General features: G+C 44.7%; 2 protein-coding genes across 2 annotated transcripts; both read right to left on the bottom strand.

Annotated features, from left to right (window-relative positions):
- Positions 1–22,749: 22,749 nt before the first annotated feature.
- LOC144701830 (uncharacterized) lies at positions 22,750–25,419 on the bottom strand. The gene has a single exon (XM_078573602.1). The coding sequence runs from the start codon at positions 25,417–25,419 to the stop codon at positions 23,002–23,004; it is 2,418 nt and encodes an 805-aa protein (XP_078429728.1). The 3' UTR covers positions 22,750–23,001.
- Positions 25,420–25,652: 233 nt separating this feature from the next.
- On the bottom strand, positions 25,653–35,852 carry LOC144701831 (magnesium transporter MRS2-4-like). The gene is made up of 4 exons (XM_078573605.1): positions 35,315–35,852; positions 34,534–34,973; positions 33,444–33,728; positions 25,653–26,097 (listed from the first exon to the last, which is right to left on the bottom strand). The coding sequence occupies exons 1-4, from the start codon at positions 35,652–35,654 to the stop codon at positions 25,822–25,824; spliced, it is 1,341 nt and encodes a 446-aa protein (XP_078429731.1). The 5' UTR covers positions 35,655–35,852; the 3' UTR covers positions 25,653–25,821.
- Between the last annotated feature and the right edge of the window lie 19,315 nt (positions 35,853–55,167).

The following is a 55,167-nucleotide window of genomic DNA, read 5'->3' as shown; positions in this document are numbered from 1 at the left end:
AAATATTCACGCGCACAAACTGACACTGCCCAAAAAATATTTATGCATATGCTCCTCAGCTTTCTCTCTCCTTCATATTTCCTAAAAAACCATACAAAAATCCCAATTAATTTGATAAAAACCCTACATATATTTTAATGTATATTTACGACTGCAATGGGCGACCGAGAGTTGTTTTAAGGGCATAATTGCAAAAAACTTTTAAGAAAAGCCCATCGACTTTAGAAATTGCTTTCAAACTCCTATTTTCCTTATAAATAATTCCTTTTCTATTTAAATATTCATTTCTTCCTCGAATAAATTCCCAAAAAATCCAAAAAAATTCTAAAAAATCTAAAAAATTCAATACTTCCTACCGACGTTAATTAACATTAAAATTAATTTTTAAACCTGCCATTTTCATTTAAATAGAATTATTTGATGCTTAAATAAATTCCATAAAATTCATAAATTAGCATAAGATTAGGAAACAAAATCATAAATTACTCAGAATATTAGTTAACATGTAAACATATGATAACAACCCTATTTTAAACTCTTTAAATGCATAAAATTGTAGAAATTACTTGAATTAAGCACAGAATTTAGGGTGTGATCAGCACTCTTGTATTTTGTTTTTAATTAAGATTATGAGAGTGATTTACTCATTCAAAATCTCATTTGTGCATGTTATTACATTCTAGGAAAAACTTACAGAACAATTGGTATTCAAATCGACACAGGTAAAGAATTAATACGACTAAGCCTGTTGGATATGTGACTAAATGATGTAACACGATGTGTCAGAATTGAGCGGCTCATGCCACACCACAAGGAGAGGGTGATAATGCATGATGCGAACGTCAATAAATGATGTGTCATTTGAAAATCAACGAGAAGTACGACAGAAACCTACTGACCCGAGATGGCAGTCAAGGTAGTCGGCACGAGGGGTCTGGGCAACGATCTAGCTCCCAATGACCCGGATGAGTGGCTCGAAGGCCGACAGGATAGAAGACAATCATTGCCTGTAAGCATGCTGACCATTGATGAGAACTATGTCGATCCGACACCAGAAGAATTAAATCCCTAACACAATTGTCGGTAGCTAGTCGTATGACTAATAAAATATCAACAGCGGAGCAGACGAGGACGGCACTATGGGACGTAATAATACTGAAATACGGGAAGAGTTCGAATGACCTGTAAGCTAGGGCATGATTGTTTGAGGCGGGCAAGACTGTCGTTGATGTGGAGAACTCGCGGACCATGGCAAAGGCAATCGGGCAGTCACATACGACCCACGCGTGGATTTCAACAGTGAGCAGGAAATTTGACGAGGAATAACTGAGCCCTAGTCGTGGCAGAAGGTCGGTGGCCGTAACCAAAAAGGAAGGCAAAAATTTCTGACCGTGCGTAATCGTCGACAGGGACTTGAGAACTCAATGGACCGACGGAGAGTAACTGGCTAGAGTCCCTACTAGATCTGCCAACCAAGTTGAAAGTCAATCGGGTGGCGGGCGGGTGCAAAAGTATAAGGGGATCCGTGGACTAGGACTTGAGGTCAAGTGACGGAGGCCAGCGCTGTGACGCAAACAGGTGCAGCTTCTTGTCAATGGCGATGTCTAGGAGAAGACCGAACAGCCTGTGGTGGTCGTTGTAATGATGAAAGGTTTGCGAGTCAGCTGCGGTAAGCACTGCCAAGAAGAAGGATGCCAGAACCATACCGTCGTCATTATCTATACCTGCCGCCAATACAGACAATGCCGCCACCTGTCATGATGTTTCATCATGATTTCAGTACAAGCGGCAGACTCCATTTGAATTTTTCTAATTATATTATATAGATAAGGAACATCCGTGCCTATATTAGGCAGTGTATATCAGACAGTTTGAATCATTCTTTTCTATCCTAAATTGATCTTCTCTCTACTCAATTCTCTTCATTGTTCTACTTACAATTCTCAACATGATATCAGAGCATCCTTTGTCCGGGTCTGAAGGTTCCTCCGATGAAGGAATCGTTCAAAGACAAAGGCGACGTATGAGATCACCCAAGAGGTGTACGCATGTTCCTGTAGTCGGAATCAAGCTAAATTGAGGCAACTATCCCCTGTGGAAGAACTGCGTTAAAGCTACCGTCGGAGCACAAGGATTAGGTAAACATCTCACGCATGAGAGACCTACCTCTACAGCTCCATTCCCAGACCCTGAAAATCCCTTGTGGAAGAGGGATATGGCCGTAATGGCCATAATGATGTCGTCTATGAGCGACGAAGTGCTTCCCATCATCCAAAGTTGTTCAACTGCTCTAGAAGCCTAGAGAGTCCTCAATATTGAGCTCTCCTCAAGAACCGAGTCCAGACTTATGGAGCTAACCAATCAACTACATAGCATCCAACGAGGCACACGCTCCATCGATGAATTCATTCAAGAGATACGCAACGTTAGCCACGCACTCGCTGGAGCCGATGAAGTGGTTAATGAACACACTCTGAAATTCATTATACTCTGGGGTCTTGGATTAAGGTACCAAGCTTTTCGCACTAGTGTGAACACTCACACTGGTATGTTATCTTTCAACTCTATTGTTTCTATGCTTCACTCGGAGGAAAATATGTCGGTTCTGAAGCACAATGTGAGGAAACTCCGCCCCCGGAAGAAAATCAGATTAACTCTGAGCAACAAGCCACGAGAGGTCAAGGCTCCAGAGGACGGGGAAATAGGGGATGAGGCTCCTCTCAAGCAAATCGTAAAGGTCCAAAATGTCAAAGCTGGGGGAACATTGGGCATCGAGCAGATGTGTGCTACGATCATTTTGGTCCAAGGACTCCGCGCAGTGTTGCACACACACAACATGCCCGACCTCATCCCAATCAAGTTAAAGCATACTATCTCACTCCAGGACCAGCAACCTCACCCTCTGCACCAAATCAAACACATTGGTACCCCGATAGTGGAGCAACGCTTCATGTTATTCCCGATCCTCAAGTTATAAATCATGCTACTCCTTATCAAGGCTCGGACAACCTCTACATCGGCGATGGTACAGGTTTGTCTATCCGATCATCAGGAAACTCATCTTTTAAAATAAAATATTGCAATATTCATTTTAGAAACATCTTACATGTTCCCAAAATTACTAAGAATCTTTTGTCAGTTCGTCAACTTACCAGTGACAATAATGTATTTGTTTAATTTCACCCTCACTGCTGCTTTGTTAAGGATCAATAGACACGAGTCAGATTGCTCAAGGGTAATGTCCAGAATTGGTTATACCACCTCCCACTCAAAGCTTCTCCACCGGTTTTAATCGGGCAAGCGTCTGTTGAACTGTGGCATCGACGACTTGGACACCCTGCATTTAATATTTTGAAAAACACTCTATAACGGTTTAATTTTTCTTTTGATTTACCGTTATATCCGTATGTTTGTGAACCTTGTGCCATGTCCAAGGTGAAAAAACTACCTTATGATTCTTTTGGACAAAGATACTCTAATCCTCTTTAACTAGTCTACTCTGATCTTTGGGGTCCTGCCCCTATTTTGTCTCACTCAGGGTTCTCTTATTACGTCACGTTTATTGATGCTTTTAGCCGATATACATGGCTCTTTCCTCTCCAAAGGAAGATTGATCTTCTAGATGTTTTTCTTCACTTTCAACCTCTGGTGGAATGTAAATTTGATTGTAAAATCAAGCCCTTCCAATCAGATTAGGGGGGGGGGGGGGGGGGGGGGGGATCGCTCTCTCCCTATTCTTCTGAAAAAGCAGGGCATCCAGCACAGAGTTTCCTACCCACACGCACACCAGAAAAATTGAGCTGCTGAACGCAAGCATCGACACATCATTGAGATGGCTCTTGCACTGATGCATAATTTAGGCACCCCACAACACTTTTGGGATGAAGTTGTCGCTACAGCCGCATTCCTGATCAATCGTCTTCCTACAGCGCAGCTGGAACATAAATCTCCCTACGATGTACTTAACAAAAACACTCCAAATCACAATTTCCTTAAAAACTTTGGATGCCTATGTTATCCAGATCTTAGACACTATGTTGTATCCAAGTTAAGCACTCAGTCGGAATGAAGTGTATTTCTTGGCTACTGTTCATGTCACCTTGGTTATCATTGCTTAATTCTTCGCACGAACAAAATAATAATTTCCATAGATGTCATCTTTGATGAAGACAAATATCTGTTTCTCATCAAAGATGACATCACACCGCCCTTAGAAAATTGGTTAACTACTTATCTATCTAAGTTCAGTGTACAACTTCCCCCAATTGCAATTAAACCAACACAACCAAAACCACTCAGTAGTTTGGAACTCGCACAATCCCCATCAAATAGTAATCAAATAGTACAGTCCTCTCCAATCACCCCAAGGCAAATTCAGAGTGTCAGTCAATCCGAACCTCAAACAATCGAACTCAGTTACACACCACCTAAATGTTTCAAAAACATCTCCGAACTCTATCATACCTCCACCAAACACCCTTTCCCAATTTGTCTCTCTTCACACACCATTCCGATGGAGCCAACCATAGTGGATGGCGCCCTCAAAGAACCAATATGGCGTAAGGCCATGACTGAAGAATACTCAGCACTTATGGGAAATCACACTTGGGAATTAGTACCACCTCCAGTCAACGCAAAATTAGTTGGCTCCAAGTGGGTTTTCGGAACTAAACTCAAATCTGATGGTTCATTTGATAGATGTAAAGCCAAACTAGTAGATCAAGGCTTCAGTCAAACGATAGGTATCGATTACCATGAAACATTTAGCCCTGTTCTTAAAATGACTACTCTGCGAACTCATCTTGCCTTAGCTGCAAGCCATAGGTGGCATATTCATCAGCTCGACATCTCTAAAGCCTTCCTCCACAGAGACCTGAATAAAACTATCTACATGCGTCAACCTCCAGATTTTACAGCTTCTAATCCTCATTATGTGTGTAAACTAAGAAAATCATGTTATGGTTTAAAACAAGCTCCGCGAGCATGGTTTCAAAAACTTGATCAATTCTTCATTCAAAATAGTTTCAATGGGTCACAGACAGACCCCTCCTTATTTTTTAAAATCAACACTCATTTTCCGCAATACGTACTTGTTTATGTCGATGATATACTTATTTTGAGTCCATGCTCAGCTGACATTTCAAACACTGTGTCAGCACTAAGTAAGCACTTTGCAGTTTGAGATCTGGGACCAGCTACGAGCTTCCTGGGCATTCAGCTTCAAACTAATCAAGTAGGCCTCACTCTCTCTCAGGAAGCCTATGCTACAAAAATCCTTCATCTAGCCAAAATGACAGAGTGTAAGCCTATTGCTACTCCATGGCCATTCCAAAATTCTGATGAACAAAAGTCGGCATCCAAATCATGCCCTGACAGCTTTCTATATCGTAAAATTATCTTCATCTTGCAATATCGAACTCTCAATCGACCTGATATTACCTTTGCCGTCAACAAAGCATGTCAATCTATGCATGAGCCAAATGCAAATCACTGGAAACAACTTAAGCATTCACTATGTTATCTAAAGGGCACTTTTCATTTTTCTTTGCAATTTTATCATAATTCTCCCCACAGTCTTCATAATTTTATCAATGCTGATTGGGCTGGCAATCCGCTCGATCAGAAATCCACCAACGGGTATCTAATCTATTTTGGTCGAAACTTAATCAGCTGGGCATCCAAGAAACAAACTATAGTGGCTCATTCCAGCACTAAAGCCGAATACAAAGCTCTTGCAAATGCAACCGTGGAATTTCTCTTGTAAAATTCTTTACTCAAAGAATTAAGTATTTCTCTTCTATCTCCCTCAGTGCTCTGATGTGATAACATCGGCGCCAAACACATTGAAATTGATTACCACTTAGTTCGTGATGCAGTCACTAACAGACTACTGCAGGTTGCTCACATCTCTACCCGTGATCAAACCGCTGATCTGCTTACAAAATCTCTTCCACGTCTCTGACTCTTCTCTTTACGTTCCAAACTCCACCTTGTTCCCCGGCTGAGTTTGCGGGGGGCTGTCAAGAAGAAGGATGTCGGAACCATACCATCGTCATTATCTATACCTGCTGCCAACACAAACAACGCCACCGTCACCAAGCAGCATTGGGACCCGACGAGCCATGATGTTTCATCATGATTTCAATACAAGCGGCGGACTCCATTTGAATTTCTCTAATTATATTATATAGATAAGGAACATGCGTGCCTATATAAGGCAGTGTATATCAGACAGTTTGAATCATTCTTTTCTATCTATCCTAAATTGATCTTCACTCTACTCTATTCTCTTCATCGTTCTACTTACAATTCTCAACACTATGCCGGTCGTCATAACGATAAGAGGTTGTCAATCAGTTGCGGTAAGCACTGCGGGAAAAGGACGCCGATAGTATGGGACGCGGGAACTGACGTCAAGAGCAGCAAACGTCAAGAAAGAGTTGTGAGAAGCGTCGGTGGCATTGTCCTGGAGTGGACCGAGCGGCATGGGCGCCCGTCGTGGTGCCGAGAGGGCTCTAGTCGTCGGTGTCAAACACTATGGATTCAGAAACTGGCTGCGAGGAAGAAAGGAGAATGGGTTTCCCTTATGGGCCACCTTAGGTGAGAGATCCAAACAAGGATTCTCCCCAAAGGACTGAACAAGACAACACAAAATACTGAAAACAAATGGACATGGGAGGCCCCTACATGGGGGAGGGGGCCTCCATAAAGTCAAATGGAATGACATGTGCGAGAAATAAATGATGCTGGGATGATGTCGTCAAACCTGATATCGGAGGTTCAGGCTCTTAATGTCGGCTCGGGCTCCGTGACATGGCTGTTGACGAGCTTGGGCTTGAACTTCCGGATGGTCCTCCATCACTAAGAGATTAGTGGTATATTTGTTTCTTTGAGATTCATGTCCTTAACCTTTTTTCTAGGTTATCATCGTTAATGCCTAGGCTTTCCCCATCCTCCACACATCCATCAATTGTTGTTGTTCATCGATGCATACCAGCCTCATCTCCATTGCCACAAGCGCCAGTAAATCTGCTTCATTTTACCCCACTCCACTGATTGTCAGCCTGGATCCACCACCATCTACATATCATCCAGAAACTGTATTTGGTTCATCCACCTCACTCCACTCATGCCACCATTATCAGCCATCATCTAGCGACGCCAATGCTCCAACTAAGGTATTTAAATCAAATTAGCTTGTATTTTGACTATAAATTTCTATTAAAATCCCAAAAATTTTCTGTAAATTTGGATTAATTATCTTCATTAGGATAAAACCCTAGTCATATTAAACATAAATGTTTGGACAAGTCATCTAAGATTGTATCATATTCCTTGAGTTATCTCCTCTTATACCAGGGAAAAAAAATCCTATCTTGACCATGAGAACTTCTTTCATCACTCGAGCTAAGACAATAGTTCATGGTTAAAGTATAGATGTTCATCCCAAGATACTTTTGGTGTCTCAATTCTAAGGATTACTTTCACTAACCTGTAATGAACCACCTTTTTTGATAGACTGGTATATTACCATTTAGGGATTCCTTTCGATCAATTCAGTGAACTCTTTCCTTCTATAGTGCCCATTGTCTTTGTTAGTGTCTCCGCACTAATGGCTACTATATGGGTTATACTCATAATATGATTGAAAAATATACTATTAATTTATCTACATATTTTGAGTCCTTCTCAAGTATCCTTCAAATTAGAATATTTAGGACATGTGCTTAAAGACTATGAATATATGTATTATGATCTAATTTTAATTCACTAACTTGGATCATTTATTCGTAGACTTTATCATAAGCATCACACGTGCTTTATGATGTATATATTTTATACTAATGAACACTTTTTTTCAAAGAGATATGGAATGTGTGACTGGCTTGTAGGCAACAAATATGTCCATCACCAAACAGGAGAGTGACGACTCAACTCCAACTTTCTGAGACTTGTAAAGGGGGGAAGGGCGGAAAGGGTTGAAGAGATGTGATTTAATCAGATCCACCAAGTTCTATGACTAGGAACCAGGTTGTTAAACCGAAGATTATGTTAGTGATGAAACCAACATAAGGCATGAAACCCTAAAAAGTTTAAAGTTATTTTTTCCATCACTTTATTTATCTTACCTTCATGTTGGTATGAACTCTCATTTCATGCATAATTTTCCCATTTGATGAAAATAATTGCTTTTAATATATAAATCATGCATAATTTACTATCCCATAAGGTCCCATAAGGTCCCATTCAAACTGAATTTTAAAAACATCATTTTTTATGGACTCAATTTCTCTTTGGAGTTGTTTGATTTATTTAGGGCTGGATTGAACCAAAAATAGAAATTAAAAAAATAATTTTGGGTAAATATGTTTTTTAAGGATCTGATTCATGAAAAAAATATTTATGATTTTTTTCCTACAGAGAAAAGGGTAAAGGTTTAATCAACAAGGAGCAGATCATGAATTTAAACTTACATATATTTTAAGTAACTTTTTTTGGTGATTTTATATTTTCTGGATTTTTTAACTATTTTATAAAGAGGAAAATTAATGAAATAAAGGAAAACTATTCAAAAACATTTTAAATAAATGAAATAATATTTATTTTGTTTTAGATAATTTCTAATAGCTTAATGTGATTTTTAGGTTTTTTTGGGACTTTTAAGGGGAAGAAATAAAATGTAAGGTTAAAGAGAACCATTGGCCACTCTTCTCGCAACACAATTTGTGAGCAGCAGAATTGGGCACCAATGGATAGTGGAGGAAAAATACTATAATTTTTTTTGCAATAGGAGTTTTTTAGTGTCATTTGATGCAAAAAAAGGCTTGAAGTTTATTCTATCCTCTAGAACATTTATCTTGAGAAGACGTTGAGAAAAGTCAAATCAAACATTCAGGAGATCACACAAACCTTGTCGTCACTTCCCCCAAGGGTCAATGGTGCTTTTTCTCCAAGAATCTTGATCACGCTTGAACTCTCTCTCCCACAATCTTATATAGCAAGAATGGATCAAATAAATCTGATGCGCTAGGCCTCAAACAAAAAATTGGATGAAGAAATCCAAGATGACATACAAAGAGAGGGAAGAAGAGATTATTTAGAAGTGCCCTAACTCCACTAGGCCACTGGATTTAATTCCAAGTGTTTGGAGGGCAATGATTACTTCATTTGCAGACTATATCCATGTTTCCTACTTCCATATTTGAAAATAGACCTTTCAAATTCAAATTATGGGTTAGTTACACAATTTTTGCCTTTAGTTGACATGATTCTGAAAGAGGTTTGAATGGGCTTCTACACTGGGCCTCTTAAGTATCAGGCCTCTTCTTATTATATTGGATATGACTTGGGTTTCTCCTTTCCTTCCATTTGTATCTCAAATTTGTTATTTTATTTATCTGTCTTGAATTTTAAATAAAACTCCAAGAAGATGTGAGAAATCAATAAAATATATTAAAATAATGATAAGTAAAGTAAAATCATAAGTTTCTCGTTTTATCCTTAAGTAGCGAATAATGGAAGTGAAAATCTAAAAAAATGGTAAAAAAATTGATATAATTTAATGTTATCAAAGGATTTGGTTGGTTGATTTGAAGGAGGTCAAGCATCCTCATTATGTGAAACACTTGGAGCGTATTGGTTTGTAGCTTTGTACTGGTTTGTAGGTAAGCCATCCATAACTTTGAAACTTGAATTAACTTTAAATTTATAGATTTTAAAGAATTTTTCATAATTTAATGTTTTTAATTCATAATAAAATGATTTAATTATGTCTGGATGTATATTTCAAAAAAAAATTTATATTCATTTCCATAATTCTCGTTTCTTAAATCTATGTATTGGTTTGTATGTGAGCCGTTCATGAATTACATCATGGGAGAGGATCTATGCATTGTTGTGGGGTGAAAAAACAAAGACAGTGGTTGATAAAGCAGATACTAGGGTTATAATATTATTTTAATGTTCTGGTTTATGTAACAGATTACTAATAATATCATTTTAAAGCATACACAGGTGAGGATCTAATTCACACAGATAATGTATTAAAAAATTAAATTTTCAGTTATAATTTTTTATTACAGTTTTGAGATTTTATTTATTTATTTATATGATTTCTGGTAATTGATTTCAATGAAGGTGGATGCGGCATGGGAGAGCCGTAAGTCACTAGTTAGGTATTGTGATGTGCTGTTTATTCTTATTCCATATCAATGTATTTGTATTGCTACTTTCTCAATATGACATTGTTCATAATGACTGAGACTAAGAAAACTGATGCACTCGGGCCACCAACAATGCATTTCGACAGCATTCAAGGATAGAACAGAAAAACGGAGAAGAGAAATTCAAATAAAGGAGCCCCAATGTTCTAAACTCCTGGGTATAATTTCAGTTAATTAGGGGTCTCTATATCTTGGAATCCAGCCACGAGCCACATTTTCATTTATCTCCAATAGGAAAGCAACTTCATTTGTTTTTATTATCCTTTTGACATGGTCTCTAAAGAGGGTTAATTTGGGCCTTTTCTCATCCTCCAATATTGGGCCGTCTACTCTAATCCAGGTCATGGCTTTGGCCTCTTCTTCTTTTTGTGAATTTAATGATATTTTTAAGGATTTTCCCAACATTATATTCTAAATGAAATTGGTTTTCTGATGCTGAATATATTTTTTATGAACTTGTGACATTATATACAAGGAGATATGAATTTAGTAAGTCAAAATACATAATTCTTTATTTTTATGACTTAGTTTTTATTTTATGATGATTTATTAATGTATTTTTTGCATTAAAAATGTAACCCCCCCATGTGTTGACATTCAATTCGATTGAATGGAGACCAATAAAAAGCATTCCCACAGCTGTGCTATAATTGTAAAAAGGTACAATATGGCATCACAAATTATTCAATCCTTTTTTTGTCATAATCTTAAAATAAGATACAGACCCTATTGTGGCACACGAAAACTCATGCCACATCAAGCAATCATTTAGGAATATTTCCCATTTTCTGATGTGAATGACATGCATCAACATGTCATTCACTAGAAATGGGGGGAAAGAAGAATATTGTGATGTGGTGTGCTGCAACTCACCGCCCCTTCACATGAATTGAATAATGATGATATTTAAATAGTTTTTGTCTTTTTCTTTTGCAGGTAAACATGACACCATTAGAGTTGACATTCACAGAAGACGAGGAGCTCCTGCCAATGGAAAACAAGGAATATTTTGGGACTTTAACAGACAATGGGTAACGATGAAGCATCACCAACAATGATAAGGACAGAGCAAAAAATAATGTCAAGGATTGAGCTAACTTTAAAGCACTATATCTAACGATCCAAAAGGCCGATTTGAGCTGAAATTTTGAGGGATGATTCATTTTCATCTCCCCTCTTTCCATCTATTCCCTCTGATCTATATATAGAGGTGTGGATCATTGTCTAATTGATCCTTAAACTTGGTTCCTAATTATTTGGGCTGATTGAAACCTAGTTAGTTTCTAAGACCCATCAAACTTGTTCCCTGTGCCCTAGGTGTGAGGGGAGTTGGGGGGAATCTTAATAAACTAGATAGCCTCCATCATGAGCGAATGAGTAGTCATTATTTAGAGAGGGTGAGGATTCAGATCCACTTTTTGAGTGAGTGAGTGAGTATCGTCTCATTCTTATAGCACCATAGCCACAGATAGACCCAACCTCAACTACAATTGAAGCCAGGCTTCGGAATTAGCCATTGAGAAAGTCCCAACAAACTCTAAGAACGTTGACCTAGAGATGGAGTTAGATTCTCATGGCAATCGTGAAAATACAACCAGTAAGTTGATATTTCATGATTTGACTTTTTGGATCAAAAGTTGACATTATTCTCCAGAGAATCCCGTGACAATTCTAAAGATAATCCCTTGCACATAGCTAAGGGACTATCAATAATTTAAGTTGGGGGGTATGATAACATGCAAATAAACATGATAATTCATGTTTATTTCATGCATTTTTTATCATAATTAAGCAAATTGTATGCATGTTATCATGAATTTTATGTAATTTTCACCAAAAATACAAATATCCACTAAATAATTATTCTTTCATTAAAGTTAGTATAATTTGATTTTGTAATAACTTAAATGGATATTATATTTAAAAATAATTAATTTGGTTAAAAATTCATCCAAAAAGGAGTTGTAGATAAAGAGATATTTAATTTTCAATTTTAGAGAATTTTCTGGATTATATTTGATATTTGTTAAGTATTTATTTTGGGTTAAAAATGGCAAAATCAAGGCCCAGTAAGGAGGGATGATGTGGAACAACTGGTGGCTCTCTTTTCTTGTGGAACAAGTCACTTTTGTGCCGTACAAAGATGGATGATGTGCCATGCTCTGGTGGCTCCCTATTCTAGTGGAACAAGTCAAATTTGTGCCCTACAGAGATGGATGATGTGGCATGCTCTAGTGGCTCCCTATTCTGGTCGAACTATTCAAACAAATGAATGGCTAGAAATGCTCAAAATTCAAATGGCCATAACTGCTGATCCCATGTGTAGTATTGGCTGAAATTTCATTGGGAGATCCACCTCTTATTTCTCTTTCCATAGCCTATGTTTGAGTCTATAAAGAGATCCCAAATTAGGCTCTTCTTTTACTTCATTTTGCCTTTCTCCATGTGGGAGACCTTGTGAAACAAAGGCGTATGAGTGCCAATTTTGGGTTTTTCCTCTTTCCAAAAGTGAGTTTCTTCCCTCTCTTGATCTATCTTTGTGCCTATCGCAACACACCAAGGCACTGGGCGCAATATACGGGTTGAACAGAGATTAGTGCTTGGGAGCATCACCAAAGGAATAGATAATTACTAAACATTTAATTAGGATTTTTATTCCATTTCCTCCATCTTTCTATCCATTCCACATTATCATATCACTTCACTCTCTGCTATAAGTTATTAAACTCTATGAGTAGCGATTAATGGCTTATACCACTCATTCCTAATTAGGGTTTTCATAGGAAACCCCTAATTAGGATTTCTTCATCGCATCCATTCATTCCTCTCATCCTATCCTCACTCCACGATTTTAATACTATCCTAATCTTTGTTATAAGTTGATAATTCTTATGAGTAAGAATTTAAAACTTAAACATATAAATTAATTTAATTGAAATCACAATACATCTATTATCTCTTATTTCCATGCTCTCTCATCTTAACCACTTTCTTAATCATTACTTTGTTCTAAATATCAATCTTAATCACAAAGCCCTCTCTGTGTTTTGACCCCTTACTCACCAATTTACATCAGTAATAAGTGAATTAGGGTTAACTATGCATATTATTGCATAACTCTGTGTGGTTCGACTAGGTTAACCACCAAAATATAGGACCCCACAATTTTTTAAAATACAATTTCAAGTGAAGTGATTCTTAGTAAGGGGAGAAACTGAGCCTGAACCGAAGGATGTAGTACTGAGAGTAATTGGTGGGAGGTTGAGATCCAGCATTGAACCATTCATTTTCTAGGGCAACCAGCTTTATTGAAAAACATAGAGTTTATTATTTCAATTGCATATATATCATGTTCTGTTTTTTTAGAATTCTGCATGATTAAAATTTTTAATCATCCATTTTTTATTAATTGATTCTGATCACTTCCAAACATAAAAATCACATAAAATGGTTCATCTTGGATAAAAATATCCTTAAATACAAATTGAATTGATTCACTACTACACAAACTTCTACTTTCTGAATTTTTTTTTATAAACCTTATGTATAAAGTAATTAGATTTATGAAAACACTAATCACGAAGGACTCTATCAATTCACATATATGTTCGATAGATTTCTGTCTTTGAGTTCATAATATCTCTATATATCTATAAATATCAGTTTTCATCTGTTTTATTTGTGAGAAAACTCTACCTATTTTTTACTCAATTTCTCTCTATATATCTATATATATCTCTCTATCTCTCTCTATCGATCTGTCTCTCTCTCTACCTATCTATCTCTCTCTATCTCTATCTTTCCCTCTCTATCTATCTATCTATTTCTGTATCTATATCTGTATCTTTATCTGTATCTGTATCTGTATCTGTATCTGTAACTGTATCTGTATCTGTATCTGTCTCCCTTTGTCTCTCTATGTCTCTTTCTATCTCTATCTCTGTCTCTCAATTTCTCTTTCTCTGTCTCTTTCTCTGTCTCTCTCTCTGTCTCTCTCTGTATCTATCTCTATCTCTCTGTCTCTCTCTATTTCTTTCTCTATCTCTCTGCCTCTATCTCTATCTCTCTGTATCTCTCTTTATTTCTCTCTATCTGTCTGTCTCTTTGTCTCTCTATTTCTCTCTCTGTCTCTTTGTCTGTCTCTCGCTCTATCTCTTGCTCTCTCTCTGTCTCTATCTATTTTTCTCTCTCTCTCTGTCTCACTATGTCTCTTTGTCTCTCTCTCACTCTCTCTCTCTTTGTCTCTATGTGTCTCTCTGTTTCTCTCTCCCTCTCTCTTCGTATTCCTATGCCTCTTTGTCTCTCTCTATCTCTATCTCTCTATATATATCTCTCACGCTCTCTCTCTGTCTCTCTCTGTCTCTCTATCTCTCTATATCTTTGTCTCTCAGTTTCTCTCCCTCTATTTCTTTGTCTCTTTGTCTCTCTATTTCTCTCCCTATGTCTCTCTCTGTCTCTCTTTCTCTTTGTCTCTCTATTTCTCTCTGTCTCTGTCTCTCTATTTCTCTCCCTCTGTCTCTCTGTTTCTTTGTCTCTTGGTCTCTCTATTTATCTCCCTCTGTCTCTCTATCTCTCTGTCTCTTTGTCTCTCTATTTCTCTCTGTCTCTGTCTCTCTATTTCTCTCCCTCTATCTCTCTGTCTCTTTGTCTCTTGGTCTCTCTATTTATCTCCCTCTGTCTCTCTGTCTCTCTGTCTCTCTGTCTCTTTGTCTCTCTCTATCGCTCTCTCTCTTTTTCTCTATCTATCTCTCTATTTATCTCTCTATGTCTCTCTCTATTTCTCTCTATTTATCCGTCTCTGTCTCTTTATGTTTCTCTGTCTCTATCTCACTCTCTCTCTTTGTCTCTATGTGTCTCGTTGTCTTTCTCTCACTCTCTCTCCCTGTCTCTATGTGTCTCTCGGTGTCTCTCTATCTGTCTCTATGCTTCTCTGTCTCTCTATGTCTCTATCACTCTCTATCTCTCTCTGTCCCCTATTTTTCCCTCTCTATATTTCTCTCTTTGTCTCTCTATGTCTCTCTATGGCTCTCTATGTCTCCCTCTCACTCTCTCTCTTTGTCTCTATGTGGCTCTATGTCTCTCTGTCTCTCTGTCTATCTGTCTCTATGCTTCTGTATCTCTCTCTCTGTCTCTATCGTTCTCTTTCTCTCTCTATCTCTCCCTCTCTCCCTCTCTCTGTCTCATGCCAGATTCAACTCTCCTTATTCTTGTTTAATAATAAATTGCCAACAATAGCTCTCAGTCAAGTCGTCATCTGATCCATGTTTGTGCATACTTTTTGAAGATTTTCAAAGATACACTAGAAACTTGTCTAATTGATAAAATTCACGAATTAGTTTTGTAATAAAGACACTTAACCTGTTAAGAGTGCCCAAAACACATGGCAAACTCAGAGTTTCATGTCAATCACTGGTTTTTTTCTGGAAAATCTAAAGATAGAGCCAATGGTTAATTAAAACGGCCTTCAAGTACTGATTTTGATGCAGGATCTTTTTTGAATCTAAATATTATGTCACCAGGTTGATGACTGATGACATTGATCGAGGAGGAGATGGAAATAATCAAGGGTACATAATTATACAACTTTAGAACACAATATATGAGAAGGATTTTGGGCTAAACATTTTGTAGGCAGCTATTTATGTCTCTCCTCTATCCCCGGTATCACATTTCTAAATAGATCCTCCCATCAATGTAAAGAAAAACTTGTGGGTTTTTTTATATTTAGGTTTGGGAGAGTGATTTTCTCATTCAAAATTGTGTTTGCATCGGGTGTAGACTCAACAAGAGTGAAGGATGGAAGTACCAAGAAATCTGAACAAGAGTTTGAATTACAAAAATGATGCGAACATTCCATACCTCCTTCATTGTTCATTAATACAATGTTTTCATTATAGTGCATGTGTGATGCTTGTAATGAACTCTGAGAGTACATAATACGACTTAGTGAATTATTTAGAAATCATAATATGGAGATCACTAATATTTAATCATGTGTTCTAAATATTCATATTCAAAGAACACATGAGAATGACATCAAAATATCTGGATAGAATTGCATTATATAGTCTCAATCATATGATGAGTATGGGCACTCCAATAGCCATAAGTGTATAGACATTAAAGGTAGATAGTGGGTGATCTTTAATGCAAAGAGTTCACTGAATTTATCCATTAAAATCACTAAATGGTCTTATACCAAAATTCCAATCAAGTTGCAATTAGATCTAAGACACCAAAGATGCATTATGAACAGATAGTTTAACTTTGACATAACAGTCTTAACTCGGGTGCAGTTACAAGTTCATGAAGATTATTGAGTGGTCATTAGGGGATCATCGGCTTTTAGTATAAGAGGAGACAGCTCAATAGACAATGTGATAAAGTCCTCAACCAATGTAATGGAATATCACATAAGAGTTTTATGATGATTTTTCAATGCATCAGTATAACTCCAATGACCAATTAGGATATGATAGTTGATCATATCCTAAGTTATCCTAGGAGCATCAGGCAGATAAGGTACTATACCTACATTGTAACCGATGACACCCAGGTTCCATGAGTGAGTAGATACTCTTCTTTCTATCTTCTAAAGCATGAGGTGTAGCTTGGTACCCACGGGCTGGAGACTCAAACCTATTGATTGGGTTAATAAATTTATATGATGATACATTTAATTTATTTTTAAGCCTAATAAAGGTTATTGAGCCATTGGAGTTGATAACTAAACTCAAACATGGGCTTAGAGAGTCACATGCAAATGTCTTTTGGACATCAAAAGATACACTTAATGTTGAGGTAATTTTTATAAAAATATCCCACTAAATATAAATATGGAAATACCTTAAAAGAAATTCACCAAAGCCAGAATATTTTAGGGGCCCTCCCCATCTTCTCCCTTCTCCCCTAGGCTCCTCTCTATTTTATGTGATCAAGACAGTGTAACAATGAAGTTAGAGTATGAATGAGGATCGCCAAGAGGAAAAGGAGATTTGACATACCAGAGATCACAGGGATACATCTTGAGGCCGTATGCTTGAGCAGCTCAACACATCACTAAACAACCAAAGAAATCATGGATCCCATCTATGCCCAGGTAATTTAATCAATATCATTTTGAATGTGATTTTGATTTCATTCAAAGTTTTATGTTTTGTGAGTCACTTTTGTTTCATCCATGTCCAGGCCATATAATCCAACAAAAGCACCACTTAGCATGTTGGGTTTGAGAATGACGTTAGTGTGCCCTTCCCTCTTTTTCATTCTGATTTCTTTATCCTTTTTTTCTATCGTAATCATTTGCAGTCATTCACACCTCTTGCACCACTACATTGTCTACTTACACACATCAGCCCCCATTTACCCCAAATTTAAAGACGGTATTCTGAGAAACTCATCCTGCTTCACTCACTCCAGGCACATCATGGCACTACCTAACTATTGGCTAATGTATTTTAATTGGATTTGCTAGTTATTTCCAAGTATAAAATCACATTAATTTCACAAACATATTCTATACAGTTTTGATAAAGTGGGTTTAAATATTGTCTTACCTTTTGATGGAGGACCATCGCGCCACCCAGGACTTGGTACGCCAACAACCTCACCGAGCAGCCCAAGCCGACATCCACAACCCTAGCTTCAAGTACTCGGCATAGCAAACGACTGTGAGCTATGAATTTATTTTCTTGTCTTTTGATTTTCCTGAATGATTCGGATTGGGCCACCATGTGTGGGCTCATCCGTTGTTATTTTATTTATGTTGTTTGATGTACGTTTAAGGGGAAACCTCATCACATGACGGTTTTCCCCTATTCCAGCCCACTTAAAAATCCTCCCACTTATATAAAGGGACCGCATGCCCAAGAAGGCCTTAGAGAGAAATTTGAATAAAAGTTGAGTTCTTGTTTTGTTTGGGTTTTTGCCCTCCTCTTGGAGGTAGTTATCACTTTCTAGAGTAGGACATGGAAATCACCCATGACGTGAAGCCGTTCCCATGTCGAGATCACTCCGTGAGGGACCACCCGTCGTCATCGCGCCCGCCTTGTATCTGTTCTGTGGAGCATGAATCAAGACGTCATCTTCTTGATCATCTTGCCATGCAAGAAGCATCTGTCCGACATGTTGCTCGCCAACTAACGCTACGCCTTTGCCTCGGACGACCGTCATCCTGGTCTTGTTGCCAAGAATCTGATTCTTGGGGTAATAACCGCCAAGAACTACCTTCTTGATGTTTTTATTAATCCTGCCCCATCATTGTTGCCGCCACCGCCGCAGCAGTCATCGGCCAATGTCATCACAACTGTGCTGATTCACCATGCCAAACGACGCTCGACTGCCAAGAATCAACTGCCGATGCTCGTCTACTCAGCGTCGAGCGTCGACGCTCGCCCCCCCACTCAAAGCCACATGCCTGCGCCCAGCGCCGTGCACCGACGCCTGCACGCGTGTGACTATCACGGCGCATGCGCCAGATGGTACACCCGCACCTAGCGCCGCGCCCAACACTGCCACGCGCGCATCCAACGCCGCTCGCTCGCATGCCCACCGTCGTGAACCCACACCCCACTCTACACATCTGTGTCCCGCGCGCCACGCTCGTCCCCACTCTCTCCCCACTTCATCCAGTGTTGTTTCCCCCTGCTTTGCTCATTTGCCGGATTTTCTTGATAACTCGTAGGACTAGCTACCATTGTCGAGGGGTAGGAACTTTCTTGTGGAAGTGAGTAATTCATTAGCAACGAAGGTTGTGGGCACCCTTGGGCATTCGTGCCTCTCACGTCCATAGCATTTAGTTAGTCAAACTGGTCATCAGGAGCCTGACCGTGCCGTTATGCTACCCGATCTTTAAATGATCATCGTACTTAGATCTGCGTGCCAATCAATTTTTCATCATATTTTAAAGGCACATACTACATCATTTTGTTACCACGTCCCACAACCCTCATCTGTGTTGTAATACAAGCTGACCGATCCCAGCACACGTCGTATTATGTCACCTTTTTAGAAAATTTTGAATTATTCACTAGTTTTCTAAAAACTCAAAATATAAACTAAAAATTTTTGGTTTGGAAACTTACTCTTTACATATTCAACCCTTTCGTTAGGAAACTTCTAAGTATTGTTTCATGAATCATAAACCTTAAATGTCATTTTAAACTCAATTTTTGGTTTACCATGTACCTCAGAAAACTCTCAAACAACTTATCATAAATCTTGATGTGGACATGTTATCACCTTGCACCTAAGGATGTCCATAGTTTTTTAATTGGTATATTAATAAAATTTGATGAATAGTTTATTGTTGATGATACTCGAGGGTGCATTGAATCATATTTAGCTAATGAATTCCTCTTTTTTTTTTCAAGCTCAACGCTTGTATAAGATCACATGTTTGATTCAAAGCATTTTCAGACATGTGGAATAGTAATTATCAACTTATCCACATTTCCCGAGCACTCAAATTATCTATTATGTATTATGTTTGATGAAAACCTCAACTATTGGCTTACATTATAAGTAGAACACATAAGTGTACTGATATGGCCAACTAGTTCCAGAATTTTGACCTAGGAGATTGCATCATGTGTACTCTTCTCTCTTCACTTCTTAGAATAATTTGACAGTTGCTGAATGATCTTCAAAAATTTTGAACAAAACATTCTATCCTCGTGAAAATGTATTCATATTTTTTTTTGGTTTACTGGGGTTTCCTCAGTTATTTTTATTAAAACCATTAGAAATTTCCTTTATCAAAATATTTTGATAAACTAAACATAGATTCAAACAAAAAAAGATCAAATTAAACATATTTTTATCTTAAAAGATTTAAATTACATGTAGAGTATTAAAGAAAATAAACTAAAATTAAAGTATAAATATTTTTCAAAACTTTCGTAGTTTCCATGAAAATAAAGTAATAAAATTTGGGTTCTTTGATTAGCTTACTCTGGACCAACAACTGCCAAATTAGTGGGGCAAATCAGCAGGGAACTCAATATCAACCAAGAAAATATCATTTTGATCGTGCAAAATAATATTCAATATGTCATTGTCCCACCAGTCCTATGAAAAGGATCTCTCCCCACCAGTCCTATTCAATAATATTCAACATAAGATTTCTTAGATATGGAACTTAGTTTTGATAAAAAAACATAAATGTGATAAATATATTTTATCACAATTAAGTTTTATGAGGCATTAAATATCATCAAGTTTTTTTTCTGATTTAAATCATAATTTGGTTTTGAGAAATAACAAATGCGTCAAAATATATTTAAAAATTGAAATTTTTTATATTTTTTGGTTATCTGTCAAAGAAATTTGTCAACTTTATCGAAAATAAAATAAGATTACGTGAAATAATTTAAAAAATAAATAATGACTTGTGTCTTTAAAGTCAATGTTAATAAGGTGATTAATCTCTCATGAAGGGAATTCAGGGTATTATTGAAGTATTACACCTTACATTTCATGATTTATTACTTTCCATATGGCTTCATGTGAGTGGGTTGCCTGATGGGAGGTGTGGATGGTATGCTCAAATTTGTCACCAGGCCACCAGGTCTGTAGCATCTAGCAGGTTAGCCGAGACGGGTTCTGCAATTGACTGTATTGGGTGGAAGAGCACCAAGTTGGGGAGTGTAGGCCTGATGACATCTTCCACAAACAACACGTTGTAATTGTGTTTCTACTTTGAAGTTTGGGATGAGGATTTTTTTGCATTAGAAGACTATCAAACAAGCTTCATTCTTCTTATTTTTCTTATTTGTTCTCTTTTCTCTCCGAAGTATCATCACTAACAAGAAAAGAACTGAAGAAAATGTCCCGCACAGGTGGTGTTTGAAGGGGTGGACATGTGTCTTCTCACTCTTATCTCTACTCCTCTCTCATCCATTTATAAGATGGAACATTCCTACCACCCTTTGTATTTTAAAGAGCTTCCACCTCCTTTTATCTGGCTCCAGCGGGCCATTGATCTTCCTATAGCCTATCTAGTCCTCCAAACCTCTTCCTGAACATCATCCATACCAAGGGGAAGCTTCTTCCATTGGGATCTGTGATTATCGTAGAACAATATGTAAAGCAAGACCAAGCTATCCAAGTAGATTTCGATTTTGGGGCTTCATCTAGTCAACCAAGTCATAAGCATCTAGAAGAAGACATAGAGATGAATACATTTAGTCTTGGCTACTTCATGTCCCCATGATGTTGACCTAGTACCAAATTATAAATTTCAACTTCTCTGGTAGTTCTTAGTCATGAGATATTTCTGCTATTGCATCCTTATATTTTTCATACGTGATAACATGATACTAAGATTTATGTTCTGTTATAAAGACTACAGTAATAACTTTATTCCACCTCTTTCACTTGAGTCGGACTTCATATAGGGGCTAAAATTTATGGGCAAACATAAGTTATATTTTGTCAACAGTCCTCTATCTTTTCTATGTTCTCACTTTTATACTTATACAAAATTATAAATTTGACGAAACCAGGATGTTTAGTGTTATCAATCATCATAAATTTGTTTGGCGAATCCATCGAACTGAATGAAATGTCATTGTCAACCCCTACCATACTGGGTTGCGGAAGGCCCCGCAGGAGTGTTTTGAGAAAAAAATGTTATTTATTAATTGAGTTCAAAGGCCACTTAAATAAACACGGTTCTACACACATTGCTGGACGACCAAAGAAACTTACATAACTTATAAATAAACCCTTAACTGTCAAGAATACTGCTACGATTGAAGAGGCGTGTCGAAAGGAAGGTTTGGCGTAGAATCTTTATAGAATTTATAAACCGTCAAGTGTTGTCTTCCATATTTTCAAACACCAAACATATATATATAGGGGGATTGGATTCTTGGGCTTATGAATAAATACTCCCCTCGTATTTATTTTCAATCAAAGTACTTATGAATAAGAGCTCGTGAAAACGCTATAACTCTCGCGCTTGATCTTGCTTAATCCTTGCGCAAGGGTGAGGTAAAATAATTTTTTGTTCCAAGTAATTATGGAGCTGTAGATCATAAGCGGAAGATTTACCTCGCACCCTTAGTCTCGGTTATGTCAAATTATTTGGGAAATGCTTTCAATTATCGACCTGTATTTCTTGACAGAATAATCACACCCTCCACATTTTTCTTCTCACAACCGTACGCGACCTCTTTCTCAGACTATTAATAAAGCATTGCCCTACCAACTTGCGCAAAAAACTATTGAACGGTAATCAACACTTCTACGCTTCAATGGCACAGAATATAAGACACATTCCCACACAATTGCAAGGACTCTTGTTTTCCAAATCCCTCAATCAGGAAGGACATGTCATTTTCAGAACCGGCTGTTGTGAGACGCTCGAAGGCCCCGCTAACAAGGATCGATGTATTTCGGATGGGCACGAATCAGTCACCAAGTGTTCAAACAAAAGCTCTGAATAGCGAACGAAATAAGTCAAAGAATAGTCCTCTTGTTCAATCACGTTCTCCGGGGCCCAAGGCTAATATTAAACGAGATATTCAGAAGGAATGACCTTCGTCCCCGGCAATATAACAAAAGAGAAGAAGCCACGATACAAAACTAGAACCCGCAGGTGTCTCCACAACGTGAAAGAGATATCCCGCCTTTACAGTATGCCCATGCGCGACAGCCATGCACGATAGCGATATCCGCGTCGTTATCCTGACCCAAACTCACCCATTTTTTTTATTTTTTTTTACAGAAGATTATTCAATATTCACGGCAATGGAATATTCACCGAGGGAGAAGCTCAGAGGCGGCGCCGGTGGAGCCCGGCGTAGGTTTTGGAGGCCTGCGGCGGAGAAGACTGAGACTGGCGGGGGTCGTCGCAGGGAAGAGCGTCCACGGCGGGGCAGAAGGGCGGCTCGGCTAAGAACTTGGCGCATCTCTCGGGGGACTTCTGTCTGCGAAGGCCGGGCAAGCAGTTGCCTCTCAAGTCCAGCACCCCTCTCTTGAGAAGCTTCCCGCAAGAAGGGCCGATCTCGGTGAAGTAGTTGTCCGAGAGGGAGAGGTTGAGCAGCCTGGGCAGCTCGCAGACGATCTCCGGCACGGGCCCGTAGAGCCGGTTCCGAGCCAGGTTGAGCTGCTCCACGCGCCGGAGGCACCCGAACGACTCGGGGATGGTCCCCGAGATCTGGTTATCCCCGGCGTCGAAGACCGTGGCCTTCCCCAGCTTCCCGATCTCCACCGGCAGGCAGCCGGTCAGCCGGTTGTTCAAGAACAGCACTTCCTGGAGCGTCTCCGCTGCCCGACCGATCCCGGCGGGGATGCTCCCGGTGAAGCCGTTGTTGGCCAGGGTGAGGAACGCGGCCCCGGTGTCACCGACGTTCTCCGGTAGCCCGGAGTTGAAGGGGTTGTTGTTGAGGAAGAGGAAGTCGAGGTCGAGGTTGAAAACGGAGGGCGGGAGCCGGCCGCGGAAGTGGTTGAACCGGAGGTCGAGGAAGACGAGCTGGCGGAGCGCGGTGACGTGGAGCGGAACGTGGCCGGAGAGGCGGTTATTGCTGAGGTCGAGCTCGAAGAGGAAGGGGAGGCGGGTGAGGTCCGGGACGGTGCCGGAGAAGTTGTTGGAGTTGGCGTGGAAGAAGGAGAGGTCCGGGAGCTGGTCCGGGAAGCCGCAGAGGGAGGGCGCGGCGAGCCCGAACCCGTTGAAGTCCACGCCGTAGATGGCGCGGTCGGTGGTGTTGGGCGGGGTGGCGCAGGTGAAGCCGGCGTAGTTGCAGACGTTGGTGCCGGTCCAGGTCCGGGTCACGCCGCGCGGGTCGCAGGTGATGGTGGCCCTGAAGCGCTGGATCACCAGGTAGGAGTTGTACAGCCGGGGGTTCTCGAATGAGCACGCCGGCAGGTCCCACGATGGCGACCCCGGAGGACGGTAGCACGTCGGCGTCGGCGGCGGGCTTCTGGGCGGCTGCAACGGCGGTCTTACTGGCACTGGCGGTGGCCGCGGCGAAGGCGACGGCGGCGGCGGCGGCGACGGCGGTGGCGGCGAAGGAGACGGCGGTGGCGGCGAAGGCGACGGCGGCGAAGGCGACGGAGGCGGCGGAGGCGGCGGAGGTGGTGGAGATGGCGGAGGTGGAGGAGACGGCGGAGGTGGTGGAGACGGCGAAGGTGGCGGGCACGGCGGAGGTGGCGGAGGTGGTGGAGATGGCGAAGGCGACGGAGGCGGCGGAGATGGCGGAGGCGGCGGAGATGGCGGAGGTGGTGGAGATGGCGGAGGTGGTGGAGACGGCGGAGGTGGCGGGCACGGCGGAGGTGGCGGAGATGGCGGAGGTGGCGGACAAGGCGGAGGCGGTGGAGGGCTCGTTGGTGGCGCGACCGGTGGGCTCGTTGGCGGCTCAACCGGCGGGCTCGTTGGTGGCGCGACCGGTGGGCTCGTTGGCGGCTCAACCGGCGGGCTCGTTGGTGGCGCGACCGGTGGGCTCGTTGGCGGCTCAACCGGCGGGCTCGTTGGTGGCGCGACCGGTGGGCTCGTTGGCGGCTCAACCGGCGGGCTCGTTGGAGGCGGGACTGGGGGAACGGTCGGCGGCTCAACCGGTGGGCTCGTCGGAGGCGGGACTGGGGGAACGGTCGGCGGCTCAACCGGCGGGCTCGTTGGTGGCGCGATCGGTGGGCTCGTTGGCGGCTCAACCGGCGGGCTCGTTGGTGGTGGGACTGGTGGAAGTGTCGGCGGCTCAACCGGCGGGCTCGTTGGTGGTGGGACTGGTGGAAGTGTCGGCGGCTCAACCGGCGGGCTCGTTGGTGGCGCGATTGGTGGGCTCGATGGCGGCTCCACCGGCGGGCTCGATGGCGGCTCAACTGGCGGACTCGTTGGCGGAGGGGCTGGTGGAGCAGTTGGTGGTTCAACCGGCGGGCTGGTGGGCGGCTCAACCGGCGGGCTCGATGGCGGCTCAACCGGTGGGCTCGATGGCGGCTCCGGAGCCGGCGGCAAGGGGCAGTTGTTCGGCGGCGGAGGCGGCGGCGGGGGGAGCTGATACTGGTAAAACGGCGGCTTCTCGTCGGCCGGCGGCGGGGGGAGCTGAGACTGTTGAAACGGCGGCCTGTCGCCAAGGCCAACGCCGATGCCGACCTCGAGATCGCTCCTCTCGGCGGCGGCCGCCCACAGCAAAAGAAGAGCGAAGAAGACGACCCAGAAGCGTCCAATAGAAGACGAACCTCCGCCGGCCCCCGCCATGTGAGAGAGCCTTTCACCGACCTCCTTCCCTTGCTCTTCCTTTTAAACACCTCAGCCCGGCCGCTCCGACGTCGCCTTCATCGGGTCGGACCCACCCCTAAACGGCGAGCGGCTTCCTCCCCCCCCCCACCGCAGCCGCTGATCAGGAATCTGATGATCGCGACCAAGATGATGATCATGATCGGAGACAGCTCGCAGCCAGCGGACGGAGGCGAACGCCGACAGACATCCTACGCGCGTTGACATCACAAGCGCGTGAAGAGCAAGAAGCAAAGCCAGACTAGATTTCTTCTGGGCCGGTCAACCTTGGCGATTTTCTTTTTTTTTGTTTCGGGAAAGAATCAACCTTAGCGATTTTCCTTTTTTTTTTGTTTTGGGAAAGAGTCGACCTTGGCGATTGCTTTAGCCAATCAGCTTCTTCCAGCGGGCGTAGCCCAGAATGAGCAGGAAAATAAGCACGCAGGCGGAGGAGGTTGCTCCTACGAAGGGCCCGAAGAGGTTGTTCATCTGGTAGAGAGGAGACGGGATGTTCATGGCGGCAAGGCCGACGATGAAGGTGTTGAGGATGATCCCGAGAGTGGCGATATAGAGCGTGACTTGCAATTGAATCAGTTCATTGCGCTGGTTGTCCAGTTGGATGTTCACGTAGTCCTCTGTGTCATCGATGTACTCTCGTACCTGTTGAGCATTAGTTTAGATTCTTATCCCCACTAAAAAATAACCTGCGCAATCAATGTGCATTTCAGGAGAAATTCTTGTCGGAACCCACCTGGTTGATGTTGATGATGTCTTTTTTATGTTTCTGATATCAAGCTTTCTTATGTTGTAAAATGCCTTTATCAGGTCCAATGATAAGGCCCGTTCTTGTGCGCTTGGATATAATCAAGAGAAATAATATTTCTCTGAGGGTGTGAGGAAATAATATTTCACATCTATGGTCGAAACGGCACCACCAAGGGTTCCTCAATCTCTTAAATGTCGATGGCTTTAACCTAATCCACTGTGGTTAGTGTGGAGCTCATCCTCAGGAAAGATTTGTTCCATCTGGAAAAATCGAAATAGATCTGGGATCGAGTTCACAAGGATATATATATATATATATATGACCTTGTAAATAATATCAAGGGTCTTCTTCAAGGGGAGTAGTCTATGATGGAATGTGCCTGTGAATTGCAGGCTAAATGGAGGGAAAGTGGTCGCTAATGGTCCAGTTGAAGTGTATAGTATGCAAGTTTCATATGAATCGCAACATGGTACGAGTCGTTGAGGCGAGCCGTTAGCAAATCATACTTTGCTCTGTGAAGGAAGACACTCGCTCAGGATTTGTGGTGAAGACTTTACCTCGCAGAAGGGTAGAACATTGCCTGATATAGTGAGTATTTTGCCATCTTTGGTATTCATTTGTCGGATACCAAGAAAGCTAGATCTTAGACTCAGGTGCAATAGATTACATGACTCCCCACTATTCAAAATTTCACACATGCCCTATATCTAGAATGCATGAAGGTATTTATTTCAGCAGGATAAAAACTTCCAGTAACCGGTAGTGGAGGCAACATTGTTATGCCCCTTGTTACACCCTTGTAACTCCAAATAAACCTTGATTGAAATGCATCTATTGCCAACAATCCACGTTGTCTGAGAGAGAGATAGAAGAAGATAGAGGGATAGGTTGGAGGGAAGAAGGGTGGCAGGGTTAACGACGCCTCCGAGCAGACGGGTTGGACAACGCCTGGACTCGGCCTGGGATGCCGCCCTCGAGCAGGAGTGATCGTCTGCAACGAGGAAGGTCAGAGAGGGCCTTCGAAGTGGAATGTGCTGTAGCACATACCAGAGTCAAAAGCCCCTTTCTCTCTCCGCCGGATAGCTGAAGTAGTCCCTGCTAATGGGCCCCTGACGTGGGCCTGGGCCGACGTTCATGGATGCGATATCGTATCGCATCAAGACTCCCTCCCAACTCAACCAGCTTGTCCTCAAGCTGAAAAGCCAGAAACTGTTGGCGGAGTCGGTCGGCGACTTCCCAGGTTGCCTCGAAGTCGGAAGACCTTCCCAGTGCGTGAGAACTTAGAGTCCCTGAGCTGAGGGTCGAAATGATGTAATATGCGACGGTGCGACTCGCCATTCTTGTTCGGCAGTTAGGATTTGCGGCAGCAGTTGTACGCGATCCGTCACTCCCACTGCCCGCTTGAGCTGCGATTCATGAAACACGGGGTGAATGAGAGCCTTGGCCGGCAAGTCAAGACGATATGCCACCGATCCGATGCCCTGGGTGATGCAGTACAGTCCGAAATACTTGGGAGCCAGTTTCTCATTCGGAACTCGGGCAAGCGATCTCATGCGGTAAGGCTTCAGTCGGAGAAATACAAATTCCCCTACGTCAAACTCCACCTCTCGACAATGACTATCGGCCTTGCGCTTCATAATGGCTTCTGCACGCTCTAAGTGTTGGCAAAGTAGATTCAGAATTTGATCCCGCTCTTGAAGAAGACGATTCTAAGTCGTCCAAAGGAGTGGCAGGGCTGCCATGACGTAGAAGTGTCGGCGGCTCGCGTCCATACACTGCCTTGAAGGGCGTCATCTTGATGGCGGCATGGTAGTACGTATTGTAGCTAAGTTCTGCCCAGTGCAGCCAAGAACTCCAATTTTTTGTTGATCGCCTGCAAAACAATGCAAATAAGCCTCCAGAGAACGGTTAACCCCCTCGGTCTGCCCGTTGGTTTCTGGGTGGTACGCAGAGCTGTGCTTCAATTTGGTCCCTTGCAGTTTATTTAGCTCGGTCCAAAAATGGCTCAAGAAAATGCTGCTGCAGTCTGACACAATGGCGCGTAATGCGCCGTGGAGCTTGATGATCTCTATGGTGAACTTAGTGGCCATGTCCTTGGCGGAGAACGGATGGCCAAGTCCGATGAAGTGGGCATACTTGCTGAGGCTGTCGACCACGACTAATATGCAATCCACGCCCCCGGACTAGGGAAGGCCCTCTATGAAGTCCATGGAGATGTCCTCCCATATTTGCTGCAGAATCGGTAGCAGTTGCAAGAGTCCCGCCGGAGAGAGCGAAGACGTCTTGAATCGCTGGCACTGGGAACAGCTATTGACATAAGATTTGATGTCTCTTTTCATACCTCGCCAGTAGGATTGCGATGCCACTCGCTTGTATGTCTTGAGAAAACCCCAGTGGCCCCCAATGACACCGTCGTGAAGTTCCGTCATGATGTGCCCAATACACGGAGAGCCTGCTGGTAACACTAAACGCCCATCGTGAAATAGTGCCCCATGTGCCAGCTTGTACTCCCCATGGAGAGAGTGACACTGCGTGTGCTGTCTTGTCCGCTAATGCCATTTGGCGGGATAATGTGTCGGCCACTTGATTCGAGCTGCCTGCTTTATACTGAATGGAAAAATGGTAACCCATCAGTTTCGAAAGCAATTGATGATATTCACCTTGGATTTCGCGCTGCTTGAGCAAGTGTTTGCGACTTCGCTGATTTGTGCAGATGACAAATGCATGGAACATTAGATAATGCCTCCATTTCTTGATAGCCAGGACCACTGCTACTAGTTCTCTTTCGTATGCCGAGCGGGTGCGGATGGTGGGTGGTAGGGCTTTGCTGAAGAAAGCGATGGGGCGTTCATTTTTCAGCAACACCACGTCCACGCCCATGCCCAATGCGTCCGTGTCGATCGTAAACGGTTGGGCGAAGTCGGGAAGAGCCAGTACCGGTGCCGATGACAAAGCTTGCTTCAACTCGTCGAACGCCTGCTGCACTTCTTCTCCCCACTGAAAGTTGTCTTTCTTTAACAATTGGGTCAGGGGCCATGCCTTGGAAGCATACCCTTCAATGAACCTTCGGCAGTAGCCAGCTAACCCCAAAAATCCTCGCAGTTGACGCAGATTTTGAGGGGATGGCCACTTGCGGATAGCTTCAATGTTTCCCACGTCTGTGGCTACCCCTTCTGCGGAGATCCAATGCCCCAAATACTCCAGCCGCGGCTATGCAAAGGAGCATTTCCTGGCATTGATGCTCAGCTGGTGCTCCGTCAGTAATTGCAGCACCACCCGTAGATGTGCCTCGTGCTCGTCCGGGTCGCGACTGTAAATTAAGATGTCATCAAAGAAAACCAATACGAACTTAAGGAAGAATGGTCGGAAGATCGCATTCATCATGGCCTGGAAGGTGGCAGGAGTGTTGCACAGCCCGAAGGGCATCACCAAGTATTCATAGTGCCCTTGACAAGTACGGAAGGCAGTCTTCTCGATATCTTCTTGCTTCATGTGAATCTGATGATAGCCAGACTTGAGGTCGAGTTTGGAGAAGATCGCCGTGCCGTGGAGTTCTTCTAGTTACTCGTCCACCACGGGAATGGGAAATCGATTAGGCACTGTGACACTGTTGAGAGCCCTGTAATCAACACAAAACCGCCATCCTCCTGACTTTTTCTTCACGAGTAGAGCTGGGCTAGAGAAAGGGCTACGAGACGGTCTAATGACTCCCGCAGTGAGCTGCTCCTCCACCAACTCTTCCAACTCGTTCTTTTGTAGGTGGGAGTAACGGTATGGACGGCAATGGACCAGCCCCGCTCCTGGAAGCAGCGTGATTTGGTGATCACAGGCTCGGTGTGGCGGCAGTGTCTTTGGTGCTTGGAACACGGCTGGGAATTGTGTTTGGTAAGGCTCGACGTCCGTCTTCATCTCCGTCACCTGCAAGTTCACCGACGAGGTTATAGTGAGCTTGTATAATCCCATACCTATGGACTGATCACACTTGATTTTCGCAGAGGTCGGTGCTGCTTCAAGTCATGTCTCGCTCGAGGCCCCCTGCAGCGTGTGCCATCCGCCTGGAATCGTAGGTGTAGCAGGTCACACTGCGTGGACGTCCATCCTAGGGTGCGGCGCCATGCGAACCCCAAGATGACGTCAAGGCATAAATCTTGTACCGGATAGAAGGAGACGGTCGCAGAATAGGCTTGAATTTGGAGTTGAACGTCGGGGCACAGCTCCGTTCCTTGAGTCTGCCTGCTATCTCCGTAACGCACAAAGTACGGGGTCGTACACCATCTCCTCAACCCCAGGCTGTGGGCCAGGTCGTCGTCAATGAAATTATCGGACGCCCCCAAGTCAATGAGAATGATAACCTCTCGGTCATGAATACGGCCTTTGAGTTGCAGAGAGTGTGGTGGCGACATGTTCGCAACCGCTTGAAGAGTCAGTAGTCTGAGCTCCTGCGGGCTGTCTGTTATTGGCCTGGTCTCGTCTCCGATCTCCACTTCCTTGTCTGACTGAATTCCTGTTGATTCTACTGTATTCATCACAATGGAGACATTCAGTGTCTTACGACATGCATGCCCAGGCGTAAACTTTTCGTTGCATTGGAAACACAACCCTTGCGCCCTCTGGGTGGCAATTTCCTCGGCCGTAAGACGACACTGGCGTGGCGCCTGTGGCGGTGGGGTTCCTCCGGTCACTAGACTCGGTGGGTTTGGTGCTGACAAGCTCCAGGGCATGTCCCATGCCGCTCGCTGAATCCCACTGCTCTGTCTTGATGTTGTCATTTCCAGTTGATTTAGCAGCTTCTCCGCCTTGAATGCACAGTCGATTAGTACCTTGGTGGAACAAGGCTCCCAACGATCAATTTCCACTTGGAGTGACGGTTTCAGGGCAAAGTATAAAGCGCGCATGGCTGTCTCTTCTGATATCTCAGGCAAGTACCCCATCAAGTTAACGAAGGTGGAGACCACTTCGTCCACCGAGCCTGTTTGATGTAGCTTGAACAGTTGATGGTATGCCTCTTGGGGTTGAAGACCGAAACTATGTGACAATTGTCGTTTGAAGTCATCCCAACTGGCGAAGCCGACTCGGTCATCTTTGAAGCAAAACCAAGCCGATGCCTTGCCCTCCATGTACGACGAGACCACACGGAGTCGTTCGGCATCCCAAGCGGGGTAGGCTTTGAAGTAGTGCTCCACATGACGAAGCCAGCCCTCCGGGTCCCCTCCCGAGAACGATGGAATTTCGGCAAACCGATGATGACGAGGGGAGCGGTGTGGTTGATGGTTATGGCCCTGCCTCTGTCGAACTGGCTCGGGATAGGCCTCGTCTTCGTCACATTCCGAGTCTGTATCTCCCGCAAAAGCCTGGCGGACATGGCGAGGCATCACTGGCGGCAGGCGGAGGCCCGGACAGGGTTCCCTTGGCGGAGATGGTTCTGCTGCTCTCCATTGGTCTCCAGGAGGCTCCTGCAAGACCCCCTGGTTGAGACAGTGCGGGGGAAGCCACCGTCCTTCGCCCCGCCTCTCCGATCCGTGCACCTGCAGGGCCAAGCGAGTCCTCCGTGATCTGGGCCACTCGAGCACTGCGAGGAACTCTTCTTCAGCCGTCCCACGCGGGTCCCTGCCGAAATCCAGCCGCAGGGTCTCGCAGCCGTCCGTCCATACGCGGAGTCTGGCCGTGCGGTGGGGACAAAGATCACCGGCCGTGTAGTTGGGCCCCACTCGAGCAGAAGGTGAAGACAGCCTTTCCCAACGGCCACGGTCCTCTGTCCTGCACCCGTCTGCTGACGTGTGATGGGTCGGGCCACTGCAAAAAGGGCGGACTGTCCCATTTTACTGCAAAAATGGGCGGTTTGAGGCGGCCCGATCGCGCCAGGTCAATGTTAAAGAGGCCCGTGGGCTTCTAATGATCGGCCCAGAAAGACGATTTTTTGGGTATGACGCCAGCCCATTAGGGTTGACCAGGAAAGCTTCAACATCGTCCATGATGATCTCGACCCGGTCTGGCAGGGGCAATGGCGGCGGTGGTGGTGTTAATGGTGGCGGCTCCTTGGGCAGTGGTGGAGGGTTCGGTGTGGAGAACAACTGGCCTCCGTCTGTTGCCGTCGCCGTCGTGCGAGTGGCTTGCTCCATGAACTGAAGAAGGCAAGCAAGTTGTTGCTCGATCTGTTCGATACGGTCCTCCATGGCTTTCAGGAAGGAGACGGCTCTGATACCAATTTGCTACACCCCTTGTAACTCCAAATAAACCTTGATTGAAATGTATCTATTGCCAACAATCCACATTGTCTGAGAGAGAGATAGAAGAAGATAGAGGGATAGGTTGGAGGGAAGAAGGGTGGCAGTGTTAACGACGCCTCCGAGCAGACGGGTTGGACAACGCCTGGACTCGGCCTGGGATGCCGCCCTCGAGCAGGAGTGATCGTCTGCAACGAGGAAGGTCAGAGAGGGCCTTCAAAGTGGAATGTGCTGTAGCACATACCAGAGTCAAAAGCCCCTTTCTCTCTCCACCGGATAGCTGAAGTAGTCCCCGCTAATGGGCCCCTGACGTGGGCCTGGGCCGACGTTCATGGATGCAATATCGTATCGCATCAAACATTAAATGATATTAATCTCCCTACTCATGTAAAGGACATAAATATTCCTATATAGGCTGGGGATCGTATCAGAGCATCTGCATACCAGACTTGAGGAGGGTGTCAGCCCATGAAGAATTCGTTATGCCCATCAAATGACTCAAATCTCTTTTATTCTAAAAAGGCCCTACGAGATCCAACGAAATAAGGACCTCATTTAGGGCCCAAATTTCCGCTACTTCTGGCAAACGATAAGGCCCATTATTTGTATCCCTAAAATACTGGGGGGTTTGGTCGCTAAGAAATCAAAAGAGCATAGAGAAATGGACTTTTTCTAGCGGAAAACCATTTTTTAAATGTAGCCTCTAAGACTAACATGATAGTACGTGTCGACCCTTGATGAAAGTTCCTAAAGATGATAAACTTTACCCTCGTACTCTGGTAGGACAACAAGGTCGAGATCCCCTGAGTCCACTAAAAACTCAATATTCTGCGCAAGAGCTCTGAGTTCTCACTGTATGACACTATGACAAATTCTTCAGCATTCCATGCTAAGGGCACAAAATTTAAATTCTATAAAAGCAAAGATAATTATATTCTCTTGGTTCGGTGGATTCTTAAGGTCTAATAGTGGTATCAGCTAATAATCATCATTAAATTGGAATGAACCGTGCTTACCGATAATATTCTGTTCCGGGTTCCATCTAGTTGCATAAAGTACGCCTCAAGCAACATCTCCAGATCCTCCACATCATTCAGATCTGAACGAACACTGTTGACAATACTGGTTGTTCTGTGATAGGAATTCAATCTTCCAATGTAAGGGGTAAGAGGCACAACATTGTTTGAAGCACTAGCTACCAATAAAGCTTCTGCCTGCTGATTTTGTATATGCTTCCTCGTCAAATAAAAATCCGCCATGTCATCATCATCATCAAGAAGATGTTCAATCTCGTCTCGTACCTGAAATCAAAAAAAGATAGAAATTGCTGCTGAAAGAATAACGTCAACTCTCAAAAGAATCAAGGACAAAAAAAGGTGTTGTAAAGTATATGTGAGGGCCACGCTCACTCCAGAAACCTTGTTGAGAAAATGACAATGTCCGAGTCCAAAAACAATCAAGACAATAAGAACGTGTTGTGGAGAAACAGGTCCAAACTATTCCTACCCAGTCCGAACCGGTCTTCGTCACATAGGGAACTGGTGGGTTAACCGGCTGAGAGTGGGCAGGTAAGAGAGGATCAGAGGGGACATTAGCATTTATCGGGGTTTTTGCCCAGAAATGGTGAGAAGATGTTACGCTGTGTGATAGTGATGGACGATCATTGTTCCAGTTATTGTAGTCATTATCTTCCTCTTTTCCGCTCCCTTCTCGACTTGTTCTTCAATCCCTACCAGTATATAACAGAATGCAGGCCAAGATATCCCAAGATAGATATGATTGGCGTAGCATTTGAGATAGTTTGCAATTTTTACAACAAATTCGGAAGGAAGATTGATAAAAACCACTAAAAATTTCAAGATTACTAACGACTGATGAAATAGAAAAGGTTGGACCAAAATAATAAGCAATATTCATCTGTGCACCAGGTAGAGCTATGTTTGATGAGGTTGAATGAATAACCAACATTAGCTCAGTACGTTTGGTAGCAAATCGACAGATCCACACGAAGATTGAAATGAAAAACAATCCACTACGGTAAATAAACCTTGTTGCATCAAAGAATATACCTGGAAATAGCCAAAGTCTATACGGTGAAGCATGTACCTTTTGGACCCGTGCGAGCAATCGAGTAAGGTTTGCTTTCAGGCCTCTAACGCGCTCCAGATTCTTGGTGCTAACATTTTTGGCCAGCTCATCCAGACAAGGATATGCATTTTTCTCGAGATCAGACACGCTGGATTCTAGATATGAACATACTACTTCGAAGGCTATCTCAAGAACCTGGAACTCAAATGGGAGTTCAACCTCATCATCATCACGTTGGACGCTTCTTTGAACCAATTGTGCATTCTCTGGAGATTTAATTCCATTCTCTTGGATCTCAGAAGTGAGGGCTTTTGATGTTTTTCTAGACGCCAGCTGCTGTCTCAATTGATCAACAAATGGCCGAACTTCGATGTTAAGTGGGTCCAGAAGAAGCACTTCATGAGCAGTGATTATGGTGCTCACGACCTCCAAGTTGACAACCATGGCTTTCTCTCTTGCTGTACTTCAAGCCAATGATAATATTAGAAGGCGCTTTATAAAATTATTAGTGAGAAAAATGTTAAAAAAAACAAGTAGCCACAAAAAAATGAGAAGAAACAGCGTTTTTCGTCAGAAATTGAAGAGGTAAACAAATACACTCGACAGAAGCTGGAAATCATGGCATTTTCTCTTACCATTAGAGGGCGGTAATGGAAATCATTGATGGGTTCAAGAATTAAACCAGACCGCAGCAAAGGCAATTTGAGACGGAAAAATCGATAAACTACAGAAATTGAAGAGATAAACGAAAACCCACGCCACAATTGCACAACCCAACATTAAACAAAGAAATCCTCACCGACGATATTAGACGACCGGGAAAACACAGGGCCGAGGATACGAAGATCCCGCGGCGGCAAGCCAGCACGCTGGATAATGACGCTCTTATCACATTCGAAAATCTGCGTCTCCCCAGATCGATCGAACCGCATCCACAGGCGCGATCCAGCAGTCTTCTTCTTCCCCCCCTTAGAAACCACTCCACCAGCGCCGATCCCGCTGATCGGGCCGATTCCGCTAGACTGGACGTTGCCGGCGATCCCACCGTTGTCACCGCTGGTTGTGGGCATTCCGGCGATCTTCCAGCGCCGTGAGAACTTCTTCCATGAGGTCGTCAGAGACCCCTTCTTCCGCCCCATCCCTTCAACAACTCCGATTTCCACCGCTCTTGCCCTAATCTTCCTTCTTCAGCTGCTGTTCTTCCATCAGACCATCGCCGTCGCCATAGCTCGTCCACGTCTCTGACGTCTGCCACTGCAGCGGTGGCGGGAGAATTTTGCGGTTTAGCTTGGTCGTTTTACTACTATATTTCTGTCCCCTGTTATAAAAATTCATCATTAGGAGGGTAGAATACTCCACCCAATGATTATTTTTAGATTTTTTTTAGAATGAGATAATAAGGTGATTTGAATTTGGGCATGGGTTCTCTGAGCAAGTGTTCGCCCATCCCGAGCCTGACATCGGATGATGATGATGTCTGGAAGAATGCTAAGTGTTCGCCCGTCCCGAGCCCAGATATCGGATGATGATGATGTCTGGAAGAATGCTAAGTGTTCGCCCGTCCCGAGCCCAGATATCGGATGATGATGATGGATATTATGTGGTTGTCAAGCCAATCACACTACCATGTTTATTTAAGTTCATTGAATAAAATATTTGCATTCATTATTATTCCGTGTGATGTTTATAATGAAGTCCATGAATACGCGAAATGACTTAGTGAATCATGATGAGATCATAATACAGTGATCATTAGTCTTTAAACATATATCCTAAATATTCCTATTCGATGGATAGTTGAGACGGACATCAAATTATTTTAGATAGAATAGTACTAGCTTATCCTACTCTCTCTCTCTCTCTCTCTCTCTCTCTCTCTCTCTCTGGTGTGGCCCAAGCCTCCTTCTCCATCTCTCTCTCTCTCTCTCTGTTCTCTCTCTCTCTCTCTCTTGTGTCTCTCTCTCTCTCTCTCATCTCTCTCTCTCTCTCTCTCTCCCTCTCTCTCTCTCTCTCTCTCTCTCTCTCTCTCTCTCTCTCTCTCTCTCTCTCTCTCTCTCTCTCTCTCTCTCTCTCTCTCTCTCTCTCTCTCTCTCTCTCTCTCTCTCTCTCTCTCTCTCTCTCTCTCACACACACACTCACTCTCTCTCTCTCTCTCTCTCTCTCTCTCTCTCTCTCTCTCTCTCTCTCTCTCTCTCTCTCTCTCTCTATCTCTCTCTCTCTCTCTCTCTCTCTCTCTCTCTCTCTCTCTCTCTCTCCTTCTCTCTCTCTCTCTCTCTCTCTCTCTCTCTCTCCTTTTTCTCTCTCTCTCTCTCTGTCTCTCTCTCTCTCTCTCCTCTCTCTCTCTCTCTCTCTCTCTCTCTCTCTCTCTCTCTCTCTCTCTCTCTCTCTCTCTCTCTCTCTCTCCGTCTCTCTCTCTCTCTCTCTCGCTCTCTCTCCGTCTCTCTCTCTCTCTCTCTCACACACACACACACACACACACATTCTATTGAATCGGGCACGTAGTCACATCATGCCCTAACGCTCTCCTTTCTTGAGAAGTTCATTCTCTCTCCACAAACATGGTATCAGAGATCCCGTAAGCACTGCCACATCCGTCATTTTCCTATCACCATCCGTAGGCGATCAATCGCCACCCTCCGGCAATCCCTCTGGCGGTCACGCGGCGTCCTCTGGTGTCCTTCACGATCGGCATTCGCGCTCTCTCCGTGGTCACGCGGCGTCCTCTGGTGGTCCGGCGTTCCCTCCGGCGATCCCTCTAGAGGTCCCACGGGAATCCCTCCGGCGTCCTCCGATGTTCTCCAGGATCTCACTGGCGTCCGCCGGCGATCCCTTCGGCCTCCTTTTGTGGTAGTTTGGCTTCCTCTAGCGTCCTTTCATGGTATCCACTGTCCCTCTTGCATCCTTTCGGCGTTCGGGCTCCTTCGGCGTCTGTACTCCTCTAACATCCTCCGGCTTCGCTCGTGACTCCACGACCTATCGAATCAGGCGACCACCTCATCCGCTCGGCACGCCATCTCATCGCCCTCTAGTGATTCTCCGTCCGTTCGTGTGGTGTCCTACGGCGTCATCCTCTGCGCGACATCCCTTTGCACAGCCTTAGCTCAAGATGCGACGGTCCTCCTCCACTCGGCACACCGACACCCTCTTCTTTGGCGTGGCCCATCTGAACGTGCTCTAGGGCTGCTCATCTCTATGCGGCTCAACTTGTCCACTTGTTCTAGGGCTGCTTGTCCATCCGGCCCGTCGAACTACCACTCCTTGCCACCAGTGTTTCAAAATTGAGGTATGGACAACACGAGTGAATCAAATTCCCTTTGAGGGATTACGTCTCCACTCGGAGAAGTTGCCCCGAGATACCCCATCTGTTGGGTTTTGTGATTTGGTTCATCCATGGAAAAATACGTTCCATGGATGCGAAAGTGTGGCCAATCGATTCTCAATCGATCTATAAACCAAAACATTTGTAGTACCTTTTGGGGAACTCGTTCCACCCTTGACTTTGCCACTTCGAGATCGTTCTGAAGCCGTTCACATGTTTGGCATGTAGAAGTACCAGCTCGATCACTGGATGCCTGGATCTCCACGTCTTCTTCTTCACTTCTTCTTGAGAATCTAAAAAATCTCCTCACCATGAAGACACTCTTCCTTGGATGAGTGTAGAAGAGAGTGGAGAGGGGGGGCTCTCAAATGAGGCTTGCATGGGTGCTTAAAATGAGACCCCTTTCCCTCTTTATATTTCACTTAAGGTTTTTCTCAAAAACCCTTCAAAGAAAAATATATCCACCAATGCCCTTATGACCTTGTGCGTGTGACCCTCTAGGCCCATGTATCGTTTTAGTTAATAACTTTAATGGCCCAATAATATTTATTGGCCAACCTTATAAATTAACAATATCAACATATAAATGAATTAAATAAGGATCGATTTAACCCAATCAATAGGTTAAGTTTCGAGCACGTGGGGTGCCAAGCTACACCTTGTGCTCTAGAAGATACCGAGTAGTGTTGAACTCTCTCATGGAACCTTTACCATCATTTGTCCCCGTATATGTATAATCCATTATTCACAAGAAAACTCTCATATGACTTAGAGTATGGTTTATTGTCAAACCCTAATCTGTCATTCAATTAGTACTGATGCGTGACAGGGATCATTGGAGAATGCCATTTTCAATATCCTCACTATCCTGGCCAGGGATTTTCATGCATCGTCTTCCTCGAGTCAATCTCCTCTTATACCGAGGGCAGATGATCCCATCTTGACCACTCAATAATCTCCGCAAGCTTCTTACTACATCCAATCTATAACTTATTTGAATCCCATGATTAGAGGCTCGTAAGTCATAGTCAAAACGTAGTCATCCACTCACGAGATGTCCTTGGTGTCTCATGTCAGTAGATCACTTATACAACCTTGACTTGAATCAACCTGATTGACGTTTAGGTATAATACCATTCAGGGATTCATACGGATCAATTCAGTGAACTCTTTCTCCAAAGAGCACCCACTAGCTGTCCTTAGTGTTGCCACACTAATAGCCACAGGATCAACTATACTTCTCGTATGTTTGTGAAGAGAGAATGAACTTCTCAAGAAAGGAGAGCGTTAGGGCATGATGTGACTATGTGCCTGATAAAATAGAACGAGAGAGAGGGAGAGAGAGAGGGAGAGAGAGATAGAGAGAGAGAGAGACAGAGAGAGAGAGACATACATATATAGAGAGAGATATGAGTAAGTGGACTAAGGCCCACTTACACAAGCCCACAAGTAGGAACCTTATTTAACACTCCCCCACAAGCTGGAGCATATAAATCAAAAATGCCCAGCTTGGTGCTGATCTTGTCATAGGAGATGCCCGTCAAGCTCTTGATGAAGATGTCCGCAAGCTGCTGAGAAGATGCGACAAATGGAGTCAATACGATCCCTGCCATTACTTTTTCGTGAATATAATGGCAGTCTCTCTCAATGTGCTAGGTTCGCTCGTGGAACAATTCATTTTTCGCAATGAAGATAGCACCTTGATTGTCACAATACATCGGCATTGGTGTTGGAGCCTCTACACCTAGCTCATGTAACAGAAATTGAAGCCATACCATCTCTCGCGATATGTAGGCCATAGCGTGATACTCGAACTCCGCACTGGAGCATGCGACCACCTTCTACTTCCTAGATCGCCATGTAACCAGATTACCGCCAACATAAGTGCACTAGCAAGTCGTGGATTTGTGATCCCCTAGGTCAGATGCATATGATGCATATGAATAAACTTTGATGTGAAGGTGACAATGTCTCTAATAAAGAAGCCCCCGCCCAGGTGCACTCTTGATGTATGCAAGCAAGTACTCGTAAAGCTCGAGCCAAATGAACTTGACGTGGTTCCTACATGAACTAGCTAAGAACACTAGCTGCATACGCGATGTCGCGATGTGTCACTATCAAATAGATGCGCTTCTCAACGAGTCATTGATACTGGTCAGCCTGAGGAAGGAGTGGTGAAGACGTGTCCCAAAACGGAGGACACATCTCCATTGGATCAAAAGTGGGCTTGCACCCAAGAAGTCCTGTCTCCTGAAGTATATCCAGAGCGTACTTGTGCGGGGAGAGTGAGCGTTTATCACCCTCGTAAGCAAACTCGATACCAAGAAAATATCAAGGAGTGTCCAAATCACAAGTACTAAGTGCTGCTCGAGATTGGCCTTGGTGGTCTGAATGCCCTAAGTGTCATTGCTTGTAATAAGCATATCATCCACATAGATGGCGAAGATGATAATACCTGTAGGTGTGCGTTTGGTGAGCACAGTGGGGTCGCCTTGACACGGAGTGAAACCAAATTGTTTGAGAAGACCCCCGAATTTGGCAAACCACGCCTGGGGACTCTACTTGAGGCCATAAATCATGTTCCGCATATGACAAACCTTGGATAACTCCCCCAAAGCAACATACCCTAGAGATTGCTCAATGAACACTTGTTCCTCCAAATCATCATATAAGAAAGCATTAGAGACGTCAAGCTGATGCATACCCATGTCGGATTGATCACCAAGGAGAGAATCACACGAATGGAGTTCATGCGAACGACCAGAGAGAAAGTCACCGTAGAGTCGATCCCATAAACCTATGTGAAGCCATAAGCGACTAATCGGGCTTTGTATCTGGCAATGGACCCGTCATGATTGTGCTTCACCTTGAATACCCATTTGTAAGTGACAATGTTGGCATCACGAGGGCGAGAAACCAACGTCCTTGTGCCTCGAGAAACGATCCATGGAAGATCCATGGACTTCAAGATCCATGGAAGCTTCCCATGCAGGTACTTGTGCGGCTTCATCATACATCCTGGATATTGACTCAGAGGCCACATCCAGGGCAAAGGTATGAAAGGAGGGGGAAAGACGATCATAGGCAAAAAAATGAGAGATAGGGTGATGAGTGCACGCACGGGTACCTTTGCGTAGGGCAATGGGTAGGTGAAGGTCATCAGCGGGAGAAGAGGATTCCAAGGCTAGAGAGGCGGGCGCTAGGGCTGGAGAGGCAGTGGTTGAGTCACCATCGAAGGTGGGAGGATCTGCATCTGGCGCTGGTGACGGAGACATAGTCAAGGATTGACGAGGGGAAGTCGAGGAGGTGAGCCTAGTGATGGAGAGTGCTAGCCCGAGATCGCCACCACGTCTTCGAAGCCATTGTCATCTTTTACATCAACCCCTGTCAGCTCACGTTCCGAGCGACCAGCATGCCCAAGTGTCAGTGAAGCCACACGGGTTTTAAATACTCCGGGTAAAGCACATTCATAGTCTTCACGTTTTGATCTTCATCGGTTCATGCTCGTTCGATTCCTTGTTTTACCGTGTTTGTCATGTCATGTCCGTAACCCGTCCAATCGCGTGTCATTCTATATTATAGTTGATTTGTGTTTGTCTTGTGTTTTCTTAAATGTATTTTCTTTATTTTTAATTTGTTGTAAAATGGGGCCCCAAATCATAAGGGCCCCATAAAGAATTCTATGTTATGGGCCCATCATGGCCTTATATAAGGCCATGATGGGAGCATCAAGACTCAGATCTAGAAGTTTGCTTTTGGAGTTATCGTCGTTTGCTTTTAGATCTCATCGTGAGAGAAGGATGGAGGAAGAAGCCAAGAACAAGGAACATGAAGGGGGGGGGGGTCAAAAACGGGACCAGTTCAGTCACAAGCCACACCCGTGGTTGAGACTTGAACTCTGCCACCTCTTCCGCGCCATTATCAGCCTTGAGGGCTTCCCTTGGTCGTGTTTGAAGAGGGGGCCTTGCCCAACGTCACCATCGGAGGACTTCTCAAGTGGAAAGAAGCGCTCGTGCCTGGTCGAAGGACACTGTAAATTTGCGTATGAATTCTTCAGTGCTCGGGGGGTGTGTTTCCTATCCTCCGTGAGCCTTTTGTTGGGTGGAGCTGTGCACCAGAATGCCCCTACGAGACTCTGCCCTAACCGGATCTGTGCGACCCCAAGAGACTCACATGCGGCCATCCAAGCGTGCATCTGGTGACCGGTGAATCGCGTCGTGGACACCTGGCACCCCTTCTGAAAACTTGACATAAGTACCTCAGGATCTTCCCCCCCTTGCACAGAACGATTGTCGTTGGTCCATCGCACCGTGGTGGAAAATATCCGCTCTGTGCATTGACCACGTTAACTGAGTGCACACCGTGACGACCACTTTGATTTTGTGGATCTCCCATTGTGGCATTTACCACCTCTGAGCCAGGTTTTGGGTCTTAGGACGATTAGGACCTCCTGCTCTCCCGCTGCTGAATCTCAAGCATCCCCTCGCTTGGGATATTATGTCGTCGACACTCAAGGGTCCTCAACGCACACGTTTCCTGTTTGTTGATGTGTTGACTACCATCATGACCACCGTCGAATCGAGCTTCACTCGGTGCCAGTGTGTCTGCTACTTGATCTAGTCCCCTCTCGACCGGATGTTGTTGTCGCCTGCTGATGCGCATGACTATAGTGCAGCCGCCGCTCTACGCTCGCACTCTCACACCTATTGCGGTCACACCCCTCTGAGTTGCCACCATAATTTGCTTCGTCCTATTAACGCATTCCCGAGTAGTTCATCCTCTCTCTATCTCCAAGCTCCGCCGAATCTCTCGTCGGCCCCTCTCCACTCCTACTCGCTCAGGTTGTTGCAAGTGACAAAGAATCTGCATAACGAGTCACACATCGACGAGGTATGACATCTTCCCGCTGCTTGTTATATTATTCCTTGCAGTATATTTTCGCATTGACTCCACCGCTCTCGGGTTAGATAGGTGAGAGAGGAAATTGAGAAAACTACGAGTACAATTGAGCATCTTTATCGGTACGGACGAGCCTGTCCATTGCATGTGGGACTCTACGGCTTGATTCTGTTCGGCGCCATAGTCACCTTCGTCCCCTTCGGCGAGGCATGAGAGGCCATTGTTGCCGTCACCCGATGACCCCTTTGGAGTTCGGCATCTCCATCAGGTCAGCACTTACAAGTACGACACGTAGGATGCTTTTATTGCATTGTAGTTACATATACCCGTTTAGGGTTTATCTATCCGTCGGACGACGACACCGCCAACGTCCGATGTCACTATCTCGTGATCGAGCCATCAATTTGATACCAACCAGATGACATCCTTGACGACATCTGGCATCACTTGGGTAGATGAGAAGAGAAGGAGGGGTATTTGTAACATCGAGCAGAAGAGAGAAGCCTGGTGGAGGTGTTACGGGAACACAAGGAGGAGCCATCCCTAAAGAAAAGAAGGGGGACTCCTCATGGAATGTCATATCTGCAGAAATGACGGAGGTCCGACTGTCAGGAAAGAGAATCCAATACCCTTCTTGTGTACAAGAGTAGCTGATGAAGATCCCCTTTTTGGCACGAGGGAATGTTTGGAGAGAGAGATTGAGTGATCTTGGATAAAGGCAACACATCCAAACACTCGCTGATGTAGAGGGAAAAGAGTGGAAGTGGGATGTAGATGACGAAGAGGAATCTCGCTGTTGAGTGCTGAAGAGGGAAGATGATTTTGAAGATATGTGATAGTGAGGATAGCATCGAACCATAAGTAAGAGGGGACATGCATCTCAATGAGTAATGTGCGAGCTATGTCAAGAAGGGAACGGTGTTTACTTTCAACTATGCCGTCTTGTTGCGATGTGTGAGGACATGACGTTTGATGAATGGTATCATGATCATCAAAGAAGCTTTGAATTGAGGACTGAACTAACTCCAAGGCGTTATTGCTGAGGAAGACTTTAGGGGTAGTGGAGTATTGTGTTTGTACCTCATTGAAAAAGTGAGTTATTGTAGTGGGGACTTTTGTGCAATTGCGGAGAAGGTAGGTCCAGCTGACTCTGGTATGATCATCAATAGAGACAATGTAGTACCAGTAGCTGGCCATAGATGGAGCGCTTGAAGGATCCCAAACATCGCAGTGGACAAGGTCAAATGGAGAGGATGTAGGTGGTCCGTCCCTGTGTGGATAGGAGGAACGATGATGTTTCCCTAATTGACATGACTCACACGAATTTATTGAGAGAATGAAATGTTTTCTTTAATTTTTCAGAGGAAGGGTGTCCCAAACGTTGGTGCCACAAAAGAGAAGATAGACAGAAATGCCTGAGGGCTAGAGCGGATGTCATCAGTGATGAGCTCACACATCCCCCGTCCATTCTCACGGCCCAAGCCAATCCTCCCCCAGTATGCAGATCCTAGAAAGTATAATAGGAAGGGTAAAATGTGACAGAGCACTGGAGAGCACGAGCAATGGTGTTATTTGAGAGGAGATTGGTTGGAAACCCCTGAACATGGAGTACATGGGTGAGGGGTAGGTTTGATGAGGCAGTGGCGCCACTGTGACCTTGCACTGGACATGTCCGACCGTCTGCAATGGTGACAGGAGAGGATAGAGGAGTGGAAGTATACGAGGAGAGGACAAAAAGGGTACTGATCATGTGTTTGGAGGCCCCTAAGTCAATAATCCATGATGAAGATGAGAATGCAAGAAAGGCGTGTGTACCTGAAGTGGACGGGATAGACGTCGTCGAGGATGAAGAAGATCTAGAGAATTCTTGATAATGTTGCACTGCCTCCATCTCGCCTGGTGTGAGGGTCACCTGAAAGGCAGATGAGGGAAGGCTTGATGGTAACAGTACAATTGGAGTGACTGGGGCGACTGGAGTTCCACTTCTGCTTGGGTGGATGGAGGTTGCCCGAATTGCTTCCAACACTTGTTGGATGGATGATTTTGCTTGCCACAATAGGTGCATGGTGGAAAGGAGTTGCGCCCCTTTCCACGAGGTGGGCTACCATTGTCCATCCACGGAGTAGGAGGTGTAGACACGGCTAGTGCGGATGGGGTAGGAGAAGTCCCTTGCACGACATGTGGTGCTCCGATAGCCACTTGAAGTGCAGTCGAGAAGATCTGAGTGATATCGGGAACACGTTGTCCGGAGAGAATGGTCCCCTTGATCTATGAGGAGATGGACGTATGTAATCCACCGAGATACACCGACGATCAACTCCTCGAGATAACGCTCCAGTGTCGCTATGTCAATCGTGAGAGGTTGATAGACATCCAAGTCCTGGATTATCGCCAGAAGATGTCTGAAATGATCCTGGAGTGTTAAGTCACCCTGCTTGCATGATAATAGTGCTTCAAAGATCTCCACCATGTGACCGAAGTTGCTCTGATTTGCGTACATACTTTCTAGTGTCGCCGAGAGTCGTTTAGTGGGCTTGATTCGGGCGAGAGGTTCAGTAATTGGCTACTCAACACTCTAGAGCATCCACGATAAAATAGCTGAATACAATGAATTCCACGCGGCATATTTCGTTGATATTGGGCTAGGCGGCTCAATTGTCAAGTGATGACTCAAGTTGTGGGATGTCAGGAAGTGCTAGAATCCTGCCGCCCATGACCCGTAGTTCTTCTCGTTGAAGATATTGGCCGAGTAAGCTGCACCGTGATGGTGATGGATATTTGTGGCCGTCAAGCCAATTACACTACCATATTTATTTAAGTCCATTGAATAAAATATTTACGTTCATTATTATTCCGTGTGATGTTTATAATGAAGTCCACGAATACGTGCAATGACTTAGTGAATTATGATGAGATCATAATACAGTGATCACTAGTTTTTAAATATTTATTCTAAATATTCCTATTCGGTGGATAGTCGAGACGGACATCGAATTATCTAGATAGAATAGCACTAGCTGATCCTATTTATTCTATAAGTATAGCTGATCCTGTGGCTATTAGTGTGGCAACACTAAGGACAGCTAGTGGGTGCTCTTTGGAGAAAGAGTTCACTGAATTGATCCGTATGAATCCCTGAATGGTATTATACCTAAACGTCAATCAGGTTGATTCAAGTCAAGGTTGTATAAGTGATCTACTGACATGAGACACCAAGGACATCTCGTGAGTGGATGACTACGTTTTGACTATGACTTACGAGCCTCTAATCATGGGATTCAAATAAGTTATAGATTGGATGTAGTAAGAAGCTTGCGGAGATTATTGAGTGGTCAAGATGGGATCATCTGCCCTCGGTATAAGAGGAGATTGACTCGAGGAAGACGATGCATGAAAATCCCTGGCCAGGATAGTGAGGATATTGAAAATGGCATTCTCCAATGATCCCTGTCACGCATCAGTACTAATTGAATGACAGATTAGGGTTTGACAATAAACCATACTCTAAGTCATATGAGAGTTTTGCGCGAATAATGGATTATACATATACGGGGACAAATGATGGTAAAGGTTCCATGAGAGAGTTCAACACTACTCGGTATCTTCTAGAGCACAAGGTGTAGCTTGGCACCCCACGTGCTCGAAACTTAACCTATTGATTGGGTTAAATCGATCCTTATTTAATTCATTTATATGTTGATATTGTTAATTTATAAGGTTGGCCAATAAATATTATTGGGCCATTAAAGTTATTAACTAAAACGATACATGGGCCTAGAGGGTCACACGCACAAGGTCATAAGGGCATTGGTGGATATATTTTTCTTTGAAGGGTTTTTGAGAAAAACCTTAAGTGAAATATAAAGAGGGAAAGGGGTCTCATTTTAAGCACCCATGCAAGCCTCATTTGAGAGCCCCCCCTCTCCACTCTCTTCTACACTCATCCAAGGAAGAGTGTCTTCATGGTGAGGAGATTTTTTAGATTCTCAAGAAGAAGTGAAGAAGAAGACGTGGAGATCCAGGCATCCAGTGATCGAGCCGGTACTTCTACATGCCAAACATGTGAACGGCTTCAGAACGATCTCGAAGTGGCAAAGTCAAGGGTGGAACGAGTTCCCCAAAAGGTGGCTTCAATGTTTTGTTTTATAGATCGATTGTGGATCCATCGACACACTTCTGCATCCATGGAAACGTGTTTTCCATAGACGAACCAAGGCACCTCAAGCTTGATATCGGATGATGATGATGTCTGGACAAATGTTGTACCAGCCGTAGGAAATGGGAAATATGATTTATGTTCGGACCAATATCCAGATATCTTATGACAATATTCAATATTGGTTGCTTCCATGTCAATATCTGATACCATTATAAATCATGCTATCAGCACCCATCTTCATCTCATGGGTTGGATGACAATATTGTTGTTAGATATCGGTTTTTCCAATGTCAGACATGGAATTTCAAAAATAGTTTAAATAATTTTTTGCGTTGCTGTGAAACATATATATATGTGATTAAGTGATTGGTCTTGTATTTCTTTTCTGTTGAATAATATTAGCATCAACAATTTAATTAAATATTATACAATTAAGTAGAACATGTCAAAAGTTTATGAGAAAGCTCAAATTTTTAATGGGCTATTGTATTGGCCTGATATGGTCCAGAAAGTCTTTCAATGCCCCCAAAAATGTCTAGTATGACCATGTCAACTTGATGTCAGACGTTGTCGATGGCGTTGTCCGACAAGTTAAATCGCTAAGTGAATGTAACTACGTGTTGTGAATGAACCTAGGCGGATGTACGTACAAGACCCGACTTGTGGGATTCCCCACACTCTGAGCTCCGAAATGGGCGACCGGTGATGGTGACGGTGACCTTCTGACCCTCGTCAGAGTGATGACGGCGACTGCGGTGCCGAACGGAATATTTACGTAGGGGCTCGCACGTAACGGATGGACTCGGCCCATACCTCTAAAGTCGATCGCAAGTAGTTTTCTCGAAAATAATTCTCTCACTTAATCTAACCCAAGCGTGGTGGAGTGCAGTCAAAAATATACTAAAAGACGTAATGTAACTGACGAGCAAGGGAACGATGTACCTCGTCGGTGGCAGCATCTATCGTCAGTGTCTTCATCGATGCAAGGGCCAATGCGGGCAGGTCGGTACAGGCGTACTGTTGTCGGAAGGCACAGCAAGGCTTGACCAGCAGCGATGTAGCGATGCACGAGTGGCAGTTGGAGCTGAGTCGAGGGAGGAGTATGATGAGGTGGCGGAGATGAGACGACAACATGTAGCTCACGGGCGGAGGGCTGGTGCACACGCAAGTGTGTCGATGAACGTACTTTGTGTGGATGGCGCTTGCGGCCACAATGGGACAGGGTTGGAAGAGCGTCTTGAAGTTGCACCTTGTCTCGCAGGGTTGGGCATGCAACCACATGTGACCGAGTGTGCACCTGCATTAGTTTGAGTGAAGAGCGGGTGGCAACTTGATCATAGGCTAGGCGAGCACGGCCAAACTGGACTACTTGTTATGGTCAAACGTGACAACACAGTCACAAACAGACAGCCAATCGACCGATGGTTCATTGGAGGGTGAGCGGCACTGCAACTCGAGCTGGATCACCAAGGCCCAAGCGAACAACCGATGATTCGAGCAATGGCAAAGTCTCATCGGCGACAGATTAAACCCAAGGGCGGGCACCGTTCCGTCGAGTTACTCGTTTGACTGGTGCACTCTATCAAATTGTGTGTGCAATCATCTCGCTCACGTTGTATGCAACAACACGAGAGGAGGGGCGCTTAGTAACGACGGTGGTAGGACGTGAACACCATGGTTTGTGTTTGACTAGAGGCTCAGTGGACATTGTGTGTATGTGGCTAATGGTACGAATGGTCGTCCTGTAGGTAAATGACCGCGCCTAGCATTCGCACACTTGTAGCAACAATCTCGTGGCCACAGGAGGCAGTGTGAAATGTTGTCCTGGCTGGGGGGAATCGCATGCACATGGAGTCACAATACACTGGGTGAACCGCGGGGCTAGAATCTGGCGTGGATCAATGCATGATGGAGACCCCATGGTGCAATTATCGACAGTGCGCGGTGATCGAATCAGCGATGATGACCGCACGATGCCGCGGTTAGATGCCAATCATTATGTTGAAGTCTTCCACACAAAAGGGTGCTTTGAATAGGGGTGGTGGAGTGGATATAGAACGCCGATCTTCCCCACCCTGCTCTTCTTCCTCCTTCTCTTTCTCTTCCTCTTCCTCTTCTTCTCCCTCTCCTGTTCTTCTTGGTGAGATCTGGACGTGGAGTAACTGCCAATAAGAAATTCCAGATCTCAGAGACAACGTGGGGGCCATCATGGCCTTATATAGGGCCATGATGAGCCCCTTACAGGGGGTCCAACAAAGGGAGTCCAATAAGGGACCCCCCTTTTAAAAAATAAATAAATGACATAGGAAATGAAATGACGAGACGGATGAAAATGATGACGAAAAGAAACCGATACGGACGAAGATGAAAACATAACGGTGAAAAACATAACAATGCGCCTACGGACGTGCTCTACCCGGGGTATTTAAACCCGGGCGTCTTCATTGACACTTTGGCGTGTCGGTCGGTCTGAACTCACACTTGTGGCGTTATTGATGATGGTGATGACGGCTCCGCTGATGACTAGTTGGCGTCGTCTTGATGCTCTCCATCACAACTCCATAGAATCAGTCACTCATAGAGTTCCACAATTTTTCACTGAGTTTTCTTTCAAAAGTTTTTACAGTGTTTTTTTTTCTTTTCCTTCGTTATGGGACAACTTGTCCAGATCTGGATATCAATCTTTGGACACCAGTTTTCAGTGCACATCGTGATATCCAAATATCTGATACCAGCATCCACCACATCCTCGCCCCTACAGTATCCATCTCAAAATCTGATATCGAGAGAATGTTCAATATCAATCATGTGTCTGTGGAATTTTCTCGATTTCATCCAAATATCAAACGAACACTACACTTGAATGCATTTGGATAGATGTTGTTGGCCAGAAAAAATGTTGTTTTAGCTACATTTTTTGTATGTTTCTTGATTCGTTTTTGGTTAGCAATATGTTCCCATATAAATTTTAATGTGGATATGCTCTCCTTTATTTCTGATTTGGAATCAAGCAATCTGATATTTCTAAAATCTCGATGTAACACGACACGCCAGGATGGAACGACTAGTGTTACACCACAAGGAGAGAATGACTGATAAGTAAAGCACCAGCGCAGGGCGACCGTGTCGGTAACAGTGACAGGTGGGCTTTGGCTACGACTTGCTATAGGCAACAAAGACTGGCATCGACAGCGCAGAGCGGCGGCTGTTCTACTTGGGGCATCATGTACTTCACGGCGGTGAACTGGCAGCGGTATGTCATTTGGCGGAGGCCTCCCTTGAAGCTACTCTAGGGACCGTTGCGGCATGCCTTGGACAGCACAAAGGCATAGCGGCATAGGGTGATTGCAACAAGGTACTATCAGACTTTAGCAACAAAGATGCCAGGCATTGCTACAATGACGATGATGGATGTAAAGCTAGCTACTAGCGTATGGAGGTAGGCGTCGGTGACAACGGCGATGGCTGTTCTTCTTACAATGGCATGTACTTCCTGGCGGTGAACTGGCGACAGCGTGTCATCCGGCGATTGCCTCCTCGAAAGTACTATAGAGAACACTAGGTGTGTGTGTCGCGCATATAGACGCGGCGGCGCTGGTAGGCGTGGCGGCGTGGATAAGCACAGTGGCACAAGTCGGCGTAGCATTACTTTTAGGCGCAACGGTGCACGTGGGCGTGACAGCGCAAGTGGGCGCGGCGGCGCACGTAGGCGCGTCGAGGGGCTCAGAGGCGAGTGTGGTGGCGAGGATGGTGGCGGTGCAAGTAGGCGTGGCATCAGGCTCATAGGCAAGACCGGTGGCGAGGACAACGATGGCGCAGGTAGGCGTAGCGGTGCAGGTAGGTGTGGCATTGAGCTCAGAGGCAAGTGCGGTGGCGAGGACAGCGACGGCGTGGTAGGCATAGCGGCGCAGGTAGGCATGGCGACGGGCTCAAAGGCGAGCGCAGTGACGAGGACAGCGACGAGCACAGGTAGGTGCAGGTGCGCAGGTAGGCGTCGCGACGGGATCAGAGGCAAGCACAATGGAGTGGTCGACGATGAGCATAGGGAAGACATGGCATTGTGGGCAGGCATGGTGGCGGTCGCGCCAGCGGGCACAGCAACGGGATGTGGCTGTGGCTGTAGGTGCGGCTGCGGCTGCGGTGACTGTGCGGTTGCGGCTTGTGGCTGCGGCTGCGGTGACTGTGCGGTTGTGACTTGTGGCCGCGGCTTGCAGTTGCGGTTGTGGCCGCAATCGGATACAGCTATGGCTGGCGGTGATCAGCCATGGCCGGCGATTGTCAGCCATCTCCAGTAGTTGCAGGCCGTAGGTGGCTACGATTGGCCATGGACACTAGCGGCTATAGCTGCGACCTCGACTGTCGCTACCGCAGTCGCGGCTTGCGGCTGCGACGGCGACTATCGCGGCTGCGACTTGCAACTATGGCGGACGTGGCCGTGGCTTGCGGTTGTGGCCGCGGCCGGCCACGGCTATGGTTGTCGCAACTAGGGTTGTCGCGACTATGACCGCGACCAGCCGTTGCTTGCTGCTGGGGTCGTGACCGGCTACAACTGCGGCTCTCGCGGCCGTGGTCGGCTACGGCTACGACTATCGCGATCACGGCCTGCAGTTGTGGTTGCAGCTACAGTCGGCCTGCGGTTGCGGCCGTGGGTTGCGACTGTGATCGCGAGTCTCGGCTGTGGCTACGGCTGTCGCAGCCATGGCCCGGGCAGTAGCGGTGGCCACTGTTGGCGGCATCGCGGAAGGCCTGCGGGCTGAGACAGTAGCACTATTGACTAGAAGACCCACGGGCGACGGTGAAGGCGACACCAACAATGGCGGCGCGCTCCGTCGAGGATGCGATGGAAACCTTAATTTTCCCCTTCTTGAGGGGCAGTTTTGTAATTCCCTTAAACTCTAAAACTAATAAAAAAAACTAAAATAATGGGAAAACCCAAAGGACTACATTATTGCAAATATTTTCTTCTCTTTTTTTTCCTTTTGTGTTCTTCCTTATGATGGGCACCCCCCCCCTCTTACAGGAGAATTATGGGCCTTCCCCTTAGAAACAAAGGGAAGAAAGCCCAAAAAAGTTTAAAAGAGGGCCCAAGTAAGGAAAAACTCCACATACACGCCCATACATGGGCTCGCCTATGCACAAAAATGTAGGACCATACATGGCCCACATGTGTGCGAACAAAATAAAGAAGATAAGTCTTCGAGGCTGGATGGTCCCCCCAAATCTTCCACTCAGTTTTTATTAGTCATCTATTTTTGAAATTTTCTACTCAAATTTTGTCTATTTTATAATTCTAGAAACGTATTCATTATGCTTTGTACAATTGTGATACCTTCTTTAGGCTTCTGATCAGTCTCTTATCCATGTAAATTTTCTCATCGATGACTATCTCAAAATTGTCTGAACTATAATTTTACAAAATGATATGCACTTTGACATTCAGATCTACTATTTGGATTTATAACACTGGTTTCATAAACGTGTCCTCCAATTTGTCTCGTTTATTTGCATAAGATTTTTTTTGGAATTCACGTCCATCATACTCAGGGAACTGGTTTTGCCCAAAGTGTAGAAACAATGATTGTCATGATTTCTGTACCACTAGTGCCACAAAGGGCTTTGGTAATTAGTCTTACTGTTGCATATGTTGGGTTATGTGCCTTGGTTCAACCATGGAAAACATGGTTCCATGATGTGGAAGCGTAATCAATCTATTAAATAAATACATCACATGTACCTTGTGGGGAACTCATTTCACCCTTGACGTTCTCACTTTGAGATCGTTCTAAAGCCATTCAAGTGCCCGACCACTAAAAGTATCAACGGGATCACGTTGGCCTTGGATCTCCACTTCTTCTTCAACTCTCCTTGAAGACACTCTCTTTGGTTGATTAGAGATAAGCATGGAGAAAGGGAGGCTCTAAATTCTGGCTGGCTTGGGTGCTTGAAAATTAATGCCCCTTCCCTATTTATATTTTACTTAAGTTTTCTTATCAAAAAACCATAATGCAAAATATATTCACCAATGCCCCTATGATCTTATGTGTGCGACTCTCTATGTCATGTATCATTCTAGTTAAAAAAATTAATGGCCTGACAGCAATTATTGACCAACCTTATTAAGTAATTATATCAACATATAGATTAATTAATTAGGGATCGATTTAACTCAATCAATAGGTTAAGTTTCCAGCCCATGAGGTGTCAAGTAACACCTCGTACTCTAGAAGATATCAAGTAGTCTCAAACTCTCTCATGGAACCTTTACCGTCATCAGTTACCATATATGTATGGTTGATTTTCAAACTCTAATCCTTCATTCGATTAGTACTATTTTGTGATGGGGATCATTGGAGAACGCCTTCTCTAATATCCTCACTACCCTGGCCAGGGTTTTTTGCAACGTCTTCCTTGAGTCAATCTCCTCTTATACCGAGGACGGATGATCCTGTCTTGAACACTCAATCATCTCTGTAAGCTTCTTACAACATCCGATCTATAACTTATTTGAATCTCATGATTAAAGACTCTTAATTCATGGTCACAATTGATGGGGGACCATCAATTCAACACCGACAAGGGATGAGTCCAACCGCACCAAGCCACTCGTGTCGATGCTCGCAACCTTGACTTCAAGTATTCGGCTTAAAATCATTCATAAGTTTTCCATATTGTTTGGTTGTATTTTCTTGTTATTTCGTTGGACAATCAGACTAGGCCATTATGTGTTGGGCCTCGTCCATTAATCTTTATTTTCTCTCGTTGTAATGCTTGTCTAGGGTGGACTTTGTCTCGCGACGGTTTCTGTCCCTAGTGTTGTCCACTTGGCACTCATCCTCCCTATATAAGGGGACGGCATGCCCAAGTGAGGTAGGATTTGCCAAATTGGAAGTTGAACTTTTCTTCTTGTTGTCTTTAGAGAGAGTAGATAGCAGTTAGATCTAGAGAGGAAGTGGAGAATGTGTGCCCTCGTCGTCTATGTCGTCCACGTGGAGATCACTCCGTGGATCATCTCGCCACTGACTGGTCGACTCCCGCCCGGTTCTTGCTTGAAATCTATCAGGAACTAGAATTCTTGATTTGTTAGTTCTTCCAAGATCTTCAAGAAATCGACCCTACAGGTTTGATCCTGAAGAACTTCGATCGCCAATCGATGCCATTGTTGTCTCCGCCTCGCCAAGGTCATCGTCGACAATACCGCTATCGCTGCCATTGCCAATGATGCTGCCGCTGAGCAACCGCCGCCGACGCCCTTTCCATTCCCTGCCGCGTGCCTTGGCCGTGCAACTGCGCCCAGCCGGCGCGCCCGCGCTTGATCGCGCGCCCGCCTTCGCTCGTACGTGGTGCCCTCCCACGCGCGCTCTCGCTCACCCCGCACGCTCTCAAGCCACCGATGCACCTGCGCCTCATCGTACGTACGCACCTTGCCTGTGCGCCGTGCCCTGCCCGCGTCTGCCTGTTCTGGCCCCACGTGTCTGCACCCAACCCGTGCGTCCACGTCCTGACGACGCTCCCACACATTGTCATCTGACCGCGTCCAGCTCTCGCACCTATACTTTGGCTGCGCCCCGCACTTGTTTATAGCTTCTCGACGTCGCTATTGAGGGGATTCGATACGCATAAATCATCTCACGCCAGGTACCTTCTCGTCCTCCCCTTTTACATACCAGTATTATTACTCATTGCAGTGCCGTCTTTCCCTATCGCTTCTTTCGCTGCGGTTACTTAAAGATACGAGTTTCGTAGGATAGCCACCTATGTCGAGGGGTAGGATATCCCTTGAGGTGGAAGATTAGATTTCCGATATAAAGGTGTGAATATTCTTGAGCCATAAAATGCTCCTTTCGGCTAGGTATCCTTGTGATTTCGTGGGTCATTGGGAGTCTACCTCGTTTACCTCATTCCGTCGAGATCTTAGTGGGTTGTTCACCTAAGTCAGTCGTGTCCCTTATTTGCTCGATAATGAGTTTTCTTAAAATACTTACATGCATGTCATTCTATTGATTTAAAATCCTTTTCAAATAGTTCAGGGGGGTGACACCGAGAAGTGTCGAGCCTTGTCCAGGCTCTCAATGATCCGAGTGCTCAGCTCGAGGGCCTAGGTGTGAGGGACGAGTGACTGTCCAACAGCGTCCGTAGCACTGTGATAAACGAACTAGTCAACACCGTCAAGAACGAACTACTATAAGATGGTGGCTAACCCTGCGTGGTTAACGATGATCTCTCCACGTAGAGGAGCAGACAAAATCCGCAATGGAAAAGATAACTAATACTGCAG

Source organism: Wolffia australiana, chromosome 4 (genome assembly GCF_029677425.1).
Source record: "Wolffia australiana isolate 7733 chromosome 4, ASM2967742v1".
Classification (NCBI taxonomy): Eukaryota; Viridiplantae; Streptophyta; class Magnoliopsida; order Alismatales; family Araceae; genus Wolffia; species Wolffia australiana.
Note: the sequence above shows the minus strand (reverse complement) of the source record. Positions and strands in the feature narration are given on the sequence as shown.

Bases quoted from the DNA above. Each gene is read 5' to 3' on its own strand.
- LOC144701830 (XM_078573602.1), bottom strand. From the start codon at position 25,419: ATGGCGGGGGCCGGCGGAGGTTCGTCTTCTATTGGACGCTTCTGGGTC.
- LOC144701831 (XM_078573605.1), bottom strand. From the start codon at position 35,654: ATGGGGCGGAAGAAGGGGTCTCTGACGACCTCATGGAAGAAGTTCTCA. The intron at 34,974-35,314 runs GTGAGGATTTCT...CTTGAAGTACAG, and splicing joins CCGGTCGTCTAATATCGTCG to CAAGAGAGAAAGCCATGGTT. The intron at 26,098-33,443 runs GTAAGCACGGTT...AATGCTCAACAG, and splicing joins CCCGGAACAGAATATTATCG to GTACGAGAGTACATCGATGA.